General features: G+C 47.6%; 3 protein-coding genes, 1 long non-coding RNA gene, 1 other non-coding gene and 1 pseudogene across 5 annotated transcripts; 4 read left to right on the forward strand and 2 right to left on the reverse strand.

Annotated features, from left to right (window-relative positions):
• Positions 1-16,109: 16,109 nt before the first annotated feature.
• Positions 16,110-17,169, reverse strand: LOC109752544 (non-specific lipid transfer protein GPI-anchored 21). Its single transcript, XM_020311439.4, has 3 exons — positions 16,727-17,169; positions 16,556-16,618; positions 16,110-16,432 (listed from the first exon to the last, which is right to left on the reverse strand). The coding sequence occupies exons 1-3, from the start codon at positions 17,061-17,063 to the stop codon at positions 16,257-16,259; spliced, it is 576 nt and encodes a 191-aa protein (XP_020167028.1). The 5' UTR covers positions 17,064-17,169; the 3' UTR covers positions 16,110-16,256.
• Positions 17,170-37,591: 20,422 nt separating this feature from the next.
• Positions 37,592-40,291, forward strand: LOC109753297 (uncharacterized). The gene is made up of 4 exons (XM_020312207.4): positions 37,592-37,951; positions 38,780-38,968; positions 39,255-39,924; positions 40,007-40,291. Exons 1-3 carry the CDS (start codon positions 37,778-37,780, stop codon positions 39,732-39,734), a joined length of 843 nt encoding a protein of 280 aa, XP_020167796.1. The 5' UTR covers positions 37,592-37,777; the 3' UTR covers positions 39,735-39,924; positions 40,007-40,291.
• Positions 40,292-42,211: 1,920 nt separating this feature from the next.
• LOC120975033 (U5 spliceosomal RNA) lies at positions 42,212-42,330 on the reverse strand. The gene has a single exon (XR_005770881.1). It is a non-coding gene; the product is annotated as a U5 spliceosomal RNA (small nuclear RNA).
• A 1,721-nt stretch (positions 42,331-44,051) lies between these two features.
• LOC109753296 (uncharacterized) lies at positions 44,052-47,053 on the forward strand. The gene is made up of 5 exons (XR_006670543.2): positions 44,052-44,157; positions 44,307-45,080; positions 45,203-45,661; positions 45,788-46,075; positions 46,157-47,053. It is a non-coding gene; the product is annotated as an uncharacterized lncRNA (long non-coding RNA).
• Positions 47,054-47,588: 535 nt separating this feature from the next.
• LOC109753293 (uncharacterized protein At4g15545) lies at positions 47,589-50,502 on the forward strand. The gene is made up of 9 exons (XM_020312204.4): positions 47,589-48,012; positions 48,089-48,157; positions 49,037-49,090; positions 49,199-49,274; positions 49,368-49,436; positions 49,535-49,777; positions 49,862-49,904; positions 49,983-50,061; positions 50,165-50,502. Exons 1-9 carry the CDS (start codon positions 47,743-47,745, stop codon positions 50,255-50,257), a joined length of 996 nt encoding a protein of 331 aa, XP_020167793.1. The 5' UTR covers positions 47,589-47,742; the 3' UTR covers positions 50,258-50,502.
• A 446-nt stretch (positions 50,503-50,948) lies between these two features.
• LOC109753295 (UPF0481 protein At3g47200-like) lies at positions 50,949-53,600 on the forward strand (annotated as a pseudogene).
• The last annotated feature ends 12,708 nt before the right edge of the window (positions 53,601-66,308 follow it).

Genomic DNA, 66,308 nt, shown 5'->3' on the forward strand with positions numbered 1-66,308 from the left:
CCTTAAGATGAAATTCTTTAGGGGCCGCTTGATACCGTGCACACATGCACACACTTAGCATAATATCGGGATGAGAGGCACATAGATATAACAATGAACCAATCATAGAGCGGTAAACTTTTTGATCAACCGGTTCACCATCTTTGGTTAAATCAAGATGTCCACTAGTAGGCATGGGTGTATTCATACCTTTGCATTCTTGCATATTGAACTTCTTGAATAAGTCCTTGGTGTACTTTGTTTGAGAAACAAAGGTACCTTCCTTAGTTTCCTTGATTTTCAAACCAAGAAAGAATTTGAGTTCACTCATCATAGACATCTCAAACTTCTCCGACATTAGCTTTCCAAACTTCTCACTAAAATGAGGGTTAGTCGAGCCAAATATAATATCATCAACATAAATTTGGCACACAAATAGTTCTCCATTAACCTTTCTAGTAAAAAGAGTAGAATCTATTTTTTCCAATTTCAAAGCCTTTTTCAATAAGGAACTTCGTCAAGCATTTATACCACGCTCTAGGAGCTTGTTTGAGACCATACAGAGCTTTGTGAAGTTTGTAAACATGATTAGGTTTCTTAGGATTGACAAAGTCGGGAGGTTGCTTAACATAAACTTCCTCCTCAATCTCACCATTTAGAAAAGCACTTTTAATGTCCATTTGGTACAAGGTGATATCATGGTGATTAGCATAAGCAAGTAAGATGCGAATGGACTCAAGTCTAGCAACGGGGGCATATGTCTCACCATAGTACATACCTTCGACTTGAGTGTAGCCTTGGGCGACGAGACGTGCTTTGTTGCGAACTACTTGTCCATCTTCATCTTGCTTGTTGCGAAACACCCATTTGGTACCAATGATGTTGTGGTTGTTGTCGGGTTTCACAACCAATGTCCACACTTGGTTTCTCTCAAAGTTGTGTAGCTCTTCATGCATGGTGTTTATCCAATCCAGATCTTCCAATGCTTCTTCAACCTTCATAGGTTCAATGCTGGAGATGAATGAATAATGTTCAAAAATTAGCCAAACGAGTTTTAGAGCGAGTGATTCTCCCGGTTTGGATATCATTGTAGATTTGCTCGACGGGATGGTCTTTGGCGACTCTTGCTCGAACTCGTGGAACCTTTTGCTTTGGTCGGGGTGGAACATCTTCTTCATCTTGTCCTTCTTCTTGGCCTTCTTCATTGTTGACGTTGTCATTCTCTTGTCGTGGTGGAGAGGGAGGTTGATGAGGTTCATCTTGGTGTACTTCCTCGTTTTCTTCATCTTGGTGTGTCCCACTTGTGGATGCTTCCATGTCGAATCTTGGTTCACCCTGTCGTGAGGTGGAAGCTTCCACTTGGACGGACGAGGTACTCTCCTTCAGCTCCGTTGGACGGATCTTGCCAATAGACAAGTCTTGGATTGCTTCCGAAGGGTCTTTGTCTCCTACATCAATTGGCAAATGCTCTACTTGCGAGCTGTTAGATTCGTCAAACTTCACATCTACCGTCTCTTCAACCTTTCGGGTGAAATTGTTGTAGACACGGTAAGTGTGAGAGTTTGAGCCATAACCAAGTAGGAAACCTTCATGAGATTTAGGAGCAAATTTAGAACGACGATGCTTATCAAGAATGTAGCACTTTGAGCCGAATACTCGAAAGTATCCAACTTGGGGTTTGTTACCGGTGAGGAGCTCGTATGCCGTCTTGCCGAGTAGCTTGTGAAGATACAAGCGATTTGTTGCATGACAAGCCGTCTCAACCGCTTCCGCCCAAAAGTGTTTTGGAGTCTTGTACTCATCAAGCATCGTTCTTGCCATCTCAATAAGAGTCCGGTTCTTCCTCTCAACAACTCCATTTTGTTGAGGTGTGTACGTAGCCGAGAACTCGTGTGAAATCCCCTCTTCGTCAAGAAAGGTATCCACATTTGCGTTCTTGAACTCCGTTCCGTTGTCGCTCCAAACCTTCTTGATCTTCACGTCAAATTGATTTTGGGCCTTCCTAGTGAAGTTTTTGAAGATCTTTTGGACCTGCGATTTGTCATCAAGAAAGAACACCCACGTAAATCTTGAAAAATCATCAACTATGACTAGACCAAATGAGTTACCACCGAGACTCTTGTAGGCATTGGGACCAAAGAGATCCATGTGAAGTAGCTCGAGTGGTCTTCTCGTGGTCATGATGTTCTTAGCGCGATGACTTCCTCCGACCTGTTTTCCTGCCTGACAAGCACTACAAAGTCTATCCTTGTCAAATATGACATCTTTTATTCCAAGGATATGATCACCCTTAATAAGCTTATCAAGATTTCGCATACCCACAGACCTAGCCTTCTATGCCACAACCAACCCTTAGAAGATTTAGCAATTAAGCAAGTTCTAGGTTGAGCCTTTTTAGTGAAATCAACTATGTAAAGATCACCTCTACGTATACCAGTAAAGAACATTTTACGATTGTCTCTTCGAAACACTTGGCAATCTACCTTAGTAAACAGGACATGGAAACCGAAATCAGCAAGTCTTGATACTGAAAGTAAATTGTACCCAAGAGATTCAACGAGCATGGCATTTTGTATGGAGCTATCATGTGAGATGGCCACCTTACCCAGGCCAACCACCTTACCCTTTGAGTTATCACCAAAAGTGACATACTTTCGAGGGCCGTCGTTTTCAGCAAGCTCACGGAACATATCTTTATCTCCGGTCATATGATCAGTACATCCACTATCAAGGACCCATTCCTTTCCTCCAGCCATGTAGCCGCGAAGATTTGCCATAAGACCAAAGTGTCTCATTGCATCATCAAGATCATAGTCACTATCATCATCCTCATCATAGTATCCATGTTCAACATCATCTTGTGATTGATCAACTCCTAGAGAGGGTAATTCATTAGATAAATGATCATTGCTATGGTTATATTTATGAATTCTAATAGCTTCGGAGATGATATTGCTAATGATTCCAACATCTCCTTTGGCAAGCATGAGATTGGTAAGCTCAAATAGACAATCACCAAAGCTTGGATCACTAGAATTCATCTTACTCAAGGCAATAGACTTATGGAGAATTTCGTCTAAAATTTTCAAGGAATAATTTGGAAATCGTTCCTCAAGAAATCTCCACATAGTATAGGCACAATCAAGAGTAGGCAAACTAGGAATCAAATTTTTGGGCAATCCTCTAATGATAAGATTGATAGTTCTAAGATTGCGAATCATGTCAAGATCCTCTTCGGGTGTAGGATGCAAAGGATCAATATGAGGTGCACAAGGACTAGTAATGTACTTGTTCAAATGATATTCATTGAAAATCTCAAGCATTTCATTTTTCCACTCATAGAAGAACTCTCCATCAAGAATAGGCACTCTACGTCTAAGACTCCCCAAAGTAGACAGATCCATCTTCCTCCAAATGTGTTTAAACCAAGGCAATGGAGACCAAAGCTCTGATACCAATTGAAAGGATCGAGAAGAGGTGTCTAGAGGGGGGGGGTGAATAGACTCTAATCAAGAAAAGTTGCAGTTTTTAATTCTTTAGGTTTATGTGGAGTTTTAGCACAAGTTTAAACATTCACAATACATATCAAGCAAGCATGCAAGCATACAAAGAGTATATGAGCAGCGGAAAGTAAAGCATGAAAGTTGCAAGAAAGTAAAGAGAAGGGATTGGAGTATGCAAACACAATTTGGAGACACGGAGATTTTTTATCCGTGGTTCCAATAGGTGGTGCTATCATACATCCACGTTGATGGAGACTTCAACCCACGAAGGGTAACGGTTGCGCGAGTCCATGGAGGGCTCCACCCACGAAGGGTCCACGAAGAAGCAACCTTGTCTATCCCACCATGGCCGTCGCCCACGAAGGACTTGCCTCACTAGGGTAGATCTTCACGAAGTAGGCGATCTCCTTGCCCTTACAAACTCCTTGGTTCAACTCCACAATCTTGACGGAGGCTCCCAAGTGACACCTAACCAATCTAGGAGACACCACTCTCCAAAAGGTAATAGATGGTGTGTTGATGATGAACTCCTTGCTCTTGTGCTTCAAATGATAGTCTTCCCAACACTCAACTCTCTCTCTCATAGGATTGGATTTGGTAGAAAGATGATTTGAGTGGAAATCAACTTGGGGAAGGCTAGAGATCAAGATTTATGTGGTTGGAATGGAATATCTTGACCTCAACACAAGTGTAGGTGCTTCTCTCTCGGAAAATGTATGTTGGAAGTGTAGGCATGTTATGATGGCTCTCTCCATGAATGAAGAGTGGGTGGAGGGGTATATATAGCCTCCACACAAAATCTAACCGTTACACACAAATCACCAAACTCGGTGGGACCAACTATAAAACTCGGTCGGACCGATTTGGTTCATAATGTGACCGTTAGGATTTTCGGTGGGACCAACAAGTCAACTCGGTGGGACCGATTTCATTAGGGTTAGGGCATAACGTAATCTCGGTGAGACCGATTACACAAACTCGGTGGGACCGATTTTGGTAATAAGCTAACCAGAGAGTTGGTCAGGCAAACTCGGTGGGACCGATTCGCTCATCTCGGTTGGACTGAAACGTTACGAAAGGGAGACAGAGAGTTTGCATTGCTAACTCGGTGGGACCGATCGCATATCTCGGTGAGACCGAGATTATTGCAATAGGCAACAGAGAGTTTGCAATCCCATCTCAGTGATACCGAGATCCCTATCGGTGAGACCGAATTGATTAGGGTTTCTGGCAGTGGCTATGTCAAGAGAACTCGGTGGCGCCGGATAGAAAGTTTCGATGGGGCTGAGTTTGACTTTTGGTTTGGCACATATGTGGATGTGAGAAAATTGTTGAGGGCTTTGGAGCATATCACTAGGCACTTTGAGCAAGAAACTCATTAAGCAACACATCCCCTCTTAATAGTATTGGCTTTCCTATGGACTCAATGTGATCTTGGATCACTAAAGAGAAAAATGTAGAGTCCTGAGCTTTGAGCTTGAGCCAATCCTTTGTCCTTATCATCTCGAGGGGGTTCCACATCCTCTAGTCCATGCCACTCCATTGTTGAACTTATCTGAAGCATACTAAATGAAAGCATTAGTCCAACAAGAGATATGTTGACATTAATTACCAAAATCACCCAGGGAGCACTTGTGCTTTCACATATGGATCATATAATTTGTCGCCAAAAATCCAAGCCATTCAACTTGAGCAGCAACTGCATCCGTTAATTTACCTAGCATCCATACAGATACACTACATAAATGTCTCAATAGGCTTGCAGTACTAATTTAGACAAAAATCATGAGAAGAGTTGCATCCAAGCACATATAGAACACTTCACCTTAGTTTACTACTGTAGAGTCTAACCAAGTTGCTAGCAGCTCATGGTTAGGCACACACTTTAGGGTGAAAATCAGCTTTCACAATATTCAGACATTCGATGTCATCACAAATTCGCATAAAATACTGAGGGTCCTTTACTCTAATTTCTTCCTAACAACTTTGGCATTTTACCTCCTCATCACCTAGACTCTAATCTAATACAACGTTTCCACAAGGAACAATATGGAGGGGCCTTTCCTCTAATTTCTTCCTGAATTTGGCACTTACCACCTCATCACATAGCTTCTGATCTAATACAACTTTATCACATGGAATACATCCACGGTTCATACTTTATAGCAATGAATTACGAGTACACTTGGCAATTGAGTTTCAGTTGAAGTGCCTTGGAATATCTTAAATATCTACCTCATAAAAGCTAATTTGTACAATGAAATTAAGTAGTTGTAGGAGTACTATATCAACTATCTGCTGCTGCAATACAGAACAGGCCTATAGCTAAATATGACCATCGCATCACTGATATCATAGACATGATCAAACAACATATAGTAACAAACTCCGCTGATTCATGTACTTTTCATCACTAGAGAGTTTTTTAAAGTTAGTGCAGCAGAGATTTCATTTTTAGGCTTTCAGATACCATGTGATGCTTGCACAATGAGGGGAAAGGGATTTCCTCCCAATTGGATTAAACGGGTTATGAAATATGTCCAGGGAGAGCAAGTATGCATTAAAGACATTTTACATGAGAAAAAGTGAGGATGAGTTGACAAATTACCATAGTCTGTAATCCTCAATGTTATTTCCTTCAGTTTCGACTCTTGCATTCCGTTCGTGAAGAGCTAAAAAGCATCAAGTGAAGATCAGCAGGCTGACTATTCAAGATGGACTTCAGAAGGTCTGACAATTACCTTGTAGAAGTAGGGGCTTTTCGAAGCAAGTAACAAGGAGCTAACATGAATATGCTTTACTCTTAGACAAGTTGTATCAGTGGCATCACCTACGAAATAGTGAAATACCAAGATCAGAGAGACAAAAAAGATCATTCTTTCTCATATAACCATTTTAGTGCTTGTGAGAAATTGATATATAAATATAACAGAAAAGCTACAAGCTTAAAGCCATCACTAAAAGGAATGGTTGAACTTGCAGTTGTTTGTGACAAACTGATATATACAATAGAAAGGCTAAAAGCTCAAAGTAGTCACTATAAAGAACGGTTTAAATTGGAGCTGATGGTGGCAAATTGATATATACAACAGAAAGGTTAAAGTTTAAGACCGTCACTAAAAGGAACGGTTGAAGTTGCAGCTGCCGTACCATGATCAGGACTGATGCACGGAGCATTTACATCTGTTGGTCCAACCTCAGCTTCAGAGCTGCGAGGTACAGATTCTGCACATGGAAATGACAAAAGAAAAGTTGCTTCGTCAGGAATCACAGTGGCTACATAGATTTAACTAAACACATCAAATGATTACATAGATTTAATATTTTAGGTGTTACTATGAGAACCTCTGAGACAAGATTTTTATCAAAACCTCAAAAGACTACTTCCCCTAGATATGATTCATGGTTCAGAAATTAAATGCATAACCAAATGGCATGGTAAAACATTACAGTACGAGGTTCAACTCAAACAGGATGACCAACAAATATTAGCACGCCAGGGACAAAATGATATTTTTACAAGTGATGAACCTCAAACAAAAGGACCAAAACACCTAAATAGGCATTAGTTGAGTTGTTAAGGGGAGTTCATTTTGTTCTCTCTCCAGAGGTTAATTGCGCCTCGCAATCATCGGCTGCGATCTCAAGGCGTAGAACTCGATCAGAAAACACCACAGCATTGAGCGCAAACTCGAAGTTCGCTGGCGCCAACCCTGGCAGCCTCTCCTCCCCGCCGGCCATTGCCTCCGTCGGCTCCTCCGGGCGTAAAACCCTAGTTTCTCGGAGCGATTTGGGGGAGGGGGCGGGTTTGGTGGTGGTGGATACGACCGTTGCGGAGGCGCCTCCTCGCGTTTTGGAGAAGTCCATGTCGGCGGCCTGATGGGCCGACCGCATGCTTTTGACTGTTAGATTGGGCTTTGATCATGTAATAAGAGCAACTCCAACGCGCCGACCCATTTCGTCCGCGCGTGTTCGTTTGGGTCGAAACAGACACAAAAGTCGGCCCAACGCATCGACTCAAACGAATGCATGCCTTTTTGTCCGCCGGGCGACCCATTCTAGGCCCAAATTTAGGCCTCGCATGCGTCGGCGCGAACACGAGGCGGATGCACGCGACACCCGCCTACTCCTCCCTCCGGCCCGCCGGTCGGTGGCACATAGGCCATTCTCTTCCTCCCATCGACAGCCAGCACACCCGGCCGCCCCACCCCATCGTCGCCGCCACCCAGTTCTGGGGGATGGGGTGGGTTGTTTTTTACCCGGCCCATTGCGTGCAATAGTGATCAAACTAGGGACCTCCTAGTGGAGAACGCGCGTACCTCGCCACTCGAAAGATGAGATTTGGTGGCTATACTTAGAATGCAGTATGTAAGAACTATCAACAAGGAAAGATCTATTTCCTTTTGGGGAATTTCAAACGCAATTTACTTTTAGAAAAGTGAATATTTTTTGACATTTTCAAATTTGTGAACAATTTTTTGAAAGCGTGTTTTTGGAAACATAAAACATTTTTGAATGATTTTTTTAAAAAAGGGATATTTTTGTAAATTTTGACAAATTCAATAATGTTACATTTTTTGAAAACATGGTACTTTTGGGAAAATGGGATCATTTTTTGAAACTCTGAACAAAATTTGAAAAGCCAGATTTTTTTGCATCAATGAATTTTTTTTAAAACTCCAAACAAAATTAGGAAAAGTCAAACATTTTTAAAAAAAATTGGAAACTTTTCTTAATATGTGAATTTTTTTTGAAAATAGGAATATTTGTGAACTTCTGAACAATATTTGAAAAGTGAGAACATTTTATAAATTCCCAGACATTTTTTAAAAAGCAAATATTTTTTGAATTTGTGAACAAAATTTGAAAGCGGGAACATTTTTCGCGTCTCAGAACCATTTTTGAAACTCTGAACAAAGTTTGGAAAAACAAACATATTTTGAAAATCATGAATCTTTAGAATTTGTGAACGAAAATTGAGAACGGTGGTGCACATAGAAAACTGTTTGGCGAAAGGAATACAGGCAAACTCGGATACGATTGGGTGGTGAAGGAAAAGCCTGTTTGGCGCGTGGTGCACGTGCCGGCCCAGTTGGGACTCATGTCGGAAACGGGAAAGGAAAGGAACCATCGCCATATATACCCGGGAAAGCCCCCCGATCTGCTCCCAATCTCAGTCTCAAACATTGCCATCTACTAGTGCGTAGCGACAAGCATCGATCCATACCCCCCCCCCCCCTCCCGGCCCTCGCGTCGCCCCCCTGGGCGACTCGGGGGCGACTAGGTTTCCGCGGCCGCCGCCACCCCCTCCTCTCCCTTCATCCCCTCGCCGCTACCGGAGACGGCCGCCGGGAAGCCCGTGCGGGCGCCGGTGAAGGTGGCGGCGGGGATCTCGGCGCTCCATCCCCTCTCGGAGGCCTGCGGTTCCTGGGGCGGCGGCCCCAACCGGAGAGGCGGCGCCGTCGAGCGGTGGGCGGCGTTCGCAGGGGTGCTGGCCAGCGTGCCTGGCCGCGCGGGCGGCGGGTGGTTGGTGGAATCCGGCCGCGGCGCGAAGTTTCTTCGTCAGATCTGGAGGTTCGAAATTCCTCTCCCTGCCACCTCTCTCTCGCCGTCGGCGGTGGCTAGTGATTTCCTCTCTGGCCCCGGCGTTGGTGCGTGTTGGTGGCCAGCTAGGGGACCGGGGGAAACCTTGGCCGGTCCGGCCGGTCCAGCGGCGGCAACGCCCAAGGGCGCTGCTTTCCTCCATGGGGGCGCAGCCGAGGTCCCCTGTTTTCCACCCCGACCCACCTTGCCCGGGTGAAAACCGTATATCCTCTCGGATTTGGCGGCGGCGGCGCCTTGCGCGTCGTGACCTTGCTGGAGGCGCCGTTAGGGAGGCGGGATGCGGTCGGGAGGCGCTGCGGGTGAGGGATTGAGCTGCCCCCTTTTCAGCGTCCGATTCCACGAAGCTTATCTCCACCTAGTTGGGCTTGGACCGCGGCGGAGCGGCCGGCTAGGGATATCCCAAATCGAAGTGGCCGCACTATGTCCACCTTTCGTTGTGAGGGCGGCATTCTTCTGGCTCTAGGGTGAGCTTCTCGAAATCCCGACGGTGCGGCGCCTACGAGCCATGGCGAGGGGGTAGGGTCCCTCTTCGGTGATAGAGATGGAAGATGTTCTTCCCCTTCTTCTCTAGGTGTGCCTGGAGCATGGCCATCTTCGAAGGTCGGCTATGTCTTGCTCTGCTGCTCTGCTTTAATACATATGATCCTAGTGTGGAGTGCTCGGCCTCTGCATACTGTATTCTTAATTTCCTTTTCATTAGCTGCTTGTGGAGGTTGTAGTCAGCGTTTCAGTCCAGTGTTCCCCATTGTATCGTTCTGACCGCTGTAATTTGGTTGTTTGCTGTAACTCCTGGCCGGTTGATGGCTTTGTTAATTCAAAGCCGGGCTCTTTCGCGAGCCTTCGTTCTAAAAAAAAACTAGTGCGTAGCGACACAAAGCAGCCGCCGGCCGCTCCATTCCCTCAACAAACAAACAGGAAAACAAAAGCAGCGGCCGGCTCGATGGCAGAAGAGGATTGGATTCCAATCGGGATGGAACAGGAAGCCGCAGACAGAAGAGGAACTTCTAGTCGAGATGCAACAGGATGTGTTCCCGTTCCAGCCGCGGACAGCAGAGGATTTTCTGATGGAGCTGCAACAAGCGTTCGAGCAGCGGGCAGAAGAGGATTTTCCAATCGTGAAGCAACAGGACGAGCGCCCATTCGAGTTCGAGCTCATGCCGATGGAGGAGCTGCCGGAGCTGCTGCCGCAGGACCAGTTCGATTCTTACCTGGAGCACATGATGGAGGGGCTACCCCAGGATGTTATCGACAGTTTGCAGCAGGAATTCCCAGCGCTCTTCCGCCAGGCCGCGGTGGAAATTCCCCCGTGTCAGCGGGCGGATCCCGCGGAGGAGCCATGCCCGCTAATCTAGGGTTCTTGTAATTTGTTAATTAGTTGGCTCGCTAGCCTTGTGATAAAATCGATTTGTTTTGTTGCTTCTATAGCTCGTGTGTGCTCTGGGCTCGGATTGATTGTCTTTGCGAGTGTCTGGCGAGTTTCTTTCTATTTCACCATCGGATCCATGACAAGCAAATGTACTGTCTGCTTTGTACACAAGTTGATTAGGCACCGCGTGTTGAAATCTTGGCCCTTCTTGTTAGGTGTAACTCACTCCTAAGAGAATCTATGGCGGGGCTCCCCAACCACCATCACCCCATATACGGACGGCCTGGTTATTGATCGGTCAAAAACCAACCCAGATGGGTTCTTCATACCGAGATGAATATATATGAGAGGTTCGAGAGCGTCCGTCACGTCAAACTGATAGCAAGGACTCACACGCAAACACTAAAAAAACCATCGGTCCGACGGACGTCTCCTTCGATTTTCGATGAGGGATGTGAGGACGCATTCATGGCGCGTGGTGTCGCTCCAGCGCCACCCGAGGGGCCAGGTCTGCCTATTTAAGCCGGACGGCAACCCCAAACCCTAGCCGCATCCCATTTCCCTTCCCTCCGCGTGCCACTAACCCATCCACTCATAGCTTCTCGTCCGTAGCTCTGGCCCGACAGCAGATAACCACCTACGTTGTGCTCACTATGGAGCGCCCGCTGCAGATCCGGGCACAACACGCCACTTGGATTGCAGTTGCTTGGCTCTGGACTCTCCAAGGAGGGGCAAGCGTCGAACACAGCGATGGAGGAGGAGAAATCCGGCTGCCCATGTCGGATTTGGCATGGGTGATGTCTACTACGCAACTTTATTCTTGTAGACTTTGTTAGGCCTTCAAGCACAGAGTTTTGTAGGACACTAGCAAATTTATCTCAAGTGAATGACCTAAAATTTGTCACTCCGTGGTAGGTGTAGGATGAAGATGATTCTGTCGCAGACAACCCTGCAATCAAATTTTTTGAATTTCAAAAGCATTATTTTAAATACAGAGTTATATGTGCAATGCAAACATTTTCCAAATTTGTGACCAAATTTTAAGAAAAAACTGACACATTTTCAAAAAACTGGAACATTTTCTGAAAATCAGGAACTTTAATTTTTAAATTCCAAAACAAAATTTGAAACCGCAAACATATTTTGAAACTCAGAAACAGAATTTGAAGACATTTTTTTTTGAAATTTGTGAACAAAATTTTGAAACTACTGAAAAAAAAGAAGCATGGATATTTCTTGAAATTTGTGAACAACTTTTGAAATGGAAAGATTTTTGAAACCCTGAACATTTTTTGAAATGTTGTGAAAATTTATACAACAGAATTCAGAATTTTTTCAAATTACCGAATGTTTTTGGAAAATGCAAACATTTTTCGAATTTGTGAACAATTTTATAAATGCAACCATTTTCTAATTTTGAATGTTTGTTTAAAAGACGAACATTTTTTGAAATTTGTGAATAAATTTCAAAAATAGGAACAATTTTGCGTGATCACGAACATATTTTGAATTTTTAGAATAAAATTTTAAAATCCAAACAAATTTGGAAACGTGGTCAATTTTTTAATACGTAAACAAACAATTGAAAATAAGAACATTTTTAAAATTTGTGAACAATTTTATTTGGTGGTGGTAATCTGTGTATTAGGATTCTGCTACTTCCGTGACATTGCGGTGATCAATCAAATTTGTTTTTTTTTTTTGAAAATGAGGATTACCCTCAGCCTCTGCATCAAAATGATGCATACAGCCATCTTTATTAATTTATTCATCAAAGACTGACAAAATAAATACAAAGATCAATCCAAAGCCATTTTCGAGGTGAACAAAGTCGCTACACCTACAAGCATAAAGATGTGCCCTGACCGCATCAACAGACACCATCTAATCCAGTGGTCTCAAAAGCCGCCCGCCTGGCAGGTTGAGAGTACCAACCGGTATAGGCGCCCCTCAACGTGCACCGCATGTGCACGCTCTAGGGTCCGCCACCGCCATCTTCCACAGCCACATCTTCAGGAGAATCCTTGCATAGATCTTGCCAGGCTCATCTGTCGTCGACGTCACCACGACGCCAGACAACGCCACCACCCTGCGCGCGTCCATCAACAGATGTCCATCGCCAGGACTCCGCCGCACCACGCCACCGAGACCCGTCGTCGTTGACACGGTAGATGCCCCACCGCACCACTTGCGGCACCACGAACCATCTGTGCTCACGCGCGCACCGTTTCAATGCCCAAGACGGTGCCTCCAAGGAGGTGACGACGTCAGTGGCGGGGGCAAGGGGGGGCGAGCAGGGGCCTGGCCCCCCCTAACGATCGAGCGATGCGTGAAAGATGCATAGGCAATCAGCGATACGATCGCACGTACAAGCATACTTGGCCCCCCTATCTCAGGTTCGTGTATTTAGGTAAAGGAGGAAAAAGCCCATAGTAAAAGAGCCCACTAGCGGCCATATGGGCAATGTAGCCTCCGATCTAATCTCCTGAGATACTGCTTAAAAAAAACTAATCTCCTGAGATGCCTCTTTCATCCGTGATTGGTGTGTAGTTGATGGGATTAGAAGCGGCTGCGGCTGCGGCTGCCGTGCGCCCTTGCCACCGTCTGCCTCTGATCTCCTTGCCCTACTACTCACTATCTGATTCATACGACGAATTAGCAGGTTAACATATCACACTACTAATCTCTCTCAACTCTCCTCTCGTATCAGTGTTGAAATTTGAAACTATACATAGATTTTAGTTTCTTTTTAGATTTGAGATGCTACCAAGAATTCATATTGTGTAAGTATCCCACAAATTATCGTGATCCAAATTATCTTGTATCGGTTCCTATTTGTGATGCGAAAATTTTCTATGTCAACCGTATATAGTATAGCTAATTATGAAACTGAAATTGCTCAATTATGAAGAGAAAAAGCCCTGCCAAACACCATTAAAATTAATTTGGTTTCCAAGCTGGTTCCTTCTGAAATTGAAATTCCTCAACTATGAAGAGAAAATAACCTGCTGCCAAACACCTTTAAGATCAATTATTTTCTAAGCTGGTTGCTTCGAATTCTCAACTTACTAAAATTGTTAAGGAGGCTGTTGTGCAAGTTATCAACCTTGCTCTCTGTAATTATCTTTTGCACTAGATTTTTTTTTCTACTTTGCTTGCCCCCCTTATACTCAAATCCTGGCTCCGCCCCTGGACGACATCATGCCGCCGCCGCCCATTCACGTGGAACTAGGATTTTCACCCGGGCACATACGGAGTAGGGAGTGGGGGGAGTTGACCTCGCCGTCGCCACCAAGGAGGGAAATGACGCCCAAAGCGTCATCGACAACTGACAACGTGGCCGCCACCGTCGGCCAGAGGTTTCCCCCGGACAAGCTACCACCCCGGCACCCACCGGGCCAGCCACGAACATCTCCGCCGGAGATCAGCACAAGCCGATGGGGAGAGCCGCGTGCGCGGTTCCTAATCAAATTTGTTTTGTTGCAGCTACAGCTTATTAATGTGTGAATTGGTCATCTTTGCGTTTTTGACAAGTTTCTTCGTATTTCACCACCAGATGTTCTCACAAGGTGATTAGGAACCGCGCACGTGCCAAAAATTTCGTGTTATTTACCTCGGTGTAATCATCGTCGCTCACTCGCCTATACGGGGAAGTAACCCTTTTCTGATCAAAGAAGAGTAAATCGTTTGCAAGCATTGCTCGAACAAGAGTACTCCAACCTCATTAGATATTAGGAATCTCCAACATTGACCTCAAACCAGACAGCGGCGCAAATCGGTGGAGATAAATCTACGAACATTGATCCGGAAGCTAGCCATCCAACCGTAACCGCATACAATTCAAACCAAAATTGAATAAACTAGACATATTGTATCAAACACAACGAGTTTCAATAAAGTTCAAAAATAATTTACATAAAACAGCTGATATTTCGACCGTTTAACTAAGAACCAGAAGAAAAAAAATCTAGGAGGCTAACTTATAGCGGACGACAACCTCGTACGCTTGGCTGCCCTGCCCAGCCGCACTGTCGCCGTCGTCCATGTCGTCATCGTCATCATCATCCGTCCAACGACGAAAGGTGCGGCGCCGCCGCGACACCCCTGTCCGGCTGCCGCCTGGTGCTCGCGGAGGAGCCGGTCCGCTTCGTCCAGCGCGGTGTGGAGGGCTACCGCATCCAATGCCGACGACGCCTGCGGTGCCCTGGTGGTGATCTTGGGGAAGACATGACACCGCCACAACCAGCGATCATTTAGATTGGGTTGAAATAGTCTCATCCACTTTTGTTTAGTTGAAATGTGTAAAAAGAAAATATAATGAATTTGTTCGGATTTAAATGAAAACCACTGGATTTGCATAAAAATGTCATATTTGTTCAAATCACATTTGAAATGTATGCGGTCACGGATGAATGGCCTGCTTCTGTATCCCTGTCTGTGTACGCGTCCGCATGCGTCCACGGACGAATATAATGTCCGTTTTAAGGATCCGCGCCCACGTACATGTCCGAGTGCATATAGTGTATGTTTTAGGAATGCCCTCACATGTTGTTAACTGCTTCAAATGGGAAAGGAAAAAGTTCAAAATAAATCTTAAACTTATAGACGAAAGCCAAATCAAACCCTTAACTTTCAACCCAGAAATTTGCACACTAAACTCTCTAATCCCGGTCGAATCCAGGATTGCTGACTGTGGTCACTACTGGGCCGGCCCAATAGATGCGAAGCGATTTTATTTTGTAAGACGCGAAATAAAAATACCAATTTATTTTTGGAGGATTCATACTTGCGACCTTGAACTGCGGAACACCTGCCGCTAGGCACTAGAAGCATTACGTGTTACTGCGATAACAAGAGGTCCGAATAATTTAACCACATAGCGCAGGTCAAGATTTGCCTTTCTCATAAATTTGTGGAATCTCCTAAAAATTTTAAAGTGCAAACACTTTTTGAATATTCTGAATACTTTTTTAAAACATGATTTTTTTTAAACACAATCAATTTTTGAAAAGAAAACACTATTTGAAACATAAACATTTTTTGAAAAAATGGGAGCAAATATTGGAATCTGAGCAAAAAAAATTAAAATATTTAAACAATGTAAAAAATATTCATATAGTTTTACAAAATGTAAAACGTGTATTTGGCAAAATGTTGCCGTGACACATTTTTCAAAAAATATTTTTGGAATTTCGTAAATTATTTGCGTTTGAAAATATTTATTTGGTATTTCAAAATTGTTCCCATTTTTCTCAGGAAATGTTTCGAAAGTTTTAAAAAAATGCTTTCCTATATGAACACTCCTTTTGTTCTTATACATGACACGCGACATATTATCACTAGTAGCCTTCAGGACGATTCGGTAGGTGTGGGCATTGTGTGTGCGAGGTCTTTAGTTCGAGTACTATAAAGTACAAAGTTGAGTCACTTATTTTGGGATGGAAAAAGTATAAAATAAGTGGGCCAACCACTCAACAATTCTTGCCACGTCAGCAAATACCAGCTAAAAGCCCTCAAGGTTCAAAGTAGACCGGGATCAGATAGTTCGGTGTGCTAATTTTTGGGATTATAAGTTCAGGGTTCGATTTACCGTTCGTCTACAAGTTTAAGGTTTGTTTTGGACTTTTTCCAATGGAAAACCAAATAGTATTGCGTACATGCCCAATAATTGAACTAATTATAGTATTTTCATATGTGTACAAGCGTCCGACAAAACAAGCACGAAAAACTCATACTAGTACTAGCAATCAGCACGTCTTGCAGCAACAGAGCTGCTCTGCGTGCTCAGCTTAACTGGAATCCGATCAGACCAGCATGGCTCCAATGATGGAGAGCAGCATCACGGACACAGACGCAGTGTCCCTCCTCCAGGCAGAGCTGGGCACCACCTGCGGCCTCGTCTGCCCCTGGGTCTGGCTAGTCGGCGGCATCGTCAGGGTGGTCTCAGACGGTGGTTCCGGCGCCTCCGGCGTCATTGGCGCTGCAAATTCGACAAGATCATCCACGGCAATTCATCAGTGAAAATCAATCGCAGCAAAAAGAAAAGCCAGAGCCATCGACTGGCAGAGGAAGTTAACTGTTAAGTGTTAAGCGAGGTTCTTACGCAGCGGGGGCATGGCAGGAGAGACTGCGACGGGGCCAGGAGCTGGGAGCTGAGCCGACGTATCTGCAGTTCATACCCAAAATCCCAAATGAGAAATGGAAACTTCACGCTGAACAGTTCGGTTCTCGGAATCCCGTGGTCGTGGGTGCTTTCGGGGCAGGATGTGGGTACCTTTGCACTGGAGCGGGACGGACATGGAGTTGCAGGCCTTGGGCAGCGTGACGGCGAGGGTCCGGTTGATCGGCAGGCCGAGCGGCACGTTGCCGGTCAGGATGAGGCAGGCGCAGCTGGTGCTCGTGGTCACCACCGCCGACAGGGACCGGCAGCAGTCCGCCGTCGGCGACGACCCCCCGCCGTTGGTGCTGTTGGTGAGGAAGCTGAGGCACGGCGTGAAGCTGGTGATGAGCGACGCCGTGCACGACGTCGCCACGCCCTGCCCGAGTACTGGCGCCGGCGCGGCCAGGGCGAGGAACACGGTAGCAGCCAAGGCGAGCGCCCTGAGGTCCATCGTGATCTCTATAGCTGCCTATCTGATACTTGTCACGACTTAGCACAAGCCCGCGCGATTATTTGGAGGGGAAGAAGTTGGAGTGCCAATGGATGGATGGATGGATGGATGCATCGTCGTTGCGTGCGTTTATATAGTGTTGGAACTGGAGTCGTCTTGGTAGATCAGAGGTTGGTTTGTGGCAGTGTAACCACCATAACTAATTTTTCTTATACTACTATGTATATGTATGTTGACGTGTTGAGAGTTGGAAACTTGGGATTGTATGGTAGTCAGTTGACGTGTTGAGAGTTGGGTTAACTACCATAACCAATCATCAATTGATCATAGGGCTGGCACAAGGTGAACTATGACTTGTCTTTTCCATCTAAAACAAATACAAATGTAAGAGGTCAAAAAGATTACATCAAGTCGTACAACTAGTGTAAGGACGCGTCTGGTAGAGTGCATTAGACTCAGCCAGGCCCGCTGGATGCAATTTTGGACAGTTTGGTTGCATGAATTGCACCGTAATCTTGGCCCACACAAACCTTAGAGCACATTTGGGCTAGCTCTCGAGGAACGTTCAAATGGGCCATTTTTTCAGAGTCAGGCTCGAGCGATGCAACTCAAGGCACGTGGGTGGAGGCGGTTGCAAGCGCGGGGACACACGCGAGAAGGCGCAATGTTTCACGAAGCGGCATCATAAATCCCCACATCCTTCTCTCACCGCTCACTCTCCCCTCTCTCTACTCTCACATCGGCGGCGGCGAGCAAAAGGTCTGGATGGAGCGGCGGCGAGCATCAAAGCCAAGATCTGGACGGCGAGCATCGGCGTTGAGCACCGGCTTCATCATCGCTCAGGTAGGCGTTCGCCGATGATGGCGGTAAGCCCTCTGCCCCCAGTTGCATCGATTATCCTGCTCATATTCGATTTACGCATCGATTATACCATTCGCGAACTCGATTTAGGCATCGAACCTACTTCTAGGTTTTGATTTGGGACCAAACATAGCATATATGATTTGGATTTGAGCGGGTTGAATGGGAATTCGTAGGATTTTCACTAACATGGGGTAAATCAAGGACAATCCACTTACATCCATTCAAATCCAATGTAACCCAACAAGCAGTAGAGGTAGCCTTGAGGCTTGCAACCGTCGACCTCCAAGGTCATTTGTAGGGCAGCCTGGCTCAGCGGCCATGACCACTGTCACGACCGCTTGGAGTAGCGGTAGCCTTGAGGCTTGTAAGCATCGACCCCCAAAGTCATTGTAGAGCAGCCTAGCTCAGCAGCCCTGACCACCGTCTCGACCGCTTCAGCATTGCCATCATCCTCCATCTCCACCATTTCTCCATTGCCAACATCCGTCGTCTCCTCTTGGTCGTCGTTCTCTAGAACGATGGTGGTTGGCGCCACCGCGATGGCAGCCTTGTCAGCAAGAGCCGCGACAGACCTATACTTGGCCCATCTAGCTTTCCGACATGAATCGGTCAACTTGGCCTCATCCATTGCCCGCAGAAGTATGTCCACTAAAATAACACCTTTGGTTGGGTTAGGAATCAGCCTCATCTCCGTCTTCATCACCTTCAACAGCACAACATTCGCCTCTTTATGCATCTCATCCATGCTCTTGAACCGAGAGCACTCCTCCATAGAATTTACGAACTTCATGTGCTCACCGAGCAAGTATCCAAGGATGAATGTCGTCCATCTAGGGGCAGAGGGGAAGGGGTTCATGGTGGTGGCGCAATGGTGAAACAGAGAGTTGTGGAAGAAGGAGACGATAGAAGACAGTGAGAGAGCGATGGGTGGAAGATGTAGTGAGTGTGATGTCCTGCAAGTGCACATGACTGTTGTAGCACTTCCGTGATAAGTAAAGTACCGAACCCATAGGGAGCGAAAGGGAAGGCGCCACAAACCCCACAACCACGCAGTTATGTACGCACCCAAACCGGAGTTTGGAAATAGTTTACTCTATCGGTCGCTATGGAAACTAAATAAAAAGGGGGTTTTACTAAACGACAAACAGAAAGGTAAAAATAAGAAATAGAAGACACTAAGTTAGTAGAGACGGGGCTTGAGCAGTAAAGTGTTCTCGAGGGTTCTGAAATCATCACTACTAATATGAACTACCGTATCTCCAAGTTGTTGGGTAACGTAGCAATAATTCAAAATTTTCCTACGTGTCACCAAGATCAATCTAGGAGATGCTAGCAACGAGAGAGAGGGAGTGCATCTTCATACCCTTGAAGATCGCTAAGCGGAAGCGCTACAAGAACGCGGTTGATGGAGTCGTACTCGCGGCGATTCAAATCGCGGAAGATCCGATCTAGCGCCGAACGAACGGCGCCTCCGCGTTCAACACACGTACAGCCCGGGGACGTCTCCTCCTTCTTGATCCAGCAAGTGGAGAGGAGAAGTTGAGGGAGAACTCCAGCAGCACGACGGCGTGGTGGCGATGGAGCTCGTGGTTCTCCGGCAGAGCTTCGCTAAGCACTACGGAGGAGGAGGAGGAGTTGGAGGAGGAGAGGGCTGCGCCAGGCAAGGGGTGCGGCTGCCCTCTCTCTCCCTCACTATATATAGGGGAAGGGGGTGGAGGAGGCGCCCTAGGGTTCCCTAGGGGAGGGGCGGCGGCCACAGGGGAAACCCTCGATGGGTTTGGGCGCCCCCACTCCTGGGAAACTTGCCCCCCAAGCCGGGAGGGGTGGCTGCCCTAGGGGAGGCGCCCCCACCTCTCCACGTTACGTGAGAGGGGTTGGGAGGGGCGCACAGCCCCTTAGTGGGCTGGTGTGCCCCCTCCCCTTGGCCCATAAGGCCCCCAACGCTTGTCGGGGCCTCCGAAACCCCTTTCGGACATGCTGGCCATAGCCTGGTATCCCCGGAACACTTCCGGACTCCAATACCCTTCGTCCAATATACCGATCTTCACCTCCGGACCACTCCGGAGTTCCTCGTCACGTCCGGAATCTCATCCGGGACTCCGAACAACCTTCGGTAACCACATACTATTTCCCATAACAACTCTAGCGTCACCGAACCTTAAGTGTGTAGACCCTACGGGTTCGGGAACCATGCAGACATGACCGAGACACCTCTCTGGCCAATAACCAATAGCGGGATCTGGATACCCATATTGGCTCCCACATGTTCCACGATGATCTCATCGGATGAACCACGATGTCGGGGATTCAATCAATCCCGTATACAATTCCCTTTGTCTATCGGTATGTTACTTGCCCGAGATTCGATCGCCGTATCCCAATACCTCGTTCAATCTTGTTACCGGCAAGTCTCTTTACTAGTTCCGTAACGCATGATCCCGTGGCTAACTCATTAGTCACATTGAGCTCATTATGATGATGCATTACCGAGTGGGCCCAGAGATACCTCTCCGTCATACGGAGTGACAAATTCCAGTCTCGATTCGTGCCAACCCAACAGACACTTTCGGAGATACCTGTAGTGCACCTTTATAGCCACCCAGTTACGTTGTGACGTTTGGTACACCCAAAGCATTCCTACGGTATCCGGGAGTTGCACAATCTCATGGTCTAAGGAAACGATACTTGACATTAGAAAAGCTCTTAGCAAACGAACTACACGATCTTGTGCTATGCTTAGGATTGGGTCTTGTCCATCACATCATTCTCCTAACTACACGATCTTGTGCTATGCTTAGGATTGGGTCTTGTCCATCACATCATTCTCCTAATGATGTGATCCTGTTATCAATGACATCCAATGTCCATGGTCAGGAAACCATAACCATCTATTGATCAACGAGCTAGTCAACTAGAGGCTTACTAGGGACATGTTGTGGTCTATGTATTCACACATGTATTACGGTTTCCAGTTAATACAATTATAGCATGAACAATAGACAATTATCATGAACAAGGAAATACAATAATAACCATTTTATTATTGCCTCTAGGGCATATTTCCAACACAAGCCACTCTACATGTGCATAAGTGGGCGGTTCCCGGTACAGAACATGTTCTACTCTAGGTAGACTTTGTGCCACATACGTCACCAACCATAGTTTCCTCACGCTGGTTATCATGTAAGGTTAATTGAGGGTTTCCCGTCGACGCAGCCAGACACGGGTTTACCTGTTACTCTCATATCAATTGCAAAGGCGCGAAATCAAAGATAATGTTGTCACTTCTAATTACCTCGGCATGTTAACCTCTACAATGATAGTAATATGCTTCATGACCAATCACGGCAATAATATGCTCCTCTCAATATTCGTGAAGACTATTAACTCAAACATGAACAAACAGATAATTGATCGCATCAACTAAAAATATAGAGTTCATCCATATCCCCAAGAACTAGTACAACTACTCAAACATGTAAACGAATGACACAAAAGAGAGGGTCAAGTTACAAGCCGGCATCGTGTTGGTAAAGGGAGAAGGCATAGTGGTGATGGAGATGGCAACGTCGGTGGTGGTGGTGGTGGTTGAAAGAACATGCGGTGCCCCCATGTTTGGTTTTGGTAATTGATGACAATCTCTATGGACTAATGGTTGCCTTGAGTTATATTTGAAGGATTTGTCCATAGGCATTTCTTGAAGCTCATGTGTTGGTTTCAAGGAGTTTATGTGGTGACCAAGGTGTTATTAAGGAATTATCCAAAGATTGGTCATGTGAGAGTTGAGCTTATTGCAAGCATGTCTTGGAGAAGAAGATTGTGTGATCATTCATGTATATCTTCAAGACATCATCCAAATGAAGAGAGTTGAAAAGATTCATGGTTGATCAAGACTAAGTCAAGAGTGAATCAACTTGATCAACTCACAAAGCGTAGAAGATGTACCGAGAGGGATCAAACGATCCCATGGTGTGGTAAGCATTGTCAATTACGCTTTGTGTACTAACCCATGATCTTCGTGAGAGTTCTTTGTGGGGTTAGGTTGCGGTGTGCAAGTTCAAGTGAAGCATCATGAAGAGATCAAATGCTTGAAGCTTGCCGTCCATTGTGGTGACAATGGACTTGTGAAGATGTTGCGGTGTGCAAGTTCAAGTGAAGCATCATGAAGAGATCAAATGCTTGAAGCTTGCCGTCCAGTGTGGTGACAATACTTGTGAAGATGTGCGGAAGAGTGGCTCACCCATAGTGGAGCATGGGGGAGCAATCAACTAGTCTTCATCGAGCCAACGCAACCAAGAAAGGTGGTCCAACTTGTGGGAGTCAAGATCGTCATCATCTAGATCAAGTGGACCATGTGCAACGCAAAGGTTTGCCCTTGATAGGTTTTCTATTTTACCGGTCTCATGATGGTAGTTGGGAGACTGGGTTATAGGATCGATTGCCGTACTATCAAGGGGGGCTCTCGATGAGTAGCTTGATCGTATCATTCGTAGAGAGCTCAAACCATTGCATCCTTGCATCATCCTTATTGGTTCTTGTTTGGTTCTTTTCTTTGTGAGTTTTGGAGCTTATGGTCATCTTGATGACAAGCTCGAGTTCATCGAAAACGAAGTTCGCTCGCATCTTCTATGATGTTTTCGATGTTGGAGGTTATGCCGGTTCTTCTCGGTTGGAGGTTTCACTCCTCTATTTGTTGGCATACCTCCCCTGCCTCTTCTTACTATAACCAGTCGCTGTTTTGATGCTACTCGTCTTCCTCTTTCCAACAAGCTTGAGTTTGCTCAATTCGGAGCTCATATGCAGAAGTTATGGCAGTTTTGGTCCCAGCGGTAGTACCGCGGGCCGGAGCGGTAGTACCGCTTGGGTGCTACAAGCGGTAGTACCGCTCTAGAGCGGTAGTACCGCTGGTAGCCCCCAGCCGTAGTACCGCTGCAGTCTCGTACTAGTACCGCCTCGATTCGAGGGGTCTTTTTCGTGTCGGGTTCTACGGTACTAGCCGCGGCAGTGGGGGTCGTAGTACCGCTCGTTTGCGGTAGTACCGCCCTGCCACCGCGGTAGTACCGCTTTGGGCCCAGCGGCAGTACCGCGAGGGGGAGCGGTAGTACCGCTTATAGGGGCAAGCGGTAGTACCGCTCTCTGCGGGGCTGAAGTGGGGGTAACGGTTGGATTGTTCCCCCCACTATATAAGGAGGTCTTCTTCCCCAATGAATTTTATCCGTTGAGCTCGTGTTATTCCCCCATTGTTGACCTTCTTCGAGCTTGCTAACTCTCAATCCCTCCATGGATTCTTGCTAGTTTTTGAGGGAAAAGGGAGAGGAGATCTAGATCCACATTTCCACCAATCACTTTGTGAGGGGAACCCCTTGGATCTAGATCTTGGAGTTCTTGGTGTTCTCCTTCTTGTTCTTCCTCTCATTTTCCTCCCTAGCATTAGTTGCTTCGGTGGGATTTGAGAGAGAAGGACTTGGGCACTCCGTGTGTCCTTGCCATTGCATTTGGTGCATCGGTTTGAGTTCTCCACGGTGATACGTGGAAGTTACAAGTTGAGAAGCTTATTACTCTTGGGTGCTTGGTGCCCTTGAGCTTGTTCCTCTTGGGTGCTTGGGCGCCCTAGACGGTTGGTGGTGTTCGGAGCTCAATCATTGTGGTGTAAAGCTCCGGGCAAGTGTCGGGGTCTCCAATTAGGTTGTGGAGATCGCCCCGAGCAATTTGACGGGTACCGGTGACCGCTCCCAAGGGTTGCCAAAGTGTACGGGTTCGGTGACCGCCCCCAAGGGTTGCCATTTGTACGGGTTCGGTGACCGCCCTCAAGGGTCCCTTAGTGGAATCACGGCATCTTGCATTGTGCGAGGGCGTGAGGAGATTACGGTGGCCCTAGTGGCTTCTTGGGGAGCATTGTGCCTCCACACCGCTCCAAACGGAGATTAGCATCCGCAAGGGTGTGAACTTCGGGATACATCGTCGTCTCCGCGTGCCTCGGTTATCTCTTACTCGAGCCCTTTACTTATGCACTTTACTTTGTGATAGCCATATTGTTTCTTGCCATATATCTTGCTATCACCTAAGTAGGTTTTCTTGCTTAGCATAAGTTGTTGGTGCACATAAGTGAGCCTAGTTGTTGTAGGTTTTGTGCTTGACAAATTAACCGCTAGGTTTATTCCGCATTTGTTCAAGCCTAAATCGTAATTATTTTAAAGCGCCTATTCACCCCCCCCCCCCCTCTAGGCGACATCCACGATCTTTCAGTGGTGATAATAGCACCGGCGGCGATGGAGATATGGCAACGTCGGGAGCATCCACGCGGTGGAGATGGCACAAGCCCGAAGGCCGGTGCGCCTAGTGGCGGAGCCTCCTCCTCTTCCCTTGATCTTGTCCCTTCTTATATGGTGGTGGAGCAACAATGGAGTTTGATCTTAGACGTGTTGGAGATGATGAGATGTTATGAGATGTGATGGCGGCGGCTAAGGTTGGAGAGGAATTTATAATAGCTCTCCCCAAGCCCCCTCCATGGATGATGGTTGCCTCCTTTGATCCAAGGGTTCAAGATGAGCCAAACCCTTCCTTATCAGCCAAGGATCGTGTGGGAACAAACGGGAGTGAAATCTATGAAGAATCGCGTCCAGAGAAGCAACTTTCGGAGTTGTCTCGGGTGGTACGAGTGCAGGACATGCTCGTACCAGACGTCGTCTTCGGCTCTGGACTCATTCAGTAAAACGGGCCCAACTTTCTCATACGAACTCCATTTTTTACGCTCTTGGGCTCGTGGAATCGTGAGAGCGACACCGACGCACCAGTGGTATTAGATCTTGATTTGGGGGCACTTTAGAAAAACTTTTTTGACCTTCCGAAACGCTTAAGTCTGATGCTAAAAGTCCTTTGTAATGAACCCATCCTTGGCCTTTTCATCGTGTTTGGTCCTAGGTTGCTCGAAAACACCTATGGACACGACGAAACAAAGAAAACTAATAAAAAAATAAAAAACACTAATATGCAATGGTCACAGTGAAAAGACTAAAAAACGATAATCATGCATAATGAACATACATTTGGTTCAGTGGGACATGATATATGAAGAGAACATGCAACGAATGAGTTCTAAAAATGCGTAAAATATAGAGCCATCAGAGTGCGGTGGTAGATAAATAAGGGCTTTGGAGGTTCAAGCGGTTTAGGTGGGTGGGATGAATGAATGAAGATGAAGTGTAGTATATTTTCTAGATACCTCCATTAATATTGTTCATAAGTGTATTACATTTTGTCCCTCCATTGACCTTCTGTTCATATGTTCAATGCAGATCGACAATGCTGCTTCGGCAAACTCTTTCAAGGGCATAGATTTTGTGTCGAAAAAGAAAGACAAGGTGATAGTGGAACTTGGCAGCGCCACGAAGAGCCTAAGAATTACGGCCATTTTCATGAGGACGCCGACCCAAACCACTACAAGGTCATTCTTGCACCCAAGTTGGAGTGTCTGTAGATGCCGGTTGAGTTCACTAAGCACTTGACCACTGTTCACGCGAGTTTGTGCCGAGGACGAACACTGGTTGCGCCTGAAGGGTCATGATCCGGACAATCAACAACGGGCTCACCCTTGAGCCTTGACAATGGTTCCATGCGTGAGACCATGGTGCGGCACGGGCGATCAGATTTGGCCATGCCATGCGCATTTCCGGGTGGCGGGTCTTGTACTCGCCTGGGTGGGTGGGGTGGCTCCGCTGAGGGTGCCGCGTATCCCAGGGGCTGCCTGTCGCGCGGATTGATGGCACCGGCACTCTGGCAGGTGTTCGCCGCCGAGCCTCCAACCGCCAGCCAACAGCACGGGCAGCGCAGCGGGATGGTGTGCGGCGGGAGGGAGGTCCGAGCAACGTGCGTGGCCGTGGCCGTAGCCGTAGCCGCCGCGTAGCGCAACAACCACCAACCCCCGTTGAATTTGCCCGTGCGTCACGCATGGAACCACACGGTTGGTACGAGTACAGGTGTTTCGTGCCGTCGTATCCCTCGCTTGACCTATCGATCAGCGCCGTGTTCCGCTGACCTTTTTGCTGCCTTCGTGGGTGCGCGTCGTTCGTTAGGCGTACTTTCTTTCCTTTCCTCGATCGGCTCTTTTTTTTTAAACACCCCATATATTAATTTGGTAAAACAATATTCTTACAATCGTTCATTACAAACGTAGACACACAGGGCAGAACACTATTACATAAAGCACCATTGGACCTACTATCAAAACTAAATTTAGCAATCTCGTGCGCCACCCTATTAGCCAGCCTATCAATCTTCACAATCTTTAAATCCTTAATAAGTCTTGATATGCTCCCTTTCTCATTTCCAATGATTTTGTAGGAGCGCAAGTGTTTGTGTGTCATATTGCATTACACAATCCACGCACGTGCAGGCCTTTTAGGACAAAGCATATATACAAAAACAAAGGGATCTCCTCTTATGAAAGTCGGTTGTCAACTATAATCAACCGTATCTTTAAGGGTTGCTTAGGAATTGACCCTGGTTGCCGACGTGGGCTGGCCGTCGCTACTGCGTGATAGGCCGTCGCTACTGCGTGATACGCTTTCCCTACCCTAGCCGCCGCCAACAGCCAGGCGACTAGGGAGGCGATCTCCTTCCACCGATCTCCACCGGCCGGTGCGCTGGCACCCTCTCCCTCCAGCCGCTGCTCCGGCGGCAGGAGGGAGGGGGACTGTCGTGGAATTGTCACGGCAGATGTCCTCGAGTTAGGACTTAGTCGTGGAGCCATCGCAACTAGGAAGCTTGAAGGGGTTAATGCGGGACAAGGAACACGAGGGTTTATACTGGTTCGGCCCCTTACGGTGAAGGTAAAAGCCTACGCCCAGTTTGAGGTGGTATTGATTAGGGTTACGATCACCAGGGAGCTAAACTGCTATGCCCGGCTTTCGATGAGATTGTTCTTGTCCCTAAACCGCTGCCGGGTCGTCCCTTTATATAGGGAGGCTGACGCCCAGCAGCCCTTAGAGTCCCGGCCGGCTCATAAGAGTGTCCGGCTCGGACTCTCAACTATACTTGCCTTACACTACAAGTTCTACCATAATAATGATTGTAACTGCGGGCCTTAAGCCATATCCGGGTCTTAAGCCCATCTCTGGCCCATCGTCTTCAAGCTTGGCTCCGGGCTTCTGGCAACGACCATATGAGTAACCCGGCCCCTCCTGGTGGGTGACTCTAAGGTCTATATCCTCAACATTAGGCCCCAGATTGATTTGAGCCGGCTCATGTCAATCTTCAACTCTTCCAACAGAAAAAATCTCCGGCTTACCATTCGTGTGAAGGCCATAACCCGGCGTGACGTCATCCTCTGGACTCCGGATAATCCGCCGTGACGTCATCGTCCATTAAACCCGTTTTTTACTCCGCCAGATCCACAACGGATCTTTTCCTTTACTGTCATCCCGAAAATCGAGGCGTTGTGAGGGGAGATAACCACGTCGCGGTCTCCTTGATTCTCGCGCCCACTTTACGAGCTCGCCTTATAAATAGGCCGGCCCGACGGGCTTCTCTGCCACCCTTCTTCCTCCTCGCGCCACTGCCTCTCTGCCTAAGCTCGCACTCCGCCGCCGTCGTCTCGCCTCCGGTCTTCGTCAACCTTGGCCGCTGCATCACCCTGACTCGGACCAGACAAACAGCGGCGACCCCCGCACCTTTTCAGCTCCGGTAAGTCCTCACTACCCCGTAGAGCAGATCTGCAGTAGGGTTCATCCACGTTCTTCGTGTTCGTCGCCATTGCCCGCAAGTTTCGGTAGTTCTCATAGTTACTGCCCCTGTTTGATCTTAGATCTGCCTAGAACCAGTGCGGTGGTTGTTTGGTACCCATTTTACACGCAAGTAGCTCTCCTTTTACTGCATAGGAACTTTGTTCAAGCCCAAGAACTCCCTCACTTCTGTTTCTAGGTCTAGAAATTTTTTCTTTTGCCCGACCATTTTGATCCAAAAAAGTTACTGCAATATGTGAAACCTGTTTTACCACACTTAGTAAAAACTGCAACCATTGAATCTTGGCGGCTTACAATTCCGGTTTAAAGAAACCACGCGCCGTAGAATCCTCCGGCTTAACTGTGATAAGGCCGTAGATAATCAACTTATTCTGAATGCCCCTGCGGCTTAAATAACCCGCTGTACTCCATTAGTCCCCTTCATAAGCCGCCACCTTAGCTTTGAACTATAGATCTCCTCCGGCTTATAATTAACCCGGACGTTTTTTTTCCTTTTTGTCATAGACTGCCGACTTTCACCATGCCTCCCAAAGTTCCCATTACTTGCAACTGGATGAGGTCCAACGTCACCAACGAGACCCTAGCTGATTTTGTTAAGTCCGGATATCTGCCCAAGAAAGACCTCATCTCCTACCGTGCCCCTGCCCCGTCAGAAGAGAGGCCACAGCCAAAGGATGGGGAGGTAGTGATTTTTGCGGATCACATGAGCCGGGGCTTCGCACCGCCCGGCTCAAAGTTTTTTAGGGACGTGCTAAACTTCTTCGACTTGCGGCCTCAAGATATAGGACCCAACTCAGTGTCCAACATCTGCAATTTCCAAGTCTTCTGTGAGGTTTACCTTGGAGAAGAACCTAGTCTGCTGCTCTTCAGAGAGCTTTTTTACTTAAACCGCCAGAACGAGTGCGCCAATGGGCCAAGTCTGGAATTAGGTGGTATCTCCATCCAGCGTCGTAGGGACTGCCTTTTCCCTTATGCAGAGCCGCCGAGCCACCCAAAGGACTGGAACATGACTTGGTTCTACTGCCAAGATACGTCCCCGGCTGATGAAAGCCCGCTGCCCGGCTTTCGCCCAACACGTCTGGAGCCGACTCACCCACTGTCGGACAAGCTGACTCAAGCAGAGCGCCAGCCTCTGCTCCCCACTATCAACAAGATCAAGGCTCTCCTGGGCAATGGTCTGAACGGAATCGACCTGGTCCGGGTCTGGATCTCATGGCGGGTGATCCCATTGAGCCGCCGCCCCGGCTTAATGTGTGAGTACACAGGACGAAAGGATGATCCTCAGAGACACAGCCGCAATGATTTTCCAGAAGACGTTGCAGAGGAGATGACTAAGGCTCTTTTAAACGAGAGCCTGGCAGACTGCGGAAGGACCGGGTTAGCCCCCTTCTGCGAGGCCCAGCAATGGCATCAACCTCACGGCGATAAGCCGCCATGAGAGGATCCTTAGAGTCCCACTTGCCTGATACTTGTTGAGCCATCAAGTCTGAGTCACCAAAGCACCTTACCCGGCTCAAGCTCATCTCCTTAGCCATCCGAAGACCGTGGAGCAAGGCCTCGTACTCAGCCGCATTGTTAGTGCAAGGAAACATCAACTGTAGCACATAATGGAACTTGTCACCTTTAGGGGAAGCCAATACAACGCCAGCCCCCGAGCCCTCCAACTGCCTGGACCCATCGAAGTGAATAGTCCAATACGTGTTATCCGGCCTTTGCTCGGGCACTTGTGACTCTGTCCAATCATTAATGAAATCCACCAAGGCCTGAGATTTAACAGCAGTGTGTGGCACATATTTGAGACCATGAGGTCCAAGTTCTATAGCCCACTTAACCCAAAGTCTGTTCTAGTGGTCAGCTGTCGTTGCTTGAAAGCTGGAGACCAAGGTTCAATTCCCTGGCGTGCTCTATTTTGAATGATATCACCAAGAGGGGCAGAGCTGACCACAGTGATGGGATGACCCTGAAAATAATGCTTAAGTTTCCGGCTCGCCATGAACACACCATATACCAGCTTCTGCCAATGCGGGTACCGCTGCTTGGACTCAATGAGCACTTCGCTGACATAATAAACCGGCCGCTGAACCGGCCGCTCCTTACCCTCCTCCTTGCGCTCCACCACAATAGCCACACTGACGGCTCATGCGTTTGCCGCCACATACAGTAGTAAGGGCTCCTTATCAACCGGAGCAGCAGGGACTGGGGGCTCTGCCAGCTGCTTCTTCAAATCCTCAAAGGCTTCATCATTCCAGACAAAGTTATCAGTTTTCTTCATCAACTGATATAAGGGCATGGCCTTCTCACCCAAACGGCTTATAAACCGGCTTAAAGCAGCGATGCGACCCGCCAAGCGCTGAACGTCATTTATACACGCCGGCTTAGCCAGGGAGGTGATGGCCTTGATCTTCTCCGGGTTAGCCTCAATGCCTCTGTCAGAAACCAAGAAACCCAAGAGTTTGCCTGCAGGAACACCAAAGACACACTTGGCCGGGTTAAGCATCATCTTATAGACCCGGAGATTATCAAAGGTTTCCCTTAAATCATCTATCAGGGTTTCCTCTTTTATGGACTTAACCACAATATCGTCCACGTAAGCGTGAACATTGCGCCCAATCTGTTTATGAAGACAGTTCTGTACACAACGCTGGTAAGTCGCCTGTGCACACTTAAGTCCAAAGGGCATAGACACATAGCAGAAGGCTCCAAAGGGAGTGATGAACGCCGTCTTCTCCTGGTCCTTAACTGCCATCTTAATCTGATGATATCCGAAATAAGCATCCAAAAAACTTAAGCGTGCACAACCTGCCGTAGCATCAATGATTTGATCAATACGGGGGAGGGCAAAAGGATCAGCCGGACACGCCTTGTTCAAGTCCGTGTAGTCCACACACATCCGCCAGGTGCCGTTCTTCTTGAGTACGAGCACCGGGTTAGCTAACCACTCTGGGTGAAAGACTTCAACGATAAACCCGGCCGCCAAGAGCCGGGCCACTTCTTCACCAATAGCTTTCCGCCTCTCTTCATTAAACCGCCGAAGGAACTGTCTGACCGGCTTAAATTTCGGATCAACATTGAGAGTATGCTCAGCGAGTTCTCTAGGTACACCTGGCATGTCAGAAGGTTTCCATGCGAAGATGTCCCTGGAACAAAATCAACAAGTTTAGTCTCATCAGCCGATTTAAATTTCATCGCCGGCTCTTGTTCTGTAGTTGGCTTTTTCAGAGAGGTCATATCTGTTGGGTCAACATTGTCTTTATAAAACTTCAACTCCTCTGTAGCACACACAGATTCTGCATAAGCCGCATCGCCTTCCTCACACTCCAGAGCCACTTTCCGGCTGCCGTGAACCGTAATGGTCCCATTGTGACCCGGCATCTTGAGCTGTAAGTACACATAACACGGTCGTGCCATGAACTTGGCGTAAGCCGGCCGTCCAAATATAGCATGGTATGGACTTCTTATCTTGACCACCTCAAAGGTCAATTTCTCCACCCTGTAGTTGTTCTCATCACCAAAAGCCACTTCCAATTCGATCTTGCCGACTGGATAAGCCGACTTACCAGGTACCACACCATGGAAGATAGTGTTTGACTGGCTGAGGTTCTTATCAACCAACCCCATACGGCGAAAAGTCTCATAATAGAGGATGTTGATGCTGCTGCCTCCATCCATGAGCACCTTTGTGAACTTATATCCTCTCACTTGAGGAGCCACCACTAAGGCCAAGTGGCCCGGGTTATCCACCCGGGGAGGGTGATCCTCCCTACTCCACACTATAGGCTGCTCAGACCGCCGCAAATAGCGTGGAACCGCCGGCTCCACAGCATTCACAGCCCTCTTGTGAAGCTTCTGATCTCGCTTGCACAGACTAGTGGTAAACACATGATACTGTCCACCGCTAAGCTGCTTTGGATTGGTCTGATAACCCCCCTGCTGCTGTTGATGACCCTGGCCAGACTGCTGATTAAAGCCCCCTTGACTGTTCTGAGGACCGGGATTTGAGCCGCCGCCCGGGCCATGAAAGCCGCCGGCGCCTGAGCCGCCGCCCGGGCCATTGTAATTCTTAAAAGCCTTCATGATTGCACAGTCCTTCCACAGATGAGTCGCTGGCTTCTCTCTAGAGCCATGCCTTGGACAAGGTTCATTCAACAGCTGCTCCAGCGTCGGACCTGACCCGCCGCCTCGGGGAGGGGGCCTCTCCTTGCACCGCTGGTTATTACCTTGTGAGCTGGCGTTGGCTACAAACTCTAGGCTACCATCGGCCTTGCGCTTGCCTCCTCCTTGGTTCCCCGGGTTAAACTGAGGACCCTTACCATTGCCGTTCTTCTTTCCCTTCCCTGTCCTTTCATCATCTGAAGGGGGGTCCTTGGTACCATCAGAATCGGCGTACTTGAAAAGAGCCGCCATCAGTGTACCCATATCACTGCAGTCGCGCTTAAGCCGCCCGAGTTTCATCTTCAGGGGCACAAAACGACAATTCTGCTCCAGCATTAAAACTGCTGAGCCGGCATCCATCTTGTCTGACGAGTGTATGATCTCCTTAACCCGGCGAACCCAATGTGTCGTAGACTCACCCTCCTGCTGCTTACAGTTAGTCAAATCCACAATTGACATAGACTACCTACAGGTATCTTTGAAGTTTTGGATGAACCGGGCTTTCAGCTCAGCCCAAGACCCAATGGAATTCGGTGGTAGCCCTTTCAACCAAGTGCGGGCAGTCCCATCTAACATCATGGTGAAATACTTCGCCATGGCCGCCTCACTGACCTCCAGCAGCTCCATAGCCATCTCATAACTCTCGATCCAGGCTGCGGGCTGTAAGTCAGCTGTGTAATTAGGCACCTTTCTAGGGCCCTTGAAGTCCTTAGGTAGATGTTCATTACGGATAGCTGGCACTAAACAAGGGACACCCCCGGTCCTGGTAGGGATACCCACGTCGACGGAAGTCGTCGGATAAGCCGGGGGGGTCTGGTAAGCCGTCAATTGAGGCACTTGCTCCGCCTCTTGCCGCGCTTTGTCCTGGTCTGCTGCGTAAAAGGATCCATTATAAGCCGGGCCATGGCCAGGAGGCGGGTCATGGCGTCGGACGTTACTTGAGCCGGTCGCTGAGACCATGTGTCTGCTGTAACTCGGGCTCTGGCCTGGACGAGGGGTCGAGTGGATCCTGTCCCGGCTGTAGGAATACGCCTCTTGCTGCGCCAGTGCTGTCTGAAGGAGTTCCCTAACCCGGCGGGTTTCAATAGCCGTCGGAGAGTCGCCGTCAACTGGGAGAGCCGCCAGCCGTGCTGCCGCAGCGACCATGTTCTCCAGCGGGTTATTATAATGACCCGGGGGTATTGGCACGTACTGAGGCGGGGCAGGGGGCACCTGGGGAGGCCCCATCACCTGTGGCTGAATAGGGGTTCCGGACCCGGGCACTATGACCCCTGGCGGGTTACTAGACCCTGCACCTGGCGTGTTGAAGAGGTTGCGTGGATCGTAAACCGGAGGGAGTCGAGATTGGGCCTTTTGATGCCTCCTTCTCAGGACCTCATTGGCCGCGTTTTGATCCATCGTGAGCCGGAAGGACTGCGCTTGAATCAACTGGGTTTGGGCATCGAGAGCCGCCCACTCCGCAGTCATCCTGATCCCCTCCGCTGCCAGGTCCTCCTTAGCCTTCACTAGATCCAATTTTAACTGTGTCACCTCCGCATCATGCCGAGCTTGATCCGCCGGGTCAACCGTGGCGGTTAACAGGGCCGTCATCTTGTCCGTGAGATCCATTAGCACCTGAGCCGGAGAAGGCACCGGGTTTCCCGCTCCAGCAGCGGGGTTCTGAACAGGCTGCGCACCAGCCATAAAAACTCCAACCTGACTTGGCGGCTCAAATAGGTCCGGAATACTGTCACCATTGGAACAACCCATGAGCCTGCCATCTTGAAGTTGGTACAACGAGTTTGACTCATCGGTGGCCGACTCGCCGTCAGAGCCGGCGGCCGTCTCATCACCAGAACCAGATCGATCAGAGGGTCCTCCCTGGATACACCCCACAAAAGCATGCCTTAAGGCAGGCCGAGCCCGGGCGGGTCGCGCAAGCTGAGCCGTCTCGATGAGATCGGCGCAGAGACCCGGCTCAGGGCCCGGCTCACCAATCTTGCCAATAAAAACATGAATTCCGCCGAAGGGGACCCGGTACCCGTACTCAATTGAGCCGGCGTCGGGGCCCCAGCTTGCATCGTCGATATAGAGCTTGCCGCGACGACTCTTGGTCATCCGGCCCACAGCGTATCCCTTGAGCCCTTCGAAGCTGCCCTTCAAGAACTCAAATCCGCCGTGCGCTGGCCCCACGGTGGGCGCCAACTGTCGTGGAATTGTCACGGCAGATGTCCTCGAGCTAGGACTTAGTCGTGGAGCCATCGCAACTAGGAAGCTTAAAGGGGTTAATGCGGGACAAGGAACACGAGGGTTTATACTGGTTCGGCCCCTTACGGTGAAGGTAAAAGCCTACGTCCAGTTTGAGGTGGTATTGATTAGGGTTACGATCACCAGGGAGCTAAACTGCTATGCCCGGCTTTCGATGAGATTGTTCTTGTCCCTAAACCGCTGCCGGGTCGTCCCTTTATATAGGGAGGCTGACGCCCAGCAGCCCTTAGAGTCCCGGCAGGCTCATAAGAGTGTCCGGCTCGGACTCTCAACTATACTTGCCTTACACTACAAGTTCTACCATAATAATGATTGTAACTGCGGGCCTTAAGCCATATCCGGGTCTTAAGCCCATCTCTGGCCCATCGTCTTCAAGCTTGGCTCCGGGCTTCTAGCAACGACCATATGAGTAACCCGGCCCCTCCTGGCGGGTGACTCTAAGGTCTATATCCTCAACAGGGACCCCGTTCCTCCGCTCTATAGTTAGGTTTTGGATTTGTAGGTCGTGGTGCGTCGTTGGGGTGGTGGGAGCGGCGCACAGACGAATAAATCTGCCTCAGCTTCACTCCCATACCGGCGGTGCCCTTCACGGCGGCGTCTCGGAGTTGATGGCATCGTGTCTCTGCCGATCCTTCAGATCGGCAGCGTTAGGGTTCATGGATGGTGTTGGCGAGGCGGCGGCGACGACTCCATCAGGTGTGTCTCTCCTTCTGCTCTGTCCCCGTTGCTATGGCGTTGTCTCCGACGTCATGGTGGAGCAGGGAGGTTTTGTCGTTCAGGAGTACGCGTAGGCGGTTGTCTACGCAAGTGACAGCTGGAAGATGGAGAATCTTGTGCTGGGTCTGTGGTTGAAGGCTGACAGTTCTGGTTTCCTCCTCCGACGTCGTCGTCATGCGGGGTGTCAGTTCTGAAGTTCGATGGCATGTCCGGGGACATGTTGCCCCAGTCTGATTCTTTCAACGGCTATGGTTTTGCTTCTGGCAAACTACTTTGGAGGTCCGCAAAGCTTGGGTGAAGAGGTGATCTGTCTTTTTACCCTTTGGTGGCCGCTTCGGTGGTGTCGAAGGAGAGGGACAGACGTTGGTATTTTGCATAGGATTTTCCTATCTTTTCAGTCTTGTATGATCGGTGCTTACGTGCCTTGTAACTTGATCTTTATTCTATATAAATGAGACACGTATTACCATGCAAAAAACAAAATATAATAAAATAATACATTGAGGCCAGACAATCGAATGAACGATGTCACCACCAGAACAAACCGATACGCAGTGCTCTCGCAGCTCCCTACCGGGTCCAGTTTGATCTTGTTGACAACACCTGAAAAGTTTCGTGCATGTGCACCTAGAGACTGCGCAGGCGCTATTGTCAAACCCTTGAATCGGTCCGAATCACCTGACACAAGAACTTGTCGACATGTCCGCACGATGAGAAACCCTAACCTCGTCCTCCCGAGGAGACGACGAAAATCCACGTCGGAGGTCCGTGATTCCGTCCCACCGGAAGACTTCGAGGTGGATGGCAGCTCAAGAGACCATCTCGACAATGAAGCACCAGCGGCCGCTGCCTCCGCGAGGACCACACAATTCCCCACAAGCCTCATGGCGGTAAGAATCGCCACAAGAATGAGGGCAAGATAGTGAGACTTTATTTCATGCCAACGACACCACCATTGTCTCGCTGTGGTCGATAATTGGAGACAAACCCTAAGCTATCAGTACTTGTACCATTAATGGACCGAAGCCATAGGGTCTCGGCTCTCTCCCATCGTCGGAGCGACAGACACAGGAAAGGGGTCCCACAGTCAACGCCCATGAGGTGGATAGATCGGCCGCCGGTCTGTTCGCCTTGGTCGTGAGAGCAGAGAGGGAAAAACACCTCACTGATATGCCTATTTTGGCCCCTTTTAAGTAAGCATCTCGCTTCAAACAAAAAAACAAAAATAGTATAAGGCAAATGTTCCCTAATTAGAACACGAGTGCGTAAAACGCTTTTACAAACTTTAGCTTACAAATTGCCTATTTATTTTAGAAAAGATTTATGAAAAAAAACAGCCAATATAGTTACTGGGAACTTTTTTTTTGCCGAAACCCCTCTTGTCAAAACTTTGATACAAAAAACCCACCATTTCTGAGTGGTTAAAATTTACAAAATTATTTTTGGCATACAACCTACATTGTAAGTTACATAATTTGTTATGCGAAAATCATCTTGTAATTTTGTGCCAATCATTTTATATCCATGTTCTTTACAAAAAGATAGTAGATGTTAAGTTTCTATCAATCCTTTACATCGATAAAAAGAAGATTCTTAATTTTCAAAACTTAAAAGTTTGACTTTTGCTATCCATATGCCCATTCTCTGGGTAGCACTTTTCGACACCATTATAGATGTAAACGGCAAATTCAACATGTATAAGGTCAATTCTCTGATATTAAAAATAACTTCCCTTGTAGAAGGGCAAAGTATTTGAAAATGCCCCAAAACAATAACGAAATGCCCCCCTTCCATAGCACTACCTCTGCACGGAAAAGAGAGACTTGAACTACAAAAACGTCTTACATTAGTGTACAGAGGGACCGGGTGTGGATTTCCATAACCTGAATACATACGAACTCATTTTCTAAAACTTAGAAAAATTACATTATGATCGTACACATAAGTAGAAACCTATCCGCATCATTGTTGCGAGAATATACGTTCATTTGCATTATGTGAAAAATCAAATGTGAACACAAGTTACACAGTTGTTTTGTAGTACTTGTGTAACTCAATTTGTGATGTTTGTACAACTCATGACTTAAATGTGAGTTACGTGTCACAAAAATTATCCAATGAATTCATATTTAAAAAATGTTCAGCGGTATAACTTTTGTGTCATAGAACTCACTGAATATTGGTCTAACTGATAGTCAAAGTAAAATCTCGACAAATGGGGAAGCTTTAAACTGGAACCGCCAAGGCATCATATTTTCGTACAAAAACTAAGAAGGATAAGTTTTCTTCAGAATAGTTTGAAACTTTCATTCATGACAGTTTGCTAGGAGGGATGGCATTTGCAACTTTTCTTTACTGACAATTTCTTCCGATATGCATGATATTCTCTTCAGAATAGCATGACAATTTCTTTAGAGAAGTATTTTCTTTCTAAAAACGGTTACTGTTTGATCTCGCGTCGTAACTAAAATTGTCATCAAAATGTGTTCCTTTGTCATCCCCCTTCCAGAGAACGTTAGCCAGATAACAATCCCGGTTTTTATGTGTACATTTTTTTCTTCTAATTTTTCAAAACTTGAAAAAAATGCTTTCACTCGGATTTGTTAAACAAACACTAGATCATACGCGTCCACAATTCTTTTCTATTTTCTCTCACCAACCACCTAGGCACCTACTACAAGCTACAACTACAAACACAACCTCCACCTGGGGAGGACTCGGAAAGATCGATGTTTCAGAGGAGGGGCAATTCCGTCAATTCCCACAAGGAGTAAAGGGCGAGACAATCTCGGCCGTGTTCCTCGCGGCCGCGGGCGGGCAGCAGCACCCGACAACCCGCTATCATCCGTGCACATTCAAACGCCTTCAAATCTCCCCAGCGCCCGACAACAGGTCATTCTCGATTCCCCTCGTTAACATCCCCCAAATTTCACGACTTCTCCTCCCCAAATCAAGCTCCGGCTCGCTCGGCCCCAGATCGCGGCCGGGCTATCCATGGCGGGGGCGGAGGCGGTGGAGAGGGCGCACGAGCTCTACAGGGGCGGCCGCCACCGGGAGGCGCTCGAGCTCTACTCGGCGGCGCTGGCGGCGGCGCGGGGCCCCGCGCAGCGCATCGCCCTGCACAGCAACCGCGCCGCCTGCTACCTCAAGCTCCACGACTTCCACAAGGTCTCTTTCCCCCGGCTTCCCTTTGCTGATTAATACTTGTCCTGGATTGATTTGACTCTGGGTAGATTTCGGTGCGGCGCGCGCCTGGGGGTGTCGTTTAGGGTGAAGGTGTGGTCTTTAGCCCTCTGGGTTTCGAGATTTCCGCGAACTTGTGGGCTTCAGGGTGCTTGAATCGCCCTCTTATGATGATCTTTGTGGCCACGATGCACTAGCACAGCTCATGAATCGTACCCTGTTTACCGTTGTGGTGTCTAAATTTGGCTGGGCTGCTGTTAAATTTAGCGCTGTAAGGGGTATCAAAATCCAGTTTACTGTCTAGACTGAATCGGTGAAGCTGCCAGGCAAAGTGATACCTTGCTTGGTTGTTGCTTTCCCAAAATTAGCAGACGTGCAAAAGATAAAAACTGAACGTGTACATAGCATTTCCGATGTACTAGTCAACAATGCCTAAACCATGGACTTACAAAAATTTAACTGTGTCTCAGGCTCTGAACCATCTAGCACTTTTGTGAAGCCTGACTGATACATCTGACCGACTGAGTTTTGATATTGAATGGACTGTTTCTATGGAGAAATTTTATTGTGATGTTAAATGTGAAATTTCGTCGAGTAGTCAAGTATATCTGCATTGATGATCTACTATGTGCATGAGAAAAAATGTGCCCTATTACGAAGCATACTGTAGTAGATGTTGTGTTGGCGGCGAAAACAACAGTGGTCGTGTATTTCTCTGGAATAAGTACTCCTGGCATCATTTATTGTATTTTTTTCTATGTTATCACCTTGGTTAGCAACACTGAATTTTCTTCTTTTATGATAATCCTATAGGCCGCAGAAGAGTGCACATCTGTCCTCGAGTTGGATACCGAGCATGCTGGAGCTCTCATGCTACGTGCCCAGACTCTTGTCACTCTAAAAGATTACCAGTCGGCTCTATTTGATGTAAACAGGTTAATTGAGATAAATCCATCCTCTGAAGTATATCGGAACCTTCATGCGCGACTGAAGACACAGCTGGTATGCTTCTTTAACTGAATCTGTTCTAGTTTCTTGCATAAGCTTTACTTCAAATGCAGTGCCATCAGATGTAAGTGTATGTACAGAAATATCCCTTCAATAATTCGAATGCAAGATTTAAGGAACAGAACCTGGCTTTGTTGTTTAGAATGTAAATTTTTGGCAGTTGACATCAGTGTATCAACTTCTCTCTTTTTTATGCCCTTGGATGCTCAAACAATTCTATCTCTTGAGTTGACTGACCAAGTTTTACTGCCTGTCTCTTGCATGATTGTGAACTTTGAAGTCGCTAGCCCCGATTCCAGAGTCTGAAGAGGAGTCCCTGTATACTGAAGAAGACAAAGAAGATCTGCCACCAAAAGACAATACAAAGAATGAGACTGTCGTTGTTAAGTCTGATCAACCTTCTGCAAAAGTGATTCTTGAAAATAAACCTGTAATGAAAGCTCTGAAGGTTGAAGTGCCTCCCAATCTGCCTTCAAAACCCGAGGGTGGGGGGACCATACAAAAACCAAAGGGCCATTCAGAGCTTGATTACAAGGAACCTTTAACAGAAGCTCCAAAGGTTCAAGTGTCTCCCAGTCTGCCTTCGAAACCCGAGTGTCGGGGGACCATCCAAAAACCGAAGGGCCATTCAGGGCTTGATTACTCGAAATGGGACAAAGTTGAGGATGATTCGAGTGAAGATGACGAGGATGATGACGAAGATGACTTGCCACGGTATAAGTTCAAAGTCAGAACCATCGGTGTGCGTACCGTGAAGTGAATGGGATTCATCAATAAATAAGTTTACTCCATGGTCTGTGGATAGCCGTTTGACAGCATCCCTACTAACTTTGGTCCCATCTGTTCGGTTACATCTTGACATACTTGGATGAAGTGTTGCCGATTGGTGTTTGTTTAACTCAAGCTCACCGGCGGGTGAAGACATAAGTACCCGCTGCTCTCATGCTCAGGTAGTTCTCACAAATTCAGATTTCACTAGATTTTGAGCCGCGGTGCACGTGTTGGCTCGCTAATGTTCACATTATTACGCAGGTTTATGGATCTGGAACCTTAGCCGAGGAAACAAGTCTGGAGTAAAATCATGTTTTCAGCGCAGCCGTGGGATGGAGCACAGCATGCAAATCCTGTAGGGAACCCCTTTAGATTCAAGCTAACAATCTTAGATTCTTAGCCCATTGTTCATCTTCATAGATTTTATAGCCTAGCAGTCTCTGTACATGGATTTTGCGCATTCATCATGTATAAAAAGCTTATTTGTATCTGCCCCGAGACATCTTTCTCACGATTTCAACCTGCAAATTTGATGCTAATATTTCATGATCCAACCAATACTGGTTCCTTTTTTGTTCAACTGCGATGAATGTGCTGATTAGTCATACATTCACACTGTAATCAGAAAAGTTTCTGCCATGCTACCACATTGATACCCGGGTATCATGAATAAATGCTATGATTTGATTTGACTAAAATCATACATACCAAAACTTTCATGACATGACTAGAACCACACCTTTTATTTTTTTGCCATCAGCAGTGATACATGTAAGAGCAGCAAGACAGAGTAAGACTGAGATAACTGTGAAATCTAGCATCAAGATTATGGAAAAGTATCTTTCTCAACCGACTGATTTCTCTGTGAAATCAACCGCGTCGCCCGACGTCCGATCCAGCTGGATCGTGCGGCGCTCGTCTCAACTGGTCGTAAAACACACAACGCTTCCCTGGCCCCACGCACCATCCAACCGCGCGTTAGCAACGGTTTATCTCCCTAGAACCACATCTTCGTCTCTAACCTCTCGCTGGCTACCGCTCTCTCCGCCATGAGCTCAAGCCAAAGCCATGCGCTGCTCCAATCGGCGACAGAAAAAAAATCTGGCAGCCGTGCTGAAATACAGCACATCGGCCTTGCACTGCAGGACCCACGACGCTACAGAGAGGCTTCGTTGCTGCGACGTAGCACCAGTTGACGGCCGCCGGTGGTACAGTGCACCCACTCACGAGCGCTGTAACCGGCGACCCGCCAGTGCTGTGGACCGGGGCTGGTGCTGCAGCTCATCCACGAACTGCTGCAAGTCTTGTCGCGACGACGGTCTTATGATGGAGCTTCGGCGTAGCTGCAATGGAGTGTCACTGAGGGCCGTCGAAGCCGCATTGGAGCTTTTGTCGCGTCACGTGGTGCTGCAATGGAGCTTTGTCGGGTGCCCATCAGTGTTGCATTGGAGCTTTGCCGTGTCGCACGGTGCTGCCATGGAGCTTCGTCGGGTGCCCATCGGTGTTACATTGGAACTTGCCGTGCCATGAGGTGCTGCCATGGAGCTTCAATGGAGCTTCGCCGGATGCCCATTAGTGTTGCATTGGAGCTTTGCCGTGCCGCAGGGTGCTGCCATGGAGCTTCAATGGAGCTTCGTCGGATGTCGTCGATGTTGCTTTTGGAGCTCTGCCGCACTTGGTGCTGCCATGGAGCAGTGGTGGCAGCTCCCGGTGCTGCGATGCAGCGGTCACCGGCGACGATCGGAGCTGTGATGCAGCACTCAGTGTTGTATTGGAGCGCTCGCCGGCGACGCCAGTGCTGCGAGGTCGCCGGAGCAGGTGACACGGTGGGTTATATATCATCGTTGTTTGCTGCAGAGAGAGGCGTTGTGTGGATAGCTGCACGTGGCCATGGAGGATGCAAGAAAGAGAAGAGAAAGACGATGGGATTGCGTTGCTGAGGGAAGGTGTACGTGCTCCAGCTGTCACACATCGGACGGACGGGCTAACTTCCATCGAACGGTCGCCAACGCGGTTTACAAATCCTGTCGATCATCCGACTTACGCGTAGCAGCGGCAGATTATTGCTTAAATGCATCATTCAGGAAAAGACAAACTAAAACAGATGGTTATATAAAAACTACTACCTCTCTAGGGCGTGCGCGTACCCTTAGGTTGTCAATTTGACCAACTTAATACAAGTCATATATTAAAAAAAATGTATCAATATAAACTTCAGATGTTCTATTTTCAAACGATATAATTTTTTTATATAGTTTATATTAGGGTGATAAAATTGGCAACCTAGTTATACACATAGGACTTATAAACTGAAACGGTAGTACGTAGCATCAAGACCGAATTAACAGTAAAAACAGACGCACTATTTTGCAAGCAGCCCGCCTGAAAGAAGAATTCTCTTCATAGATCCAGATGCGGAAATTCTACAAGAGATGCTTGTGAAAATTTGGGTTTGAGAATTGTGGGGCCCTCCTGCAATAGGAGGATCCCTTCAAAAATTAGCGTATGCTGCTATTTGCGGCGTGCACACGGTATTCTTTAGTAAAAGGCGAAAGAATAGTTCGCTTTGTGCTCACCGCGCAGCTGCGTGCTTTCCTCAGGCCGCCCTGGTGCTCCTTATATAGGGTCCCTCCGCTGGCAGCTCGCTTGGGCAGGCGAGGTGGGACTAATCTCCACTGCGCCCTCTCCCCGCCGTGCGGCTGTGAGCTTCTCTGGGACAAATGGGCCAGGCCCGTGAGAGCTCCACAGGCATGGTCTGGGCCTAAAGAGCATGGCAAAAAACAGATATAGCCCAGTGTCTATGTGTCCACCTTTTTTCCTTTGAAAAATCATGCTGCCTCCTTTTCTTTTTGCCAATATAAACTTCTTTTTTGAGGGGCTTTTTGCCATAAACTGCTTGTCAACAATCGAAGGGCATTTTGGGCTATGCAAGAGCTTTCCAAATACCTATGGACATCAATCAGATAAATCAAATCATTCAGTATAATTTACTGGAGTATTACACTTTTTTTGCTTGGGATTTTTGTGAGAACATTTTCGATCTATTCATCTTCAATCATGGCAGACTGGAATCATGGCAGACTGGCAATACAACAAAAACCAAAAATAATAAAAAATATATCCAGATTCATAAACCACCTAGCGAAGACTACAAGCACTGAAGCAAGCCGAAGGCACGCCACTATCATCGCCCCTCTATCACCGGAGTCGGGCACAACTTGTTGTAGTAGACAGTCGGGAAGTCATCGTGCTAAGACCCTATAGGAACAGCGCACCAGAACAACAATCGTCGCCGATGAAGAATAACGTAGATCGAAAGGATCAAACCAAAGACACAAGAACGTAGACGAATATCAACGAGATCCGAGCAAATCCACCGAAGATGGATCTGCCGGAGATACACCTCCACACGCCGACCAACGAAGTTAAACGCACCGCCGGAACGGGGGCTAGGCGGGGAGACCTTTATTCCATCTTCAGGGAGTTGCCGCCGTCTCGTCAGTATGACACAAACTCTAACAAAACGGAAAAGAATGACCCACACAGGCGGGATCCGGCGTCTCCCCTCATCATCGACGACCAGAAGGTCGCCAGCGAAGGAGAGCCGCCGGAAGATGGCGCGGGAAGGAGCGGCTCTCCTAATGGTGGCGACTAGGTTTCGCTACCACGAGGAAAACCACCGCAACAGAATATGCTAGTTTTATAAAATCAAAGAGTTTTTTGTTGGGATCTTGACCTTATCATTTTCGTATGAGCCTTTCCACCAACCCTTGTTTATCTTGTGGGTGCGACTGGAAGTATGCCACTAACAGAAGACCAAAAAGACAAAGAAAAAAAGTTCATTAATCCTTTTTAGAAAGTAGCGTGAATACAAAAATTATAGGAAAAAAATGGGCAAAAGAAAAGAAAGCCAAGACAAAGCAACACATGAGAACCGAGAACGGCGATTTGGCTCCCGTGCTCAGCTGCACCTGAAATCGCGCACGTCCGTTTCAGGCTCGGGATGGGAACAAATCCAGCTGGCGTGGCAGGTGCGAGCGGCAGTAAATCAGGCATACAACTGAATACAGTACGAAATAGTGCCAAAGACGTGGGGCCAAAGCGTAGCTGCGGAACGGACGGCGCACGAGCGCGCACTGGGCCGTGGACCAGGACGTCACCATTTTAGGCGGGCCATGGATCAGATAATGGGCCCAGGACGGTACACGACATCTGAGCCGTCTGTCGGGCGGCGGGCCACCACACGTGCTCGTGTGAGGGCGAGAAAGGGCTGCCCCTCCCTTGGCCTAGTTCATTCTGGAAACCCTCGCCGCCACCCGGTTTGGGAGAAAACGCCGATAGCGACGACTGCATCGGGTGCTTGCGGCGACGCTAGTTCTTCGCCGTCGACAAGCAGGGGATGGAAGCTACGGGTATGGAGTTCCTGCTTGATGCGGTCGACATGTTAGTCTGTACAGATATATGAAATTGTTATAGGGATTTGGTGAGCTAAGCTACAACAGACGCAGTAGTGCCCTGACGAACTGCCCTTTTGTGCTGGTGATTGCCGTGGTTTTTTCAGGTTCCCATTGAGAGAGGAGTTTGATGAAAGCCTTGAACAGCCAGATCCGATTCCCCTCCTCGTCCTGCTAGAGAACGGGGCCAGAAATGTTGGGCCTGGGATCGGTCAGAAGGTGGGAGACAATGCCACAGGTGGAGCGGGTGAAGGTTTGCGCCGTTGGCGTGATGCATCTCCGACGAGGTCGGCCCAGTTGACCAACAAAGCAAATCCAGAGGCCCCTGGTTGTGAACCATGGGAGAGAAGGTGCACTGGACTTCTCATTAGCACATTGACGTTTACACCAAGGATTTGTTAAAGCAGCAGAGAGAAAACATTGTGAACCTGGGGAAGTCTATATTATAATTGGTAGCTTTTTTGGTTGCGTTGAGAAGGTGCCATTCATGAAAAGGACTCTTAGTAATATTTGTGGAAAGATTAGTCGTGAACAAGCTGTGGATGATGTAAGGAAGACGCTGGAGTTGTTTGCTGACATCCGTTCTACTGACCCTGCCTTCACCTATGTGGTTTTGACTGACAAGTCCATCAAGGTTAAAAGTCTCATGTGGGCTAATGGGAGCAGCAAAATGCAATACAAGTTATTTGGTGATGTGGTCACATTCGACACTACATACAGGATAAACCTTTATGACATGCCGTTTGGGTTATTGTCAGAGTTAACAACCATTTTCAGATCATTATTCTGGCAGGGGTGTTGATGCGGGATGAACAAGAAGAAAGTTTTCAATGGATTTTCGCGGATGATGGGAGGCCGTGCCCCAAAAAGAATACTCACAGGTCAGGTTAATGGCCGAAGTTTTAAAAGCCTACCTGCCTAACTTTTAAATGCACTTGTATAAGGCAAAAATAATTAATTGCTACAAATTTTTTGGGTCTAAATAGTGCTGTTTTGTTTGCAGACCAATGCAGGGCTATGGAGATGTCGATCAGTAAGATTTATCCAGCTACTGTTCACCGGTGGTGCAGGTGGCATGTTCTGAAGAAAGCGAAGGAAACCTTGGGACTGCTATACACGAAGAAGAGCGACTTCCAGGCTGAATTTCAAAAGGTTGTGAACCACATGCTAACTCAAGATGAGTTTGAGGCGGCTTGGGGCTTGTTGTTGGATAAATGTAATCTGAGGAAGCACACGTACATGACCCAAATATATGAAACCAGGAAAAAGTGGGCACAACCGTACTTCAAGGGTGTGTTTTGCGCAAAAATAACGAGCACCCAACGCACTGAGAGTGCAAACCATGTGTTGAAGAGATGTACATGCCTCTTGCTAGCCCAATGCATGTTTTCGTAGGCAGTACATGAGGTTGCAATTTGACCGCGAGGGTGAGGAAAGCTACGAGGAAAAGAGGACAATGATTGTAAGTATTTGTTTTGTAAAGTCTTGTTGATTACATTTGTGGAAGCTTCATCTACATTTCTTACATAGGACTTGTTCCGGTTGCCTAATACACTTATTTGGATGGTGCTAAATAAAAATATGGCAGGGCGGAGCCGTAAGGAGAACCAACCTTTGCAATAGAGTGGCACACAAGCAAAATCTACACTAGGAATATGTTTGAGGAATTTGGCCGCCTCCTAATTGAAGGGATGGCATACAATGTCACTGAAGTGGAGAGGTTCAGGAAATATATAACAGCTCACAACAATGCAACAAAAAGAGAAAAATGGAGCAGGGTTGAGTACGAGGTGACCATAAACGAGACCAATCAATATTCACTTGCGAGTGTGGCCAGTTTGAGCACACTGGGATGTTGTGCAGCCATGTCTTGAGGGTATGCTGGCATTTACATTTTTATATCTTAAATGCAAGCAATCTGAAAAATCTGAAATGCTAACGCTTCTGTATGGCATAGCTCATGGATATACTTCATCTAGAGGAAATCTCTAAGCACCATATTGTCGAGCGGTGGACAAAAGACGCAAGAGATATACCTCCGAAGCACTTGGTTCAGTACCAGAAAGACAATTCAGCAAACTTGTCATTCACATGTAGAAGCGCAAAGCTATACCTTAAAGCCATGGAAGTCATGCGGATGGGCGATGCAAGTGCTGCATCTTTTGATCACATGTATGCTGGTCTCGAAGCTCTGCTAGTGAGTGGAGCACCATTGGCAGAGAAGAGGGATGGGTCGGCATTTGAGGACCGTTTGGATGGAACGGTAGGTGGAAGACTGCAAGGAAACGTCGAGATTGCTTTTGTTGAAGGAGACGATGGTGCTGACCAGTCCCATAGTGGTGGGCAATCTGTTAGTGTGAATGCCCTCCAGGGCTTGGAGCTCCAAACAAGCATAGGGGGGCCGGAAGGCCAACAAACAACAGGGGGAAGGCACCTTATGAAGGTCTAAGTAAACCAGATTCTGCAGCATTTGTCGTCGCGAAGGTCATGAAAAGACCACGTGCCAGAGAGAGGGGTTGTGCCAAAAAAACTCGGGGAAACCTAGGAAATGCAAGAACTGCGGGATAGAAGGCCATCAACGAGATACATGCAAGAGGCCACTGGGTGTTGATGAGAACTGATCTATGAATTTTCAGTTTGTAATGCGTGTTGTTGTTTAATCTGGGGATTTTCTAGTGTGTTTCAGTTGAGCACTGCTCCACGCTTCTACCTCAATCTGCAGGGGCGTGTTTCATGATGTATCTGATAGCAACTGATATTTCTATAGTTGTTTGAACTCTGTTCGATTAGCAAATTTGCTTAAATATCGTTTTGTTTGCAGCGCTTGAACATGACAAAGTTTTATATGAATAATGTGTTGGATCACCCTTCCGAAAATGTTGTTTTGCATACATATGATAAAATCATGAGATTATGTACCGAAATGGTACTCTATTGGCGGCGGAGATGGGGATGGCTAACCAGGGAGAAGAAGGTTGATTTGTTTCCCGGAAATGGCTGGCTATGAGAGCTGGGTGGCGAGCTGGCGATGGTGGGTAGGCATTTATGGCGTGTGACGTGGACGCCGTTTGTGGGACGAAGGAACAGCACGGCTCAGAAACACAGCCGAGCCATCCAACGTCGAGCTGATCCGCGACCACAGTACGCCCATGCGTCGCAATGAATGCGCCTCTGGCATGGACAAATTATCACGATATACGGACGGGAAATACAGGTAAGCGCACGGATCCACACGCCGGTCATCGGTCTGGATTTCAGGATCAGCTGAGTCCGGACTCAGAAACAAATTTTCGATGAAAACCGTGTTATTTTAGAGAGAGCAGCATGGAAAAATGAGTTGGAGCTCCAACAGTATACAGCTGCCAATCCACATCACATCCCAAAAACAAATATACTCCTACAAAAAAATTAGAAGGAAAGAATGCATCGTTAGAAAATTTCCAGTCCTGTCCCTCCCCGGCGCCGGCGACGACCGCCGCAGCCGCCACCTCCTCCAGGAGCGCCGGCGTTGCCCGTCCGCACCCGGCGACGGCAGAGGCAGCGATGGCGAGGCAGGAGGCCGCGGGGGCCGCCACGGGGGTGGACTTCCACCTGCCCGACGAGATCCTGGCCGTGATCCCCACCGACCCGTACGAGCAGCTGGACGTCGCGCGCAAGATCACCTCCATGGCCATCGCGTCCCGCGTCTCCCGCCTCGAGGCCGACGTCGCGCGCCTCCGCCGGGACCTCGCCGACCGCGACCGCGGCGACGCCGACCTCCGCGCCCGCCTCGCCGACTCTGACGCCCGCCTCCTCGCCGCGCTCGACGAGAACGTGCGCTCCTGTCGCCGGACACGTTTGTCGCCCGTGAAATTCAGATTTGTGCTTAGCCTGTCGTGCTTGATTGCAGGCGAAGCTGGTGAAGGAGAGGGACACGCTCGCCCTGACGGCCAAGAAGCTGTCGAGGAACTTGGCAAAGGTGCGATTTCCCATTTTTTGTATATATCTTTTAGCTCCGATCTTGGTGGGATTTCTCTGATTTCTCACTAGCATGTTTCATTCTTAGAGTGTATTTGTTTGTGGAACCTGTTAATTTTGATTAGAAGTGTGGATTTTTAGACTTATAGTGTCTATTTAGTACAAACCTAGACTAAAGCCGTGTCATGTTAGTTTAATTTGCCTGTTTATGGTTGTGATGTGGCTTCCAATGCCCATGATTGTTCCCCATTGGCGAAGGTGGAGTTGAACACTCCGCATTTCATCAAATTGGATGGAATTTGTCTTTCACTGCTGACTGTACTTCCACTAATTTCTGTGAGTTCTAGTGTTACAGATTTTGTTTGACTTATCAAGGTTGCATAATGGAAATTTGACAGCTTCAATCAGCTTAGGCTGGACTACGAAATCCTGATTGCAAGTCCTGTTAGTTCTGTCAATTTCATTGTTGCAAACAATTCGGTACAGTTTTACTTGTATAGGGGCTTCAACGAAAAATGGGCCATTAAGCGATGAGGTGATGTGGCTGGTAGACTAACTTGACTTTGTTGTGCTCATAGTGAACCCTGTGACGGCTTGATAATTTTGAAAAAAGAAATTTAGAAGGCTAAGCTACTAAACCAGATTTGTGGTGATTGGTTCAAAAGAATTAAAACAAGATCTGTGACTGATGAATGCTTTACTGTCGGTTACACAAATTTGTAACTCTTGTCTCCATTCATCTCAATGCTTGGTATGAGCTTACAAGGGAATGCTAATTACCGTTAACTTGATCATAACTCTAGTTATCCAAATCAACATCAACATGATTTTTTTTTGCTTGCTAGTTGACAAATTACTGAAGAACTTTTGTTCTTCGCAGTTAGAGGCATTTAAGAAGCAGTTGATGAAATCTCTGAGTGAAGATAATTTATTGGTGAGTATTATCAATCAATATGTTCTTTCCCACTTACTCAGATATTTCTAGTTTCGGTTGTGCTGGTCTTGATTGGTGACAAGTAATGTTACCTGCAAAACTTCACAGCAATTGTCAGAAACAGGCGAAGATCGTGATGTAGATGCAGAAAATAGTGGGACCGCTCGAAGTCCTTCCTGGAAAGGTGTTGCTCAACCTCAAAAGTTCGAAAACTTCTTCTGTTGAGCCAAAGTTTGTGTCTTTTCCTTGATTTCATATTTCATATTTTAATTGACAGATGAAGTCTCAAGCAGCCACACCTCTTCAAATACTTCAAGCAGATCCACGATCACTGAATCAGCCCAAGGTGTCATTAGTTAACTCCTACTGTTGAACAACTAAATCATAACAAATATTACATGTTATTTTTCGACCGTCAGTTACTTACTATTGAAGTATTCACAGGATACCAGTTCTCAATCACACCATATGTAGCCCCCAGGATAACTCCTGGTTCAACACCAATTATTTCATCCTCTGGTGGTTCCCCATTAGCATATTCAACTGGTCCATCCACTCCGAAGTTCTATTCTGGTCCAACGTCGCCTACAAGATCTCGTTCTGAAGACCAATCAGCATTTTCATCATGGAATGGATCAAGTCATCAGTATTCAGCCCCCGTCTCTCCTCAACGCCGCTCATTTACAGGTTCCACACAGCGGATTATCAATGGGAGTCGCTATATTCATTTGGGATAGTTCCTGAACATGTTTGTTCTTTTGATATTTCTAGGGCGACCTCGTATAGATGGAAAGGAATTCTTCCGACAAGCACGGTTGGTCACTATGCTGTTGACTCTTTTCAGTAATTTATAGTTTGTTCACCCTATAACACTTGTGGCCACACATACCAGGACGCGACTTTCTTATGAGCAATTTGGAGCATTCTTGGCAAATATCAAGGAATTTAATGCGCAGAAACAATCGCGAGAGGTAGCGCGGTTCACCAGTATTTTATAACCTCTCAGTTCATTAAATCATTAGTATCCACAAAAATCATGTGATGTGATGTTTTGTACTTGACCAATTTCTACAGGACACCCTATCGAAAGCAGAGGAGATTTTTGGAACAGAGCACAAAGATCTATACATTTCTTTCCAGAATATGCTTAATCGCAACCAATCGTGAACCTGTCATATGCTGCCGTATTTCTTCTTTTGAACAAGCTGGTTTCAAGATCGTATCCTTAGAAATCTGTGCATAGGCCATTGTAGTTTCGGCGCGGTTATCCTGAATGACATGATGTAAATGGATATGGTCATGCATGCAATTCAACAAGTGAAAGTTTTTTTTTTCTGTAACAAGTGAGAGTTGAGACTGTCAGATATATTGGCCTGTGTAATTGACTTGTAAATTGAAGCTTGTTTTCAGCACCTCCTGTCTTTCCTACTGCACACTCAGCCTGCAGATTCGTTAAGGCGTGCACATCATCATGACATTATAAAAGCCTAATACTATGTTAATCATGGATCAAAAGTTGAAGAGGTTCCTCCAGGTTGTGTTGCATTGCACGTTGAAAAAGTCGAAAGGTTTCCTCTATACATTATGCAATCCGCTTATTATGATCCATGAATAGATCTGTTATTTTTGGTCTATAAAAGAGGGGCGACATCTTCCGCTGGAGGATAACTGTTGCAGTCTTTGCTTCTCAACTCCTGTTCTTCTCCCTTCATTCTCTGGTGGTTAGGCCATTTGTGTTTGTTAGTTTCCAGTAGTTCCCTTAGGTTGCTGACATGCAGCAAGTACCTTGGGAGTATCAGCTGGCCGTGGCCGATTACTGGAAGGGGGGGGGGGGGGGGGGGGGGGGGGGGGGGCGGCCATGGAGCCAGCAGCTACTGCATGGGTTCCTGGCCTCCCTCTGGAGATGACAGTCGCTGCTCCTGCTGCTAGCCACGGTGATCTGGCCGTCAGCTCCAGCGGACGGCAGCAGCAGCAGCAGCTGGCCATGGTCGAGAGCACCACCGACCATCACCATCAGTACGAGTGGAGCGGTCCGGTGGAAGCGTTCGAGCAAGCAGCGCGGGAGTTCGAGGACAAGCTCGGCAGGACGGAGACGAAGATCCACCTGTTCCCGGCGAGCATGGTGGACCTCGCTGAGCGCTACGCCGCGCCCAGGACCGTCTCCATCGGCCCCTACCACCACGGCTGGAGCCACGCCGTCCTTCAGATGGAGAGCACCAAGCACGTGGCCTCCTGGCACTTCGTCAGGGCCTCGGGCCGCTCCGTCGAGGAGGTGTACTCCGCGGTCTGCGCCGTCGCCGACGAGTGACGACGAGGAAAGGGTGCGGGGTCTCGCTGACGAGTGACGACGACTTCAAGCCCATGATGTTCTTCGACGGCTGCTTCCTGCTGCAGTACCTGCTGTACGCGTCCACGTACGGCGGCGACGACGAGGACGAGGGGATGGCAGTAGACCCGGCGCTGAGGAGCGCCTTCAGCTCCGACTCCGACCGCATCTTCTCCGACGTCGTGCTGCTCGAGAACCAGCTCCCGTGGGTGGTGGTCGAGACGCTCATGAGCTTCGCGCCCGCGCCCGGCCTGGACCTGCCGAAGCTCGTCGGACGCGTGAAAGGCTCCCTGCAGGCCCGGCAGGCCCTCGACGAGAAACCTCCTGCTTGGGACAGCAGCTACACGCCGCCGCACCTGCTCGGCCTCCTACGGTACTACATCGTCGGAACCGGAACCAAGCTCTCGTCCGAGTCCTCCCGCGGCCTATCCGAGAAGGCCGAGAAGGTGTCCATCTCCGTGAGCGCCGTGGAGCTCGCGGAGATGGGCATTCAGCTGACGGCCACCAAGACGGGGGCGGAGCTGAAGGAGATGGGCGTCAGGAAGGGGCTGCTCTCTGGCGAGCTCTTCCTGGCGCCGCTGTCCCTGGACGACGCGAACGCCGGGTTCCTCGTCAACATGGCGGCGCTGGAGCTGTGCACGACGCCGGACTTCTCCGAGGCCGGCGAGGAGCGGTCCACCGTGTGCTCGTACCTCTGCCTGCTGGGCATGGTGACGGACCGCGTGGAGGACGTGCAGGAGCTGCGCACGAATCACATCTTGCAGGGGGGAGCGGGGCTGACCAACGAGGACGCGCTCCGCCTCTTCATCAGCCTCGAGAAGCACCTGCGGCCCGGGAGATGCTACCTCCGCACCATGCTGGACATCGAGAACTACAGGGTCCATAGGCCGGTGCGCACCATGGTGTACAGGTTTGGCTACAAGAACATGAAGACTATCATCACCGTGCTGACCGTCGTTGGCGCATTTGTCGGTTTGCTCGAGGCAATCAAGTCTCTTAGGAGTAAGTAAGTAAGTAAGTCTCTTAGGAGTAAGTAAGTATTTACTGGATGTATGATAGTTGCTGGTAAAATTTACCACACACTTGTGGCGTTGTTCAAATAAATTACACAAATTGAGTAATTTTAATCAGAAGTTTGCCAAAACGGCACAAAATGTGGAGGCCTAGTATTATGAGATGAAAGGAGTACACGGCTTACTCGTAAGTGTTCGTCATGAGTGGGAGTTAGCACTACAGTGGCGGAGCGTGACAAGCAACCAAGGGGCGGCCAGTGTCAGACTAAAAGTGAAATATGTAATAAAACATATGCGACTCGCAACATAAATTGTCAATTCTACCAACCCTAAGCACCAGGAGCTGGATGTTCTTGTTAAAAAAAAAACAGTATGAGTTTGTGATTGAAATCGACATAGGTGCCGTTCGTCGCGACTTGTTGGATTAGAAGAACCGCAACGACAAAAAAGTAGCTCATTCGCCTTCACTATTTTTTGCACGACACTAGCGTGGGAGCGGGCCGAGAGGGAGTCGCTGGGTGGCCTATGATGATGAAACCTGAAACCGATCTGAATTTGGGTGTAGCCGGAGGGAGATGGTAGGTGAGCAGGGCACGGTTCCTCCGGCGATCGTGTCGCCGCCCCTTGCTTGCTTCCGTCACGTGGGGTGCATGAGAGGAGGTCCGGTCTGTAGGGCGTGGAGGATTGGGGGTATGACCGCATGAATATGGCACCTTCGAGGAGGCCGCGGTGGTGGTGAGCTTACTGAGGTGGCTCTGCCATTGAGCACTACCAACAACAACCATGTGCTTATGTGCCAAAGCATATACATGAGGTCCTAAACTAACCGAGCAACGTTATGCCTGATGATGACCACAGCTCATTGCATTTGAAAAAAAAAATTAAACTAGACCGACGAGCAACGTGATCTACAACTTTGTTAATTAATTCCTGGATCATGGCGTGCTTTTAGTATTCGATCGAGCAGCAATGGATATATATACCTCGTATCCCTTTTTCTAAACTTTCCAACAAAGCTGAGCCTGCAGTCTGGCCTTAGACCCTTAGATATGTATCAAGATAAAAGCACCACCTTTATGCTCGACTGTGCCTTCTCTTTTCGATGTAAGTTGCGCGTGAAGGAATGTCTTTTCGTAAGTAATTGTGAACTCATAATGCAATCACACCCATTGCCCACTCCATCTCACGTTTGGACATGCATGTTGTCACGTTAATTGGGACAATCAGCCACTATCCCACAAAATATGCATCAAATTGACAACCTACTTGTAGTTGAATGTTTAGGAGTGTGGTTGCACTCATAGCTCATCAATAATTAATCAAACCCTAGGTTTGCATCATGCGCTGAACTGAACCGGTTGCTTAGTCGCGGTGCTGACAAGAATGAAGTCCGTAAGGTAAATGATGAGCTGAATGAATTGTTGTACAAAGAAGCAATGCTATGGCTACAGTGGTCACGTATTACTTGGCTTCGTGAGGGTGACCGCAATACGAAGTTCTTTCATAAAAAGTTATGTGGCAGGCTAAGAAAAATAAAATCACCAAGCTCAAGGATGAGAATGGTACGTGGGTTACATCTCTGACGAAACTAAAAGCCATGGCAACCCGGCATTTTCAGGACCTTATCATTTGTGATCCTATAGTTTCAACCCGGAAGAGATAGTGCAACTATCCGAGAAAAAAGTGACAATGATGAATGACGAATTATGTTGAGAGTTCTTTGAGAAGGAGATATCCGATGCTTTGTTTCAGATAGGGCCGCTCGAGGTGCCAGGCATGGATGGTTTCCCGGCCAAGTTTTACCAATTCAATTGGGGATTATTGAAGGAGAAAGTGGTGCCTGCGGTGCAGCATTTTTTGCATCTGGTTGTATGCCGGCTAATGTTAGTCACACTGCCATTGTCTTAATTCCAAGGTGGATCAGCCGGCTACTCTCAAGGAATTCCCCCCTATCAGTCTGTGTATGGTGCTACATAAGGTGATTGAAAAATGCCTTGCAAACAGATTGATGCCAATTCTCAGTGACATCATTTCAGTGAACCAAAGTGCATTTGTGCCTAGTAGGTTAATCACGGATAATGCACTTGTGGCGTTTGAATGCTTTCACTTCATTGAGCAGAATAATAATCCCAGGAAGAACTTTTGTGCTTGTAAGATTGATTTGTCGAAGGCCTGTGATCGCATCGATTGGGGCTTCTTGGAAAAGGCGATGAAGGGCTTAGGTTTCACTCACCGGTGGATCGGTTGGATCATGTCGCGTGTATCCTCGGTGAGTTACTCGGTCAAATTAAATGGAACCTTGCTAGATTCGTTCACCCCGACGCGAGAGCTGCGTCAAGGCAGCCCACTCTCGTCATTCTTGTTCCTGTTTGTTGCTGACGGGCTCTCGGCACTATTGCAAAAGGAAATAACCAACAATAATATCACCCCCTTAAGTTGTGTCACGGAGCTCCGAGTATATCACACATGCTTTTCGATGACACCCTACTTTTCTTCAAAGCAAACACAGTACAGGCTTCCCGGATGCAGCAGGTCATCAACACATGTGCGCAAGGTATGGGCCAGTTGATAAATTTTGACAAGTGCTCACTCATGTTTGGCAAATCTTGCCCCATTGAGACCCATGATGAGGTAAAGGCTGTTTTGCAAGTCTCGCAAATTGAGTTTGAGCCCAAATATCTTGGACTCCCAACACCGGAGGGGAGAATGCACTGAGGCAAGTTCCAAGATGTGCAAGCAAATATGCTCAAAAGACTTGTGCAATGGGGGGATTGCTCATCAGGAGGTAAGGAGGTGCTTGTGAAAGCGGTGGCCTATGCCTCCCAACTTATCTTATGGGTATATTCAAGCTACCCAACGGCCTATGCGAGGACCTCACGAAGATGATACAGGATTTCCTGCGGGGTGCGTATCAAGGGCGCAGACATACACATTGGGTGGCTTGGGATATCATGCCGCAGCCTAAATCTCTTGCTGGTATGGGGTTCAGAGACATGAAACTGTTTAACCAAGCTTTGCTTGCTAAGCAGGCCTGGAGATTGATTAGGAACCCTCAGAGTCTATGCGCCCAGGTGCTTAAAGCGAAATATTTCCTTAATGGGTTCTTAGTGGGCACTGTTTTCACAGGGAACTCTCCTCGACATGGCAAGCAATTGACTATGGATTGGAGTTACTCAAGAAAGGTGTTATTTGGCATATTGGCGATGTCTCGAAGGTGCGTATATGGATCCATGGATCCCACGGAATCAGTCGCGCCGCCAATAACGCCAAAACGTCGTTGCCGGCTCAAGTGGGTCTCGGAGTACAAAAAAAATTGTTGGAGTACAAAAAAAGTACCTTTGAGCTGCTTAGATTTCAGGGATATTTGAAGATAACTAATTTGAAAAAGATCTTGCTAAAAAGAGCAGGACCTTCTTCCGTTGTTTGGAATTCTCCTCCAAAAGAGTATAGGAAATATTGATATAGAGCGACAAACAATTTAAATCGATAAAATAAAAACATTGTGGAAGTATTGCATGTGTGTGTGTGCGCGCGCGCACGCGCGTGCGTGCGTGCGTGCGTGTGTGTGTGTGTGACATACCTCAAAAAACTACACAGCATCAGAATTGTAGTATCAAAAGGAACAAACATACCCCACCACCAAAATTTAACACAACTATTCACCGCACCACTACCCTGAGCATTTGTAAAAATTTCTAATAGTATTAATAATAAACACCAATCAATCCCCATTGCCCTCTTTCTTTCTTTCTTCCCCATGGAGCTCTGTGCCCTTTCCTTCTTACTATGACACATCCATGACAAATCAGAAGGTAAAAGGCTACACTAAATTTGCAAATTGAGAGCTCTTCAACACCATGATATGTGTCGAGGATGAGAGATGTCATAGAAGCAACTTGAACTCGAACGGAGGATGCGGAGATGCCACATAAAAAAGTTTTTATGCTAATTTGAATTACGATTGAATCTATGAAATCTAAACTTGTTAAATATCCAAGATCAGTCTTTTTCAAAGGTCTTATCGCTAGGAATTCAAATACATAAAAATATACAAAATTGGAAGTTTGATTAAAGAGGTATCAATCATCTAAATGTGTGCCTTTTATATGGGATTAACCACCCTGCACCAGTTCTTTTCCCTTTTGGGGAAGTCCAACATTGGTCAAACTTTTTTTGGTACTTTCCCATTTTAGAAACTTTTGGAAATCCATGTGTGACTTTCAGAAAATCGTGACCCGACCTTTGGGATTTAAAATTTCAGAAAATTCAACACAAACTTTGAGGATTTCAAACTTCCAAAAAATTCAGTACTTACTTTCAAGATTCAATCCTTAAGAATGTACTTTTAAAATTATAAAAAAACTGGAGTTCAATTTAAACTTTTCAAGAAAAATGAAAACTCAAGTTTCAATTTTTATAAATAAAAAAAAAACTTTGAAAAGATCAAGAACTTAGGGAAATTTTGAACTTCTATTTTTTGGGGAAACTTCACGTAGAAAAATGCCACATAGGTGGGGCCTACATTACATGCATGTGTGTGTGAGAGAGAAAGCGCTTAGGCTGGTCACAATGGGCAAGAACATAAGCTAGCAACTTACACACTTCCCTAGACTATGTTACTACCTCCATAGTGGGTAGGAACATCTATGTAGTGTCATGCAACGATGTATTTATTAGGTTATAGACTCATTGTTTCTTGGAGTGTGTGATGTTCCGGTAACTTAGCTAGTTACACACTTTCCTAGACTATGTAGTGTCATGCAACGATGTATTTATTACAAGCACCTCTCTCTTCATTAAATATATGCCACATAAGCAAAGTTGTATTGGAGTGTGTGATGTTACTCCTAAGTTCCTCCCCATTGTGACCAGCCTTATCCCCCCCCCCCCCCCCCCCCCCCCCACAATGCTCCACGATAATGACCCACGCTCCTAGCATGCTCTCACACGTGGTCGGTCTTTGACGGCGCTCCCGATTTGATGATAGGGAGTTAATATGCTCTCTCACTGTAGCTAACACATACTATAAAAAATACACCCTGTTCATGGGAGTCATTAATGTTTGTATTTGCAATTGATATGAGAATTTACTGGAAAAATGCCCATATGCATCATCTGTCACAAATGGTGCATGAAGAGCGTATTCTGCTCGGTAGGTAGGGGAGTCATTAGAAAATCCTGATTCGATCTGCCTTGCTACAATTTAATTTTACGATTAATCACTACACAAATATCTTGTAAATAATGTGGTAGATACATATTTTAAGTCTTCGGTAGTTTCAGACGTTCATTTGCATCCAACTAAGCTCACATACTACAAAAAAATGATTTTTCCAATATATTGACCCCACAAAATATTCACGAACATCACCATAAACCAATGAAAGTAAATCAAGTTTTCCCTAAAAAAAGCAAATCAAGTTCGTGCTCACCTTGCAAACGTCGAAACCACTTTTTCTTCACCCTTTTTCCTTGAAATGCCCACTCTGAGAGAGCATATACAAGACGTTAATTTTGAGTCAGTTTATGTTATTCCTTGATAATAGTTATCCGATGATCCTAAAGAGTGTTAATGCTTGGGCACGCACATGTGATGAAGCATTTGATACAAGGACTGGCACCTGTTGAGGACGATGTCATTTATCTAAAAAAGCCACGGACGTCTAGGGCTTTTGGCGAAGCAATTGTTCTTACTTGTAGGTTTTTTCGAAAAGGAGGATAACCTCGGCCTCTGCATCAACACATAAAACATTTTTTTATTAATATTTAACAGAGTCTGACAACATGAGTACATGGATCAACTCGAAGCCACCTATCTGGTAAACAAAGTCGCAACACCTACAATCTTGATAGTGTGCCCGAATAGCATGAAAACGCACTACCTAATTCGGTGGTCTCACTTAGCTGCCCCTCATCGGGCCGAGAGCATTACCTGGTCTGGCCCTCCTGCAGAGCGCACCGCATGCGCACACTCTGGATCTGCCGTCGTCATCTTTCACCTTTCTCATCTCCAAGAGTGTTCAACACATTGACTTTGTCAGGCCCAACTGTTGTCGGCGTCACCACGACGTTAGACAGTGCCACCAACCTGCACGTGTCCATCAACCCGCGTTCAACGTTGAGACTCCACCGCGCCATGCTGTCGAGACCTGCCGTCTTCGATGCGGTAGATACAACCCGCTCCAGCTATTGGCTCCTTCAGTCAGTTCCTGCTCCAAAACAGTGGTATAATAATAGTTATGTCAATCGGTGCTCTAACAACCAACTATTGGAAGTCATGGCTAAAGAACACATGTACTGGGAGAGGTAGATAGGCGAAGCCTGCTGAGGGATGTGTCATTGCTCAATGTTGACGCAACATTTCGCTCAGAAGATCTTCAAGGTGCCGTCACTTCAATTCTTGGGGATGACAAGGGTAGTTTTATTGCTGCTTCAAATGACTACATCGAGCATGTAGCGAATGCAACAATGGCAGAGGCCTATGCGCCCAGGCGTGGACTTCTTCTAGCGCAACAGCTTGGGATCGAGAACCTGATTGTCGAATCAGATTGTATGGAGGTGATTGATACGATGCATGATGGGGGGTTTTCTTCGACATGAGTTGCTGCTATCTATGCTAATTGCAATGTTTCATCGATACGGTATACTTCGGTTTCTTTCGTTCACTGCGAAGGGAGGAAAATGTTGTCTCTCATGAACTAGCTAGGCTAGCGAGCTCTACACCACCGTCTATGTGGTTTGATGAGCCGCCGACATCAATTGTAAGGTGGCTGGTGGATGATGTAACTGTGTTTTGATTTAATAAAGTTCCCGAAGTTCAAAATAATAGCTTGAAGCCTTGAATTAAAAAAAATTGTGTATGCTCTCGCTGACACAAGATTGGCAGAACACGCCATTATTTGACTGATTGACTACCTTAAAAAAATTGGTATTGCATGGTAGAAATAGTTGTGTTTCAGATAATGTCCTAGATATACATTGATTGTCGTTAAAACCTGGGAGAGAATTTGTGGCACGTATGTCACTGGTCCCTGCTTTTTATTTTGGCTTTCGATTTTGAAAGTTTATATCTTTTAAACAAAAATTCTAAATTAAATTCTGTTTTCATTGTCGTGTTCCTCATGACCAGCGATTTCAAATAAGATCCATTTTAAATATATTTTGATGAATTTAAATAAAGGTTAAGTTTCAATGTTGAAACTTAGTTCGAGCGACCTATAAAAATAAATTATTTTGTGTCCAAGACCGACAGAAAAATTGCTTGAAATTATATCTATGAAATTGGTTGAAACTTGGCAGTTTTGGATGCAAAAACTGAAGTTTACTCGTTGAAACTTAAGGCCTCCTTTGGTTTGAAGGAATTTCATAGGAATTCTAGAGGATACGATTCTTATAGGATTTTTTCCTTTAGAGCCCTTTGGTTTATAGGAATGGATTCCTATTCCTACATAGGATTGGTTCCTATCCTCCACATTTCATAGGAAAATAAAAATGAGCCTAAACTCAATGGAAAAATTCCTTTGGTGTCAACCAAATGACATCTCGTTTCCTATTCCTATTCATAGGATTTGAGATACATGTCATCTCATTTCCTACAAAATTCCTATTCCTATGATAAACCTATCCTATGAACCAAAAGAGGCCTAAAACTGTTTGAGTGATATTCTTTTTTACCGTGCTCTCGTGCGGGATTAAACTATTGCACGAATCGCGAGGCAAAACGAGCGGGCCGGCAGGACTTGGCAGGTGAGTGCCCGCACACTCACGTGCCCCCACGCATTTCCAGTTAAAACCTACTATACCAGTTCTTGTAGTGGCAAAAAAAAATCACTTCAACCCTTTCTTCTGCGGGCGATGCTTTTACTGAGCAGTAGAGCGGTATCTGCGATTGACCGATTTGTAAAGGCCGGCGTTGCAACTTGCAAGTAATGCTGACTGCTTTTCGATTTACCAATAGTAAGTTGAAGGACCATAATTTGTGCTGGCTCAGTTCATGCACTTTACAACATGATGAGGAATGCACTCAGAGTATCTCTGTTCTTGTCTTGCGTTGTATGGGTTTCCTGTGAGGCACCATTGTTCTGGCACCATTGTTCTGTACAGTGTTGATGGATGGAATCCTGCTTGTAGAGTCGGGGTTTGGACGCCGGGCGTCCATTGGTGAACCTACCAACCGAAGCCGAGTCTGAGATATACTATATGATAGTAGTTTTTTTAAAGAAGATACAGTATATTAGGTAGACTCGGACAGGGACACGATCGAGACCAGGCAGATATATATGGCAGGTAGTCTGGCTTCTACTGCGACTTCTGCTTGCCACTCTCGTAACCGACGGAGACATACGATATGTCGACAACCGACGGAAGCGCCCAATCGTGGTCATCGCCGCAGTGGTCCGACCTCCCCGACGACCTCCTCGGCATGGTCCGCCTCAGGCTTGCCTCCCCGCACGACCGCGTGCGCCTCGCCGCTGTCTGCAAGGTGTGGCGCGCCGCCATGTCGCGGCTCCCGGCGCCACCTCCCGTCCCGCTGCTGCTCCTGTCGCCGTGCGAGGCCCGGACGGGAGCGCAACTCGTAGGGACGAAGCACCTGTGCGGCCCCGACGACAGCTGGGTCGTGCGCGTTCCAGACAAGGCAGACGGCAAGTTGTTCGTCGGCTCACACGAAGGCGGCTGGGTCGCTGCGGTCGACTGGAGAACGCTCGTCATCGTGAATCTCTTCTCTGATGCAGAGGTGGTGGAGGCCTCCCCAATACGCTCGCCTAAACTAGAACACATCGCGCCAAACTGTCATCGAAAAATCATCTTCTCCGAAGACCCCACCTCTAGCAGCTGCATCCTTGCTGCCATCCCTCACCGGTGGTCCTACGTTGCAGTGTGCAAAGTTGGTGGCGATACGAGCGGATGGACCGTAGAAAAAATGGGGGAGAAGACGATTATGGACATCGCATTCTGCAACGGAGAGCTCTATGGTCTTATGTATCCCAATGAGGAGCTGGTTAAATTTGAAATTAACATCAAGGTAGACGGCACGCCGATCATCACATCCAACCACATGCTGGCCGTTGAAAGGCGCAACCGTTACCAGTCGTTCCCGGGCTACCTCATTGAGCTACACGGCAAGCCATCTATGGCGATACGAAATTGTTGGTTGCCCAACCGAGAGCCTTTCTTTAAGGTCTTCACACTTGTCGACACCGGAAACAATGAGGGTTACATGTACAAGTGGGCAGAACTGATGAGTTTTGGTGACCATGCCTTGTTCTTCGGGCTGAATAACTCTAAGGCGGTGCGCGTGACAGACAGACATCATGGTGTGGAAAGAAATCATATCTACTACTCCACAAAAAAAGACCGGTGGCCAAAAACTGAGTTACCTGATGATACATTGTACTCCGTAATAACAAACGACGACGAGCACATGTATTGCAGGGAAGATGAAAGCGTCGGCGATGGTGTCGAGAGAACAGGATATTACATGGTGGGTTTTAAAAGTTCTCTCATGTGGCTTTACCCTCCATGCTCGTCGAGAATATATAAGACTGTTACGTTATGTTGTCATTTAATCTTTATAATTTATATCAAAAGGGAGGCGATGATACATCTCTCCACATACTATTGTGTGCTTCTCAGGCCGAACAAGAGGTCCTGCTCTTCTAAATTTATTAATAAGATGCCCGTTCTACGCTATGGGATCATACAAGATTAGATGGATTTATTTCAATTTGAACTCCAAAAGGTCAGCAATATAGACCCATATGTCTCCTTAATGTCAGCTTCAAGATTTTCACCAAAATGGCTACTAATAGGTTCAACACGGTTGATGATCATGTCGTACGGCCATCTCAAACAGCTTTCATGCAAGGAAGAAATATACTCGATGGAGTAGTAATCCTACATGAGGCCGTTCACGAGATGCAGCGAAAAAACATGAGTGGAGTAGTTTTAAAGATTGACTTTGAAAAGACTTACGACAAGGTCAAATGGTCATTCCTTCAACTGGCCCTGAGAATGAAAGGATTCTTCGATAAATGGAGCGAGTGGATCCAAAATTTTGTCACTGGAGGTAATGTGGCCATCAAGATCAACGATGATCGGACAAAAAAAGGACTACACCAGGGTGACTCCATGTCTCCAATGTTATTTAACATTGTTGCTGACATGTTGGCTATTCTGATTGATCGTGCCAAGCAGGACGGTCAGATTGCAGGAGTAGTGCCACACCTTGTAGATGGTGCCTCTCTATTCTGCAATATGCCGATGATACAATTCTTTTATGGAATATGACCTGGACAAGGCTCGAAACCTGAAACTATTGCCTTCAGCGTTTGAGCAAATGTCGGGCCTTAAAATTAACTTTCATAGAAGTGAACTATACTGCTTTGGAGAAGGGCGATGCTAGGCGCCGGCGCACCGGCCGGACGCTTCGGCCGGTCCAGCCCTAGCCGTCAGATCGGCCCATTCCGATCCGTTGGATCCTTATCCAACCAGGGCGTCGTCTTCCTCTCGCGAGCGCGGATGGGGAAAGGAACCCCGTCTCGCCGTCCGTCTTCGCCGTCCGCCCCACGCTCCGGCACTCAGCTCGCCCCGCCCGCTCGCCGCCCTGGCCGCCGGTTGGAGCTGACCGCTCGCCGCCTCGGCCGCCCATCGGAGCGCCATGGATGCAGCTCCGCGACTCAACTCGTCCAAGTCCGCTCGCCGCCCCGGCCGCCCGTCGGGGCCGCCCCGCGCTCCGGGACTCGGCTCGCCACGACCGCTCGCTGCCCCCGCCGCTCGTCGGAGTGCCATGGATGCAGCTCCGCCTCACCGATGATTGGTTCCAGCAAAAAACAGAGATGCCCCGTGGTAGCATTTTCCCGTGTCAGTCGTAGCAAATGAAGACAACGGTTGCAGCAAAAAAAATCCATCAGCGTCGCCATTGTAGCAAACATGTTAATCAGATGTAGCAAAACACATCGCCAATGGTAGCAAAAAACGAGGTTGTTGCAACAAAAAATGTTTGTCCTCGTCGTCGCCGGTCACACCTCAGTCGCAAAAAAGTACCATGGCCGCATGAATGGATGTAGCAAAACACACAGACGGTAGTAGCAAAAAATTGACACGATTGTAGCTTTTCTCCTCTACGGTGGAAGCTTTTCTGTAAACGATTGAAACTTTTTTCGTTTTGAGCAGCGCCTGGGTGAAAAATTCATCTCTCGTTTGGTTGAAGCTTTTTTCATCGAAGGTTGTAGCATTTTCTGTAGACGGTTGTAACTTTCCTCGATGGCACTGAACGCTTGCAACTTTCTGTATATCCGATGTAGCAAAACTCGGCGCCGGTTGTAGCTGAGTGGTGTGCCGGTTGTAGCAAAATGTGATACAGGCTGTAGCATGTAACAAAAAAGCGCGATGTCTAGTGTTTGCTCGCGATGACGATGACGCCGTTTTGCTGCAACAGTAGTAGATTTTTGCTACCACCGGCGATTGAATTTGCTACAACCGGTTCTAACAAAAAATCATCGTGGGGTGTAGTCTGCCATGGCTGGGGAGGCTCGAGCGCTGCAAGGTCTGGCGAGGGGCGGCCGGGGCGGATTCCAGGGAGAGGCAGAGGGGCGGATTCTAGGAAGAGGCAGAGGGGTAGTAGTCCGGCGAGGGGCGGCCGCAGGCGAACGAGATCCGGCGAGGGGCGGCCGCATGCGAACGAGATCCGGCGAGGGGCGGCCGCACGCGAACGACATCCGGTGAGGGGCGGCCGCACGCGGACGACAAGGCGCTCTTCTCTGGCGTCAGCGGTCGAAGGAGCCCGCTGGTCGCCTGGCCCGCGCGTGGTGCCTGCCGGCTCTGGTGCCCTCCTGTACGTGCGCTGCGCGAGGAAGAGGGAGACCGGCCGAATCGTTCCGCCGGTGCCCCGGCCCCAAACGTTTCCCTTTGGAGAAGCCAGTGAGTCGGCAACCCATTACCACTACTGGAATCAGGATCTTTGCTGTCAGCCAGCTCGGCAAAGAAAGAGAGGACAACAAAGAAGGTGTTTGCCATCAACCTGCTCTTTGCCGTCTGCTAGCAGACGACAAAGATGGTGGGTGGCGGACTATAAGGATGACCTAACGACCAGTTTCTTTGCCGTCTGCTAGCGGACGGCAAAGCTTCTTTGCCGTCAGCCAGCAGACGGCAAATAAACTGGCCGTTCCCCCTGGCCCCACCCCACTAAGTGCCGGCGCCCCACCCCTCTCCCTCTCTCCCAGCCCTCACCTCACCCGCGCCGCTGCCCCCACCCCGACCCCCCGCCCCCGCCGCCCCGAGCTTCGCCCCGCCCCGTCAACGCCTCCTCCTCGCCCCGCCCCTCGCCTCCTCGCCCCTCCTTCGCCCCTCCTTCGCCCCCGCGCGTCGCCGCCCGAGGCCTCTGCCTCGCCTCTCCGGCGCTCTCGCCGTCCCGTCGTCGACCACCGCCGCCCGAGCTCCGTCCCCTCCGACGCCGCACCAGACCCCGACGCCGTCACCGTCCACCCCCCGGCCCGGCCCCTCCCCCGAGAAGGACGCCCAACCCCCTCTGCCTCCGACCCCGACCCCGGCCGTCCCCAACACCGAGGTGCGCCACCCCTCCCTCTTCCCTCCCTCTTCTCTCTCTCTCTCTCTCTCTCTGTTTAGGTTTAGGTTTACTTTCTTTTTGTTTAGGTTTAGCCGACAGGAGGAAGAAGAAGATGATGAAAAATTGACATTTAGTTTAGGTTTACTTTCTGTTTCATGTAGCCTATTAGTATCACAAGTGATAGTTTAGGTTAATTTGCGTGCCTTGTGCAGATTTGTGATCCGTGAAGTTAAATTTGGAGGAAGGACCGTGTGCCAAAAACATCAAATTCTTCAAATTCTGTTCACTGCGAATCGGTGTGCCTGCTTCTGCTTGCTCACTGCTATAGCTTTTGGAATTTGTTTTACAAGTTGATGTGGAGTTATTGCGTTTTTTTGTTAACACTGATCTCTGAGGAAGAGTGTTGTGCTCGTGAGTGTAGTGTACTATTATTCGGCGCTTTTGGGATCCTATCATTTCTAGGGTTTTAGATGGTAGGGTTATTTCTTATAAGTTGTTGTTTTATGTTAAGTTGTGTTCTGGTGGTCCAAAAACCCACTAATTTGGAAACATTGTTGAGGCCTTTCTTTGATTGGATATAAATGGTGCTGCTTCGTGTCATCTGAAGTGGTTGCTAATGAGTGCAAAATTTCAGAACAACTTGTGCATTTTGTACATATTAGGAGTTTTGGGTTGTTATTTTGGTTGTGCTTTTATTGATTTTTTTACACAACTGCTTTTATGGATTCGTTGCCATATGGATGCTTAACTGCAAGTACTTTATTAGTCATGATGGTATGCTACTATGTTAGTATCATTAGCTATATCAATAATTTTGTTGGGGATGTCTGGGAATACATATTTTGTGTTTCATCCATAATCATAATTGTGACCTGGTTGCAAGTTGCAGCTGTTGAAGGGGTCATTGTAGTTGATGTTCATGTGTATATTGGTTGGTTCATTGAGATATTCCTAGCACTGATGTTGTGAACTGCGTGAATTTTAGGACATGCCGGGCTTCAAAATTTTTTGAGATACTGATATTGGTGCTTGATGCTGACAAACAGTATAAGTGGCAATGTTATAAAAGTATGAATCCACAAGCTTAGCTTAGCTTTGCCATTTATAGTGGCAATGGCAATATATCTTGTGCTCAGCTCTAGTATGTCAACCTAGAGCCACCTAAAATATGCTCTGTTTTTTAGATTACTATGCTCTGTTTTTCAACATTTTCAGTTTTCTTTCATGTCCAAAAAATCCCTAGTTTTCAAGGGTGCCAATTGCCATTGCCAACTAACCTATGAATTTAATTAAGTGTTGTTGATGTTGTTGAGC

The sequence above is a fragment of the Aegilops tauschii genome, chromosome 2 (assembly GCF_002575655.3).
Source record: "Aegilops tauschii subsp. strangulata cultivar AL8/78 chromosome 2, Aet v6.0, whole genome shotgun sequence".
NCBI lineage: Eukaryota > Viridiplantae > Streptophyta > Magnoliopsida > Poales > Poaceae > Aegilops > Aegilops tauschii.

Excerpts from the sequence above, each read along its gene's own strand:
- LOC109752544 (XM_020311439.4), bottom strand. The coding sequence starts at position 17,063 with ATGGACCTCAGGGCGCTCGCCTTGGCTGCTACCGTGTTCCTCGCCCTG. Across the intron at positions 16,619-16,726 it reads CGTCCCGCTCCAGTGCAAAG|ATACGTCGGCTCAGCTCCCA; the intron begins GTACCCACATCC and ends TATGAACTGCAG. Across the intron at positions 16,433-16,555 it reads TCCTGCCATGCCCCCGCTGC|CGCCAATGACGCCGGAGGCG; the intron begins GTAAGAACCTCG and ends TCGAATTTGCAG.
- LOC109753293 (XM_020312204.4), top strand. The coding sequence starts at position 47,743 with ATGGCGAGGCAGGAGGCCGCGGGGGCCGCCACGGGGGTGGACTTCCAC. Across the intron at positions 48,158-49,036 it reads TGTCGAGGAACTTGGCAAAG|TTAGAGGCATTTAAGAAGCA; the intron begins GTGCGATTTCCC and ends TGTTCTTCGCAG. Across the intron at positions 50,062-50,164 it reads CGCAGAAACAATCGCGAGAG|GACACCCTATCGAAAGCAGA; the intron begins GTAGCGCGGTTC and ends CAATTTCTACAG.
- LOC109753297 (XM_020312207.4), top strand. The coding sequence starts at position 37,778 with ATGGCGGGGGCGGAGGCGGTGGAGAGGGCGCACGAGCTCTACAGGGGC. Across the intron at positions 37,952-38,779 it reads AGCTCCACGACTTCCACAAG|GCCGCAGAAGAGTGCACATC; the intron begins GTCTCTTTCCCC and ends ATAATCCTATAG. Across the intron at positions 38,969-39,254 it reads CGCGACTGAAGACACAGCTG|TCGCTAGCCCCGATTCCAGA; the intron begins GTATGCTTCTTT and ends TGAACTTTGAAG.